The following is a 64,740-nucleotide window of genomic DNA, read 5'->3' as shown; positions in this document are numbered from 1 at the left end:
CAAGCCCCGGCGGCTCGGCTGGGCGCAGGCGAGTGGGCAGGAAGGAAGCTTCAAGGATCCTGCTGGTCCCTGTCCCCCTTCCTTCTTTTGCCTCCGGGGCAGGTACCACCAAGCAAAGGATCTGCTCGGGTTTCTGACAGATGTATGTTTGCGTCCCTGTAACCCGGAGCATCCCTGCTACGGTGCCAGCTGCTGTCCTGCCACCAAGCATTTGTGGAATGCTCCAAAGGAAATGGATCTTGGCCAGGGCTAGTGTGGAACTTGCCTCGCGTGGCTCATGCGAGGGGTTTTTCTGAGAGTACTGAAGTGCTAGTTTCTGCCAAACTGATGTTTTTAATGGATGTTCTTCAAGGTTAAGTAAAAAAGGCCCAGCTTCTTCATAATGTTTTTTCCATGCTTGGTACAAGTCATTAACTCTTTGGAGGCCAAAGAAATTTTGCTTTTCTAGGTACTTGTTCATTTGCTTCTTTTTTGTGTAATAATCACTCTATTTTGCTTGTGTGCTAGGTTAAAATCTTGCTCTGAGTGGGACTTTTTTCAAAGGGGAAGGAACAAAAAGTCTTTGATCTAAAGAATGTGGTGGTTATGTTTTTATACACAGGAGAAAAGAAAAAGGGGAATATCCTATTTTACACATATCAAGACAGGTCCTAAGCCATTTGACTCTTCATAAACAAATTTTTGCTGTGTGTGTACTCTAAAGGTGAATCGGTTGCCTGAGGGATTTTGGTGAGAGGAGGATGAATAGCATTTTTGATACTTAGAAAAATAACAGTTTGAGAAGTCACAGTGGACTTAAGAAGAGCTCTGTCACTGTTGGTAATGAAATTACTTAGTGGAGAATGTTTGAAATGGATACGTATATTTACAGTTTCTTCAGTTGTTAAATAATGTACCTTGAAATGTTTCTTGAACATGGTAGTGTTTTGTTTCCCTTAGAACATAATAGAGAAAAAATAACGACTGTGCATCATCTTCTTATGGATGGTCTTGGGTGTGACTAGAGCTATCAGTGTTGTTTCTTGCTACTTTAGTGGTAGACTCAGTAATCTGCAAGAAATTAAATGGACAGATTGTAAAAACTGATGGTGTTCCTGAGGAAATATTTTGAATATAAGTAGTTGAAAATCAGAAAAACATTGTGTTAATTGTGGTGTGGGTTAATGCCGGTAGGCAGCTAAGCACTACACGGCTGCTTGCTTGCTCACTTTCTCCCCACCCCCAGAGGGATGGGGGAAGACTAAAGGAAGAGTAAAAGCAAGAAAACTTATGGGTTGAGATAAAAATAGTTTAAGAAGTAGAGGAAAAGTGGGAAAAGAGAGACAGAAAACAAAACAGGTGATGTAAAGGCAATCACTTCTCCCACAGGTAGAATGATGCCCAGCCAGTTCCTGAGCAAAAGATGGCTAACCTCCCCAACGCCCCTCCTCTCGCTTTTTATTGCTGACCATGACCCTCTATAGCATGGAATAGCTCTGGTTAGTTGGGGTCATCTACCTGGTTGTGCCCCCTCCCAACCTCCTGCACAGACCCCAGTCTGTTCACTGCAGGGGGCAGGCAGAAGGAGAAACAGAAAAGGCCTTGATGCTGTGCAAGCTCTGCTCAGCAATAGCGAAAACATTAGTGTGTTATCAGCATTGTTTTGGTCACAGATCTAAAACACAGCACCATACAAGCCGTTCTGAAGAAAATTTACTCCATCCCAGCCAGACCAATACATAAATACACTTGTTACTCTTTCTTCTTCCCTCTACTTCTTCTGATCTTAACACAGGTATTACACAAATAACATCTAAATTAGCAGCCAGAGTGTAGGTACAAAATTATACATTATATAAATTGTACATTATACAATTCACTCCATTTTTGGACTCTTGAAGCACACATGACAGTACACGACTGTGTCATCTGCTGGGCATATGTCTTTCTCTGTTTCATCTTAGGTGAAAAGTGAGGCTCAGATTGCTTCCGCTGCTCTTGGTACTGCTGAGGAAGCGTGACATTAACAAATACCATGTGCCCGTCAAAAGGAAGGGTACACTGGACAGAAAAGGTCTGAACAGGCATCAGTGAAAATAAAAATTCAGCTAAGATGTCAGCAATGGATAGATTTCTAAATACATTGCCTTTTCTTTATGGTGATTTGCTCCTTTGGCTTGAACTTGGGAGTCCTAACTTAGCATACAATTCTTCTCGGGACGGTAGTAATTCATATCCTGGGTTAGTGGCCAAGTAAGGATCACTGAGTATCTTCTCTGCTTTTCATTGTGGTGGAATGCTATAAACACGGGACTAAAGAGGACTGCTCAGTCATCACACCCAATCTTAACAGCTCTTCATAAATGCTTTCATAAACTTCACCTTGAAACAGTTCAGTTGTTCCTTCTTTCATTTTTAGACTGCTCTAGAATACAGATGATCTAGGGTTGAAAAGCAAGTTTCTAGTAAAGTTTGTGCATGATCACTTCGTGCCCGTTTGCTCTCATGCTACTTTCCTTAAAATTAGAATTATTTTTCCTCCTTAGTGGTAATCCCTGTTATACTTTTATTGAAAACAAATCTATTTTCTTTTCATCAGGGTTTTGCTAAGCTAGACAAGTTACACTTTCATCTTAATTCAGTTCATAAGATGGGCAATCTGTTCCTCCATCCTGACAACCTTTTTTGCAGTTGTTCTTTGAATCTGTCTTTGAGAGACATCAGACCTGTGTATGATGTTGTACGTAAAGGCTTAATAATACTTTATTGTATGACATTGGTACTTTTCTGTTTTTACTGAAGAGAGTCTGCTTAATTTTTTTCTTTTTCCATTTTTTTATGGCCACCTCATTTTGGGATTAGCTAACAATCCACAAAGGTAAACTTTCTACCTCCTGCTTTTGGTTTTCAACTGAAGAGCTCTGAATTTAAACACCATTGTTGTTGTCCTTAAACTCCTGTTACAGTCCCCAAGCTATTCTTTGAGAACTTTAATAAGGATGTTTTTCCAACCTGATGGTAGGTGGTATCAAAAAAGGAAACATAACCACATTGTAAGTTTTATACTAATCCTTCATTTTTCAGCTATTCATGTCACTTCTGATACTGTATAATAAATTACCAATGTCCATGCAGATTACATTTACTACACTTATTGCATGATCTAGCTTTTATATACTAGCACATTTTCCATTTAAAAACAGTGGGAAAAGCATTTTTCATACATGTGCAATGAGGAGAAGTATTTTTGAGCTGGAGAAAACAAACCACTAAATAGTTGAGACAAACAGAATTTAATTACCAACCGCTTGCTGAACTAGATGCTGACCTACACTTAAAAATCTTGGGATGACTGACTGACCAGTGTGTTTATCTTGAGGCTGAAAAGAAAAAAGAAAAAAAAAAAGCCTCAAACAGCATACTCTCTGCTGAGCTGGAGAAAAGAATTATTTGCTTTTCAATCTATTAAGCTGCTAAATTCCTTTTCCAGGCTTCAGTTACCCAATTTTGTTTTCTGTTACATGTAGAAGTGGCTGCACGTGGTTAATATTAAAGGGATTGCCATACCATAGACCTCATCAGATAACCAATCTAATGTCTGAGACTGGCTTCTTAATCTTCTTGTTTCCGTCTTCATGTTCTTTTCCTCAGAAGTGTGTGAGAAATAGTGAGTAAATGTGAGAATGAGGGGATAACTTCTTCCAGTTCAACACTTGTAACCAATCATAGGCTCAAATCTGTAGTTTTTAGCAAGGCTTCCCACATAGTGGAATAGTCTGGTATATTTTGCTCTGAAAATGAAGTGAAGTTGACAGAACCACAGTGTTTCAATACCAGTCCTTTCATTGTGATTTGATCACGGGGATCACTTCTTTCCCAAGCAGTCACTCCTGTGAGTACTGGCATAAAAGGGCTAGTTTAAGCTATTATGAAACTGCAACTGGTTTTCTGTTGCTGGTGTTTCGGGGTTTGTTTGTTTGTTTTGTACAAGAGTGTAGGAATACTACTTCCCACATGAAGCAAAACTGCTTTCATAAAAGTGTTGTTGGCCTCTGACATTAACTGATGTTAACTTTGGACATTCAGAAAAGATAAATAAAATTTGTGAATAAAAACATTCCAACAAAACTCTTAAACCTTTATATTTTCCATATAAATGTCACATTTGTTTACTGTTATTGTTGGAAGGCTCTGTGTTAAGTCTTATCTGACTTCAGTGTTTCTCTCAGCCTTCAGACAGAGGACACACAGAAACAGAAGAGCACAAAGAAGATAACAATAGCACCGAATGCAGCGACCTAGGAGTCATGGATCTGAAATTCACTTCATCAAGAAAATACATTTCCATCAGCGTACCTTCCAAATCTCAAACTATGTCTCCTCATATCAAATCAGTAGATGATGTTGTAGTTCTTGGTATGAATCTCAGCAAATTTAACAAACCTACTCAATTTTTCATCTGTGTTTCTGGAGTTTTTATGTTTTATCTAATCTATGGATATTTACAGGTAAATACTATGAACTTGTGTCTTAGGCCAATTCCTCCTACCCCTTTCTTTTTCAATAGCGTAAGAATACAGTCTGTATTTTAATATGTATAGACGTTTAAAATAGGTACTGATTGCAAAGTCAAGCTTTCAGAATTCAAGAGCAGTAATTGTATAATGTAAGATTTCATTATAGTTCATCTGCCTACAAGGTTTGGTTCAGTTGGACTTTCATAACTTGATCTTTTACTTCTGTATGCAAGATACATCTTTCAATATTGTTTTGAATGTGTATTTCTTAAATACGAGTTCATAGTCTTCTGAAAACAAACCAACTGTAGAACTGTACAGACGTGACATGTAAGTCTTCATTGTTGTTGAAACCTTTAGATCTCCTTGAGTTCTGTGAGTGCTGTACGGGAATAGTAGTAGTCTATTGTTCTCTCTGCTGTCCCTTCAGGACAGAGCTGAAACGTGTACTATAGTTGGTTGTTAAGGAGAAGCATAATGTTTATGCAGTTTTAATTAAACATTTCTCTTCCTGCTAACCTTTTCTCTTTTATCTTGAGGCGCTACATTTCTGTTCTTTTTATTTATTTATTTATTTATTTTTAAGTTCAGTGAGTCTTCACAATAAAGCAGTGATTTAAAAGGTTGATAAGTAAAAATCACCTTACGTCCAATGCAGTTTTCAAAAACAGCTGAGAAGCTTGTTAAAATAAAGTTACTTCCAAAGAGTTAGACAAAGTTATCAGTAATTGAGAGCAGAATCTCAAAAAAGAAAGTATTAGGTAGCCTTTTGTTTCTAGAACTAACACATCTGCATAAATCTTTATGCAGTGCGTATATTTTTCCATAACAAATCACTCTGATTTTAAATGTTCCTACAGTCTGCAAATTTATAAGCTCATAAGTGCTATTTAATGTTGGTACTCAAAACATTAGGTGTGCATTCCTAAGAGATGAAAGTTATCAGTAAATATGTCTGTTAGAGGAAGTTTGTATTTAATTTATTGTGATCTATTTATAAACTCTGGATAAAACCTGAAAAACAACTGAAAAGCAGACAGGAAACCGTCTATAATTTCAGATAAATATTAATGGATCAAATGTATTCCCCTCATGAATCGGTCCATTAATTTCAGTGGATTTACACCAGCAGTAAATTTTCTCATTGCATTTTATAGAACCCAAATTGTCTTTCTCAATACTTCACGAGTTATGTGTGGCAGGTAAATTCTAGTTAATAACCAGTGGCTACAGAGGCTAGATTTGCATGTCTGTGAAGAGAAAAATTCTGTTGATTTTGTTTTGATTTAATATTTTGGTGTATGTGTGTGACCTTGGTGGGTTTTTGTTTTTATAGGAATTGATATTTTCAGTGGAAGGTTTTAAACCTTTTGGTTGGTACCTCACTTTAGTGCAATTTGGATTTTATTCCATTTTTGGACTGATAGAATTGCAGTTGATTCAGGACAAAAGGAGAAGGTACGTGTTTTTCCAAGCATTTTACCCACTGTCTGTCAAATTAGAAGCATTTGTTATTTATGGTAAATTTAACTTCTGTTGTTTGAATGTGAATAACATGAGGCATTAGTAGCAGTTCCATAGTTAAAATAATGTGAATTTATTGGATTATGTTAGAACATGTTTTATAAGCACCCACTTAGATTTCAGACCTGTAAGTATTCTTGTTGACTCTACTGTCACTTTGTCCCATTTACAGAGCATATTCTGTCCTTAAGGCAGCTGAAACAGACTGACTCATGTATATGTTGCTTGGGATTATCACATCTAGAATAGGGCCAACTACACTTCACAGCACTTGAAGCTGTCTCTCACTGAACACCTTTTCCTCAAACCTTGGCACCTCCTCACTGAGAGGTTCCTCTAATATGCTGTGCATCTTGGAGAGTGTCAGAGGCCTGCTCTCTGCTGTGTGGCTGTGTAGGTTTGCTTCAAAGGATGTGCTTAGGTTTTGCATTTTTCATTTAAGATAGCACTCATAACACCCTGCCACAAAATTGTTCTGTGTTTTCACTGCAGTTGACCAATGAGATTCTTGCTGTCTTGAATCCTGTGGATATGGGATGGTTTGATCTGACTCAGTGTGGCCATTCTATGGCTTTCTGCCCAATTACAGCCTCTGCAAACTGTATATTGAGGCCCTTGGGAAGCTTAGATAGAGGCTGTCATGGTGTACATGAATTTTAAAATTGCTTTAAAGCATTGTATCCTAGTTGAGCATAACCAGTTTTCCTTACCTGTGGTCAGCCTTGTCTGATTTCGCATATACTGATTTTAGCTAATAGAATGCTTTTATATGCAAACAATGGTACTTTGATAAATTATTCATTTTATTTTGAACACCGACAGCTTATATATTTCAAGTTATCTGACTTCTTGAGATGCATCAGATAATATTGTGTGGTTACCTTTTGGGTGTTCTGTAACTAGTATTTAAGTTTTGATTACCAAATAGTTGCTAATGCTTACAGAGCATGACCCTGTGAGTAAGTTATGTTGGAAATCTAGATCTTAAATGTATTTTACATTTTATTTTCTATAACCTAGGCATCTTCTTGTAGACATTAAAAAAATCTATTTCCTAATTTTTATGCAGAATTCTGTTTCTTAAATTTTAAATTTTTCTTGCATGCCTCAGAGTATGCCTATGTCACATAATGAATTATGGATGAGAGCGTTACAGCAAGACATCTCTATGTTGCTTCATGTGGCTCTGAGCGTGCATAAAAATAGCTGAACATATGCACAACAATAACTGTAAAAAATCACAAATTGAGCACAGCAATTGCTAAAGATTGCAGTTGGATCATCTGTTGTCAGGTGATAATTTCATCAAATTGCAAACAATACATCTGAAAATGTTCAACAAGCCCCTCTGTTCATGATACTGAATCACTCTGTCTTAGTTCTGTTGAGTTTTCTAAAACAATGGTACTTTCTTCAACTTTCCTCATTCTAAAAATATCAATGATCATGTGAAAGCTTCACCAAAAAAATTGACACAGTGACCATGACAAGACTAAGATTCAGGATATCTTGGTATACCAAACTTTTGTGTTTCCTTTGACAAATAACCTGAAGCCTTTGTCTTGATTCTTCTGTAAATAATATACCTTCTCAGAAGGAGGTTAAAGAATTACTGTTTGACTACTTCATGAGCCTTGAAGTTTTTATTGTCTTGTATTTGAATTCTGTTTATTAGCAGTAATTGAAAGAAATGAAATTTGAAATCGGTCATTTATGTGCATTTTAAAATTTCTGTTACAGAATGAAATTCAGTGAGAAGGACGGTCAAGTTTTATTACAAGCATACTCCTTTATCTAAATTTTCCAAGCTAAATCTCCTCTAGATGTGTGTGTAATACCAAGATTTGTATGTTTATGTTTTGTAGGATTCCTGGCAAAACCTACATGATAATAGCGTTTTTAACAGTGGGAACTATGGGTCTGTCAAATACCTCTTTAGGGTATCTGAATTACCCTACTCAAGTCATCTTCAAGTGCTGTAAGCTGATTCCAGTTATGATAGGCGGGGTTTTTATACAAGGTAAGTGTTAGAAGACTTTTTGTTTTTTTCTTTGGGAGGCAGTCATTTATGGAATCCTGTACTGTATTAAATTCCACTGAGGCTCTTGGCTAGAGAGGGACAGGTAGCATTTTTTCTATAGGACGAAAAACATGAATTTCTGAAGCATCTTCTCAGAAAATGTACAAATACAATTAGATGAACAGAAAATTTGGGGGAAAAGAAGTTGTACAGGTCACTTGCAAAACTTTGATTTTATGCAGGTTTTCTTAATTTTGAGTAACTTTGTTTTCTAAACCAAATCACTTCATAAATGAAACATTTTCCATACTAAAATGGAAAACTTGAAATGGAAAGAAAAAATAAAATCCAGCCACGATTTGTGAAGAAATCCCCTATTCTTCTTGTTTGAAAAGCCTGACTCCTAAATTCCTAATTAAAATTCTTAAATTTTGATTAAAAGTTTAATCACAAATACACCTGACTTTTTACATGCCTTTGGCTAGTCTTAAAGTCATAGTTCATATTCCAAGAACAGAAAAAGGGATCTGGAGAACAAGAGAGAAAGGCTGTAGTTATGTGAATAAACATACTTCAGTACTTCCTGATTTAGAAGACAAGTATATTATAAAGGTTTCTATTTGTTCAATGTACAAGGATTCATTAAGTCAGTAAAGCTCTGCACGGGCAAGTGTTGTGGAACAGAACCTAGAATGATAGATTTCTGTTTCTATAGTTAACTATGGCCTTCTAGTTGCAATAGAAAGCTGAACTTTTCGAGCAGGGTACAGGTTTACATGCGCACATGTGCACAGAGTATTTACCTTTTCTCAGGAGTCATTTTGTATCATTGTAATGCAGAGACACTGGTATTCTCTTAAAGCTTTGTGTTGCAGTAGTATTGTATTTTCAGAAGCTGTGGGGGTTTTTTTATTGTTATTTTAAAAATTTTTCAATTAAAACTCTCAGTTCAGAAAAGTTCCCTTGGAAGCTTATATTGAAAGTACAGGTTCTGGGAAAGGAATATGTTACTTCAAACAAGATATGCTAACTCCTGCCTTTTCATTTCCCTACTCTCTTTCTCCACCCCACCCCCCCCGCATCCCATCTCTCCCAAACTAAGGGACAACTGAGGGTTCTAAAAGTACGAAAGTCATCTGTTAGTGTTTGGGACTTCTCTCTAATGACTTCTCTGTAATCAAAAAGACAGCCAAAATGTCTTACATGAGAGAAAAAGCTTAAGAGAGCATCAAAGCTGCCCTGAAGTTGCTGAGGTGGTGCTGTGTCAGGGAGGATGTGCTTTATGTCAATAGGAGTAAAACTAAAACTGACCACAGGAATCAGATAGTATCTGTTAAGATCCTCCTCCATGTTAGGAACTGCTGTTGTAGAAGAAACTAATTTCAGTCGTGAAAGGCCAGAGCATTAAGTCTTCTGCTGAAGTAAAAGAATGACATTAGAACAGTTTTTCCTTTGCTTTCTAGTCTGCTAAACAGGTAAACATGAAATTGTGAGAGTGTTAATAGTCCATTCGTGTTGTTTGTATTGCTTTTGTAGGAAAACGTTACAATATTGCAGATGTGTCTGCTGCCCTATGTATGAGTCTTGGATTAATATGGTTTACTTTAGCTGACAGCACAGTTGCACCCAACTTCAACTTGACAGGTAAAGATATAGTATATTTTAGAGTTTAATAAAATGCTTGTTTTTTCCTACAATAAGTGTTCCATAGAAGTTCTGAGAGTTCTTGGTGGAGTGCCTTCAGGTATCATATGGAAAATGCAGGTTTCATTGTAGCTTTGCACTAGCAGAACTATATTTGTGGCAGAAGAGGCCTTTATTCTAAGTGTTAGTTTTTACGTTCTTAAAATTTATGGAAATTCCACCCTTTAGATTAAAATGTCTTGTGCTTGTTCTCAAGAAATACTTTCTTCCCAGTAGATACGTTAAAATATGATAAAATTCAGTTTGACCATTTTAAAACTTCAAAAGATTAGTCATCTTTTCTAATTAAAGCTTTAAGTCATTTTCAATTTCAGAACCATTTACTTTATATTAATTGATGGCCTCACTCAGATTTGCTGTAGTTCTTAGTTGTAGTGCCCATGTTCTAACTTTTCCATACAGTGTAAAATCAGAAGCAAAGGAAAGATTTTAACCTGCTTGGGTTTAAAACCTTAGTTGAATTTTTTTCTCAAATGCCAAGGTAGTATTGGTTTTTCATAAAATCCACATTATTTATTTGGCCAGTGTTTGGATTAATAGTGAACCTTGAAAACTTTTGAATATTCAATTTTTAGTGTATTCTTCTTTGGAAATTCTGAGATGAGTTACAGCAACTGTTACAACAGCTGTTCAGTGTGAAACCTTCGTTTCATAATAGTGGAGGCACTGATTTAGAAGTTTCGTTCCTAAAAATAATAATAACAAATTCTCGGTTTTAAGGAAAAGACTTTATGTCCTCAGAAAATATTATTTCTTCTAGTGTTAGTAATGATCAGTTTGTGATGTTGTCTAAACTGTATATATCTTTTGCCTTGCTCATGAATTAATTCTCATGCCTTGTAATGTAATTTTAGTGCTACTGGTAGTGAAAAATCTGTGAATGATATAACCTGCTGTGCATTTGATGTGTTTATGTGTGGTGTAACTGGGTGACTACTTGAAAAAAAAAATCTTTTGAGTACATATAATGTCAGTATGCATGTAATTATATTCTAGTCTTTCTGATGTATAGATATGCGTTACCATTACAGTTGTTTTTGACTGCAGTCTCTAAGTGCATTCACATGTTAATATATTCCTTTTGCAAAATTTGAATTGTTTTAAATATGTGCTATGACTTAATTCTGAAAAGATTTGGAAAGTTGATTCTTCAACTGAATGCGATAGGGTAAAGTGCAGCAAATGTAGCAAAGTCCTGACGCCCTCAAAGATGTGCAAAACACAAGATAAAAAACTTTAAATGTATTCAGAGAATAAACAGGGTTGTCTTTCATTATTTATTTATTTTGAACACTTCAAACAGGTCTGTATACATTGAAGCTTAGAGCGCTACCATTTGGAGGAAGTTAGTTCTGTGAAAGAATGTAGAACTAGAATTCAAAAGTCTGGATCTCCCCTTAGGAAGGTCATTGGAAAATCTCCTGATCACCCTCTGAGAAGGTTCTTTCTGTATTTCTCTGTTCCTCTTGCCTGTTTTGTTTTACTCCCATGTCACTTAATTTAACCAGAAGAAACTTTTCATAATGGGAAAGGTGGAGTTTTTCCTTTTCTTGGATTAATTACAGAGATAGATGGTCCCTTCCTTCAAGAAACATACTGATTTTTGGTTGCAGAAATACGTAGCTGCCAAAGTGTAAAACCATTAATAAGAATTATTAAAACCTCTGCTCACTCTGCAAAATGGCATATTCTATTGAGTAATTATACTTTTCTTGATGTAAATCACAGAGTAAGAATGCAAGCAGAGAGGCAGAATTTAGTTTTGTATCTTCAAAGAAAAACCAAAGTATTTAAGGATATTAAAACTTTCAAAAACATAATTAAATTACCGTTTTCTGAAGTTGCAGTTTTATGTTACTGCCTACTTACTGCCCCCTAAATTCCTCAGTTCATTCCAGTCATTTATGCACATTTATGTAGAACTGTTACCATGCAAACTAGTATGATTCTAGCATGATCTCCTAGAACGTCTACTAACTTAAGAGCAAGCTGTTTGCATTTCGCAATTCTAAAAGAGCAAAACTATGCTGTGAAGTTAAACAGAACACGTAATCTTTGTCTGTTGCAAATACTAAAAATGGAGCATGAGCAGATGTCAAATATTATCTAGATAAACAATTTTACAAGTCCTTTTTTTTCTTTTTTTTTTTTTTTTTTTTTTCCCCTGCTATTGAAATCTAATCTCAGCAATGCTGGGCCAATAAAGGAATCTACACAGATTTTGTTTACACATGAAAGAGGTCAGCCAAGAAAACAGAAACTCTCTTCTTCCAGAACAGGTACATATTTGTAACTAAGGAAGAGGTATATGTTTCAAGATGGATTTGGTGCTAAGAGCTCGAAGCATCTCCTAGCATTATTAAATTGGAGAGGCAGTGGTAGGTACCCTAAATAGCTGTGAATAGATACAAGACTTCCAAAAGAGAAACCAGAAGGGAAGGGTGTGCAGGAGGAGACAGTCTTGAAACATTGGTGCTATGGGAACTTCACCTGTTCTGGCATTACAGGTGTAAGTGGAAATTAGCTGTTTTCAGTGAAGAGACAGTAAAAATTTCAACTGCATGAAAATTGCTCCACCCTAGACTGTTTCTATAGGTACAGTTTAGTCTTTTGCAGACTCAGGTTTTTTGGCCCTAGCTTCACTGTTGTTAAGATGGTATTACTTGGTTAGCTACGTCTACTATGTCTTCTAATCTTACATATGGCAGGCTTATAAAATGTGTACATTAAAGAGATCATAATGGGCAGGTAAACCTCAAACAACTCACTAGTCTAACACATTCATGTGGTGGGGAGTGCAAGTGTGAGTATGTAGTGTTGAGGAACTTAGGTAAATATCCAATAGCTTATCAATGTATAAGCCATGTTAGTTTTTGAATGACTTCAGGCATCACATTAATAGTGTAAAATACAATGTAATGTAGTGTTTCAATCAAGTCTGGGACCAGTTCTTCCAATCATTTTACTTGTGCTTTACATACTACACATTACTGTTCTTGTTTATGGTTTCGGTGGTGCTGCTCCACAGATGCAGCCCTATCATGAGTGGAACAATTCTTCTCTTCATACTCCAACCTGTGCATGTATGTAGTATTAACATGTGTCTTGTCCCTACATTTCTCCTTTCCATGTGCACTTACACTTCAGATTCCAGGTAACCTTTTCGTCTCAATCAGTACTGAACCCATCTATTTGTCCAGTAATGTGCCTGGGCCATTAAGCACTGCAGGAACCAGTGTGGTAGAGAACACAGAGGAAGACATTGTCACTTTATAGAAGTGATCTGCAGCAAGGCTATTGCTGAGCTGGAGGTGGTGTTATAGCTTTGGACCAGAGCTGAATCCATGGAGTTAATCTCTCTATACTGTGGTCTTTAGCATAACCAATGTTATTTCTGTATTTCTGTTTTTCTGTTGCTTAAGTTGCGTAAGTCTAGCCTGGGAAACAAAATGGTTCCCAAACCAGAAACTCTCGTTTGGAAGTTCCCATACATTTAGTGCCTTAAATTTCATTGGTCTTAAAAATGTTAAATCTTGCAGTTCTGAAAATCCTAGGAGCTGGGAGTTTTTTTCTCTGTGAGGAGCATTTGGTCCATCAGAATGCCTATTTTGAGACCTCTGATAGCAAGAACATAAAATTAAGAAAATATAACACTGCTTGTTTTTAGTCTTCCACTCCTCATTCTTCCCTGACACATACGATGTTTTAAGGAACTAAGACTAGAGCAGACAATAAATATGATTTTGATGACTGATTTCTTCTGTAATGTTGTATACTTAGGAAAAGTGGTATTTCAACCTGTGTGCATCATTAATTTCTAACTCCTGCCACATTAAATACAACAGTTGCTACAGTCATGAAAGAATCGAAGTTTGGAGGTTGGGAAATGAATTGTGACTGGCATGGATAAAGAGTTATTAATTTTTGTTATTGGAAAGCTGATTACATTATTGACTGTGTAGTGACTTTGTTGTGAACAAATATGGTAACCTAAAACCATGGGGTTTGTACCTGAACTACGTTTATATAAAGTTAATATTTCAACAATGAAAGATTCCCAGTGTGAAGTCTCTTGCATTTGTTTTATCATTACATCTAACATTTCTATTTGCCTTTGTCAGGAAAAATAATCAAGCATTAACTACTCAAAAGAGTATGTTATCTGGTTATCTATCTTCATTAAAAATACCTCAATAAATGTAATTGACATTCTTTCACTCTTGTTACTACAAAAACTACAGTCAGCTTCTTTATAACAATGTCCAGGTGTTTCTATCAAGCTTAGAGACACACAGTGCTCCAGGCTTAATTGGTGGAGGGAGTGGGGGTGGACACTGCTTTATACTAGTATAATGAAATAGTTTTGCTGACATTTAGAATATGATATCAAGGGGGTTTATTATTATTTTATTATTACCTGAGATTTTTTATTTTTTTCAGGCTAAGTACAGAGTGGTTTTTGTCACTACTCTGCTTTGCTGATAAACATTCTGAACAGGCTTTTGTTTGTTTCTTTCTTACATTAGGTGTGGTCCTAATATCCCTTGCCCTCTGCGCAGATGCAGTTATAGGAAATGTACAGGAAAAAGCTATGAAGTTGCACAATGGTTCTAATTCAGAAATGGTAAATACCAGACTTGCAATTTTAAAAGAACACGTTCCATCACAGACAAGGCATACGATGACAAAACATGAAACTTAATCTTCTTTCTCTTGCATATGTCAAGAAGGGCTCTTGGTGTACTATTCTTGGGGTTTTCAGTTTGTTTGGGGGCTTTTGGTGAGTTTTTGGTTGGCTGGTTTTTTAACTGTTCAGGGGTGCAACTTCAAATGTATATTGGAGCTACAAAAACATATTCCTGGCAACAATGTCTACCCTGCAGGCCTGAAATCAATGGAGTGTTTTCTGTATAATCATGCACTTAATCTTAAAAATATATACTGTTCTGGTATAGACAAGCATGTGTTACATGGAACACGTCATTTTTCTTTGTTAGACTTCTGATTCTAGAGTGTGCTAGCATTTGAGAGGCAGCCTTTTTCTAAGCTTTCAAAATCAGTAAAACTGTGACTTTTGGAATGGGTGGATATGCATGCTCCTGATGCAGCGAAATGCATGATTTTGAAAAAGTCTCGCTCAGTATTTTTTATACACTTACTTGGAATGCGGATTATCTGTTCATATGGTCTGACTTTTTTTTCTTTTTAGAAAAAACTTATGTTTGAATTTGGTATCTTTTCTCCAAAATCGAGTAAACACAAGAAAATTTTTTATTGTAACAGACATAGTTTGAATATGCCACAAGTAAAAAATTATCGACATTTAATTTGCATATTTGGCATGTATTTGACATTTAACTAGAAAATCTAGTTTCTTATTGATGAGAATAGCTACAAGTTGCTGGAAAGTGGAAGAATATACCTGAAAAGTGTCACTGTATTCTTGGGTTTTATTTTTGTACTTTTTCATATTATTCACTGTTCTGCTGCCAGAGGCAGAGATCTTAGCTAGATGGACCTCACCTGACCCAGCACGGCCTTCTGTAGCTGTAAGCTCTGAAATCCAAGACAAAGTACGATCTGTAACTGTTTTCTTGCCCATTTTGCATCCTGCCAACAGTCGTCTGACAGCTGTTAAGTGCCTCACCTGTGGTGCTCCTGTTATCTCCAGGGCTTTGTTTTTTTCAGCATTAGTCTAGCAAATGTTGGTCTTCATATTGTATACTCATACTACTTGCAGAGAATCAGTGTAGTGATTAAGGATATAAAGGTTTTGTTTGTTTGAGGCCTAGAGATTGTACTCTGAGATTTTGTTTGGACAATTCAGTGCAGAAGTACAAGCAGGATTTCAGAAATCGTTTTTCTAGACCTGAGATTGTGAGTGAAAATTTAAGAGGTCTTCTGAATCGGAGATCATGTTTAATGGACAGTGATCTGGAAATAAGGCTGAATGGTAGAAGAACCTGTCATCCACAGGATCTCTGTTTCGTTGCCAAATTTGGAACGTGCCCTGGATTAAGCAGTTATGAAAAGAGAAAAGACATCTTGCAGCTGAAATAGTAACCACTGCTCTGGAAAGTTACATCTGATTTTGCCTTGTGTGTGAGTCTAAGGGAGTGACTTGTGTCACATTGCCTAACAAGGAACTAGCAATGTGGTGCATGTTCCTGGTTGTGAAAAGTGAGGTCTTTGGGTAGTTTGGGAGAAAAGTTGGGTGCAGAGGCAAATGAAGAACTAGAGACTAACTTGTGTGTGTATAAACACTGTAAAATAAGAGCTCTGAAGATCAGGTCATTGTTTTTTAAGAGGTTGAAAGCAGTTCTGCTCTTGAAATGTATATTCATACTCCTTTATTGTAGAGCAGTGATAAGTGTTCTGTCTCATGGCATTGTTATCAATTGTTAACATGTAATTTTGCAAGTGATTGGGATAGTATAGCAAGAAAACAATTGATGAAACCTGTGTCAAAAGAAGTAGGCCTGTAATTGACACTTGAGTTTTGAAAGTGTAGTAAATTGGTGTGTTCTAGCTGGTAACATGTAGAACAGTTCTGTTCACTGTCTCCTTTTTTGACGAGAAAAGGCCACTAAATGTTGCCCAAACAGCTGAATGCCTCCCACTGTGTGGGAGGATGTATGGATGGGCAGTTCCAGCTTCTGTTGTTACCTCTACATGGGAAAAGATAGCATGAAGATGCTTTTGTAGCTTTTGTATGAAGCTATGGGTTAAATAAGAGTACAGGCAAAATGAAGAGCTTACCTGTTTGCTGAGTATAGTCAGTTCTGAGTACTGAACTAGGCCAGAGCTGGTCATACATGAAAATCTTGTATCCTATAACCATAACACAGGTGCACCATGTACATGAGCTGACACAGATGAAACTTATGTGATGATTCCGGCAACTCATAGTGATTATGTGCTACCCTTTGCACATTTACTGTAATACGGATCTTTACTGTGCAGGATAAGTAGCAGAAAATGAAATATGTTTGACATTAGTCAAACTATTTAATTATATAGTTGTGCAAAGTTTTATTTAGGCTGTGAAATCTTGAATTTGAAGGATTTGCCAGAGTCAATGTTGACCTCAGGGTATTAACAACTGACTAGCTTACAAAATTTTTTTTATGTAGTTGTAGGTAAGAAAAATCTCTATAACAATTATTTTTTACTTTTCACTGTACATCAGCTATTACAGAAATTCTAGTAAAAATATATTCAAACACCACAAATTCAACTCTGAGAAGTTGAACATATTAATAGGGCCAAACATTTGAAAGCATTTAGTTTTGTCCTTCTGTGTAGGATCACCTGGTAATTATTTTCTCTTAAACTATTCTAGGTTTTGTATTCCTATTCAATAGGGTTTGTGTATATTTTATTTGGATTAACATGCACTAGTGGATTAAGCCCTGCAGTAACATTTTGCTCAAAGGTAGGTGTAAAGATTTCCTTTTTCTTCTATGAACAACCTCATTGGAAAACATTGCTCTGTACAGTTTAGAAAATCTCACCTCTTCTCAGAAGTTATATTTTCATCATGTAAACTGGTTGACTGGTGTAATTCATACATTAAGCATGTTGTTACAGTCTTTGATGTATAAGATAAGGTAATGCTTTAAAAAACAAAACAAAATCACAGGACCAGCCTTAAGAGCTTATAATTTCATTATTATTTTTCCATTATTTAACTAAAATTAAGTAAGGATCTTTGCATGAATGCATTGTTGAACACCTTATTATTGCTCAAGCAACTGATTAAAGTCTGTAGTTTTATGTCATTTTGCAATACCTCAGGGTTTGTTTTGCATTTTCCTAACAGGCTTTTTTTGTTGTTGTTGCAGCATCCAGTTCAGACTTATGGTTACGCATTCCTTTTCTCCCTGACTGGATATTTTGGCATATCCTTTGTTCTAGCTTTGATTAAAATCTTTGGTGCCCTTCTGGCTGTAACAGGTATGGACAAATGATATCTTTACTGCTTGTGGTATAAAAGCCTATTAGAAGTAATCCTATTCTATTATTTAGGACAGAGCTTTTGAGAATTGTTCTCACTCTGGCTTTTTTTCTGTTCTTTGTGCTGACTGATCGTAGCTTGTGGATCTTATCTAGTAGTATGCGTTTGAGAGCTTCCTGGTCCTTTCTGTGCTACAGTTTCAACTTTGAAGAGCCTGTTCAGTAAACTTGTGCATACAGCCTGTACTATGTGTTAAGGCAGAAACAACACTTTTCTAAACAATGGAATTGTAATGGAAATGCATAGCAAGCTGTAAGGAAAAGACAGGTGTTATTTGGAACATGGAAGGAAAGGTAAGGATGTTCCAGTAAGGCATAGTAGGCAGTGTCATAGTCTCTAAGCATAGAATTTCTGGAGATTTCCAACAAGTGGTATTGGTAGAAAAAATATGAAGAACTCCCCTGAAGCTTCTGAATGTCAATACACACTCAATGGGATACTGCAGTAGCAATGTTAAATGTACACTCTAGACTCAGTTCAGAATAAACTCGGGTAGAAGAAATTTTTACTTTCCTGGTGGTCTCCTTAGTTCTTTTTGTTAAATTGAGGGGAATAAAGGGTGTGTATTATTTTCAGAAGTCAGAATTTGAACTAAGCAAACTTCTGGTGGGCTGTGTAACAGCTGCTGGATTGTCTAAATTGTCAACTTGTGTATTCACAGAACAGGTTCAAGCTCTTGTTAATGACAGAAGCAGACCGTCTGGTCTTTCAGATCTTCTTCTAGACTTCTGATGTAATTGTCCCACAAAAAATGGGAGCAGTCACGTTTTCTGTTAAATGCTGAGTACAGCATATGACTGTATCAACCATGTCAGAAGAAATAAATGTAAAGAACTCTGATCAGTAGTATGTTGAAAAAATTTGGGCCACTCACTGGTGTGTCTGCTGGCCACACATGAATATGGCACAATGTAAGTCCCTAATGTATGTCAAAAGTTAATGGAATCCTCTCCAGGCTAAGAAAGTCACCAAATGCCATGTTGGTCTGCTCCTGTGATAGTTCACACACAAATAAAAAGTTTCTGTGATGTGGTGTTCTCACCTAGTAGTATAATAATTTCCCAGCAATAAATGCAAGTCAGACCTATCTGTGCTGACATGCTCCAGGTGTGTGATGCATGAGGAAAAAGAGGACATGAAGCAGGAGGCAGTCACACCATTATAGATTTTCAACCTTTATAGATATTCAGACTTGACTTTTATCCCGTATGCAACAGGACGTACTCTTCACGTTGAGTAATCGGTCATCTGGAAAAATCGTGTGGAGAGATTGAAATCCTACTAGGTGAGATTGTCTGGTGCTCTATGAATGAGGAAGCCACTGAGCACAATGAGTCTCAGCGCGGCACTGGCAACAAATGTCATGTCGTTATGCTTGGTCTTTACTAATGCATTGGCTGATGAGTTCCTTAGAAACAATGAAAAGTATTAAACCAAAACATATTCTGTGTGGAAGGACAACTGTATGGCTTCGGAGAAGGAAGTGTGTTCAGACCTTATTGATACTATGTCTGCCTGAGCTCCTTCATGGAAGCAGTGTAGAAAATTATTAAAGGAATCACTACTAAGACAGGTGTGACAGAAATTGTGGCTCAGAAATTATTTGTGCTAGTTTATTGTGGCTTGCATCTGTGTTTTTGAGGCCGTGGCATATTTTAGTATGCGGCGTTACCTTAATGTGGCAGAGCTAGCTACAGCCAAATGACGTGACTGTATTACAGGTGAATGCTTTTAACCTGTATCATTAAGAGTTAGTAAAACAGTCAGGTGACTGAAGTGTGGTTACATATCAGAATACCCTCAACTGTTGGAATAAGGGGAAATGACCCTGCTGTTCATTTTTACAGCAGTTATTTGTAATGTTATCATTTTTTATGTCTCTAACAACACTAAAGGGAAAGCCTGATACTTGATCATTTTTCAGCATCTTCCTGTACACCTGTTTTCAGGCTGTCCCTAAAATTATCACTCTTTACTACATGCAACTGCTATGGAACGTCAAATTGTTTGTCTGTAGAAGATTGTTGCTTCAAAACTTAAAATGTAACTTGAGCGCATTTTTCAAAAAACAGTTATTGCCTGTCTAGCTTCTCCTATCATTTGTATAGTCATTACAGTAGTCTGTCGGGAGCAGTTACACCAGGCTCTTTTCTTCCTCAGGTTACCTTTTCTTAAAACTACAAACATTAGTCACAAGGCTCTGGGGGGAAGGTCGAGCAAGATGCCATGGGGCTACTTTCTGCTCTTCCCTCTATCCCCCCTAAAGGCTGGTTTCTGTCAGGTGATGCTCTACTTCATTCGCAGGAGTGGGGAGGAAAATATAGACCATCGTTTTCTGACCTGAGGATTTCATGCTCTGCCCTCCTATTAATTGTTGCTTCTGCAGCACTTCTTTTTCATGTTTGTTTTTAACAAAGTTCAGTACGTCTCCTGACTGGAAATTGGCCCAGATGAAAGGTTTGGTTCATGTATTAAAATAGTTCTTTATTAAAAAAAAAAAAAAAAAAAAAAAAGCTTCCTGTGCCAAAAAATGTTTAAGTGCTGTGGAACAGCAAACCCTTCCCAGGTTTTCTTATGCCTGACCTTGAAAATCCTAACACGTGAGCCCTTTCCATCTTGCCAGTAGCAATGTGAAAATGTTTAAGAATGAGGAATTATCAGACTTAATTGGGGAAAGAAGAAAAGGCACTTAATTTAGAAGGAAATGGTTACATAAATATTTTAATTAATAACTGATTTGAAAGACCAGAAATAATCGTAATTAGAAAAACTGAAGTAATTTAACCATTTTTTAAATTATTCATCTGTAAACTGTTTTCTAATTAAAACTCAATTTTCTTTTTCATTCTCCTTTAATTTTTCATGTGGTAGAAAATCATTTTATTTGATACACATAAATTTCTTAAAATGTAAAGAAAATTGTTGCTAAAAAGTTGAGATTGGGGCAGATAAAGCAATGGTGAAGTCTGTTTCTTCCACTGAAAAACATGCTTTTAAGTAAATGTTTGTTAATGGGGGGGAGTTGGGGAGAATGAAACTTGCTTTACTAGCCATAACAGCGTGAAAATATATCAGTAGTCATTGGTCCTTTTGTCAGTATGTTACAGTAAGACTAATGTGGATGTAGTTATACAAGTAAGGCTTTCCAGTATGGTATAATAAAAAGTGCTTCATGGTAAGCAAAATATTTTCTGTTAATAAAAAACATAGTTTTCTTCTGGTGCAGACGATTGTAGTGAGGTCTCTCTTAAGTGAGAAGTCTGTGCTAGCATATAACAGTTTCTCAGCCCCTTAGTTAAGCTTGTACGCCTGGCTGCATTGTTACTTTTTTTTTTAAACACTTTCTATAACTTTTACTCATTTATTGATTTTGTTTCAGTGATAAACTATATATGTTTCCAGGTATACAATTTGCTAGCAATACTGTATTCTTGTTCATAGCAGATAGCATTGAATTGTTCAAATAATTGTTGGAGGTATAGCTAATTTGAGAGTAACCCAAACAGATAGTTTACTTCTATTTTGGTAACAGGACTGTGTTCTCAACTCTTCATACTACCTTGATTCTTTCTAGTGATCAGGTCACATGTAGAAAAGATCTCTTAATGGTTTTGATGAAAACTTCTAATGCATAATCTTTGAAGTCAGATATCCTTGGTTTTTTATATCACTAACCAAAATTGTATTTCTCTGCACTGTTAGGTAAATTTTCAGTAACTTCAAAAGAATGACAAGATGCTGATCTCATTCCACTTAAAAATAAAGCCTGAAACACCTCTGAACTATAATAACATGAGGTGGAAACAGCAAGAGATTTGATGTATCTAAATAGCGATACCACTTTTCTCTGCTTTAACAGATTGGTTTATACTATCAGTTACTTGCAAGGATTGTTTGTTGCTTTCAGATATTGTGAATTGATTAGCATGAAGTTCTTAAATAGCAAATCTTGTTCTGGAAGTTGCTGCAGATAGTGTGGCTGGAGCTGATACTACTGATGCAATGTACTTGTACCATATGGTTGTAGCACTATTTTGCACTGGACTGGTGCCTCTGCAGTCTGTGTTTGCACCAAGGACGATTTTAGCCAGACACTTAATTAATGAAGTTATCTACAAATATTGAAGACTATCTTATGTTCTTTTGCTGTAACTGAATATTTGTTTTCCTCTGCAGTAACAACAGGAAGAAAAGCAATGACCATTGTGCTTTCTTTTTTGTTCTTTGCAAAGCCATTCACATTCCAGTAAGTATTTATAGTTTTAAGTGGGTTTTTATATGTTTTATAAAAAATTACATTCTTGATCATGGGAATATAACAACAGTAATTAATCATGTTCAGGCTTTAATGCTTTTCATTTCATATCTTCTACAGTTGGTGGCCATCTGCTGTAAATATTGACTGGCTTGGTGATGCTTATCATGCTAGAGAAAATAGTTTCCATTCTTCTAAAGCTCTGGAAAACAAGCTAGGTGTGTGTGTGATTGTTTGTTTGTTTGTTTTTAATCTTACATAATATCTAGTGCTTGTGATACTTAAATTGTTTGGGTACTTTCTCTGTGGAGGAAGATTTGGCTAAAGGAAGGCATTTTCTCCATTACAGTATTGTTTCCCCTTTTATGAACTCAGGTTTGAGTTCTTAGCTAGCCCTTTTACATAACTGCAAGCTTCTATTATTTTGATATATTAAATTGTAAGATTTTTGAGCTTGGGTTTCTTCCTTTTTTTTTTCATTTCAATGAAGAGCTTACATTGAAAAATGCACCTAAGTTGCTACATTGATCCTAATTGCTTGTGGTTTGAAACAAAATTGTATTCAATTTTATTGCTACATATAAATTTATTTGAGATTTAAGAACAAAGCTTACAGCCAAATGCCCAAATGGAATTTACTCCAGCTAAACATCTTGAGGCTTTAAATAATGGAGAGCTGAAACAAAAATGTGCTTACATTGGGAAGTATGGATATAAGGCACTGAGTGAGAACACATTTTGGACCAGTAATAGAGAGTATAGCTCTCATAACTGTAGCAAGGAAAAAAGTACTAAAACCCTTCAGGACTACTTTATTCATGTGAGAAAGAACAGCTACTGTTTAGTTATTCTTTATTATAAATGCACCTTAATAAGTTCTGCAGACAGGATGGGAAAAGGAAGGGTGGAATAATAGTAATAATAAAGATTCAAGCAAATTCTTTCTGAGTCCACTAATTTGTGAGGTGTTTTTTCCTTAAACTCTTCTCTCCTTAATGTAGGGGCTTTATTTAATCCACGAATATTGCTATGTAATCGCTACAGATAAAGTGCTAATGGTAACTTTCTTTCCCCTCCTCTCCCTCCTCTGTAGGTACGTGTGGTCAGGCTTACTGGTTGTCCTTGGTATATTTCTTAATGTTTACAGTAAGAATATGGATAAAATCAAACTGCCTTCGCTGCATGGGCTTTGGAAAAAAAGTGTGGAAGAAAGGAAAACAAGGACGTTGTCACAAACTGTATAGGCAGCGGTTTATGCCTTGTCTAGACTATGACTTACTATTTTATTGGAACAGTCTTCAAATGATTCACTTTCCAAAGGGAACATTATCAAAACCAAAGGAGCTGAAGGCATATTGTCTGCTTGCAGTTTGCTAGAAATGCACATTTTCGTGAGCCCTTTCTTCGGAGCACTTGAATTCATCGTAGAAGGGGTTGTAGGCCATCGTCAGATGGTGTTATCGGGCAATGAAGGACGGCAGCTCCTGGCAGACTGCTGAGAAGCTGCACTCCAAGTGGGACACAGTAGAAGTCTAATTTGGGCATTTTAATATTGTCCATGTGGCTGATCTGAGATTAGTGGTTCTTTGTCTTTGTTAATTGTCTAGGCAGGGTAATTTAAATGTAATACTGTATTAACATTTAATGGAACCTAATCAGCAAGTGGTTGACCAAATTGCGATTTTTAAAGGTGGAAGGTTTATATGATATGTTGTTACTCTTTTTCATTTTAAATAAAAATGTTGGGGTTTTTTTTAAGTTATTGATTAGATCATCACAGAACTTGGTATTTATTGTAATAATTGAATTTTTTATGGAAATCTTACAGTGTAACTCTTTTAGATTATTGCTTGCAAGAAGCAAAAATTAGACTGAGTTTGTGCAGTCAACACCCATGCTTTTACATGGGGGGAATGGGCTTTTAGGCCTGAACAGGGTGAGAACACAGAATGAAAGAGTTGTGTTAGAAACAGTGGTGTAAGAAGCCGTCATTTGCTTATTCAGTGGTGAAAATTTTTAGTGGCCTGTGGCCCTCCATATTGCAGAGGTGTAAAGAGACATGGAAGTCCTCTAAATTAGTATCATCAAATCAAAACTTTTCAGTACTGGAGTAAAGAATAACAGCATCTGCTAATGTATTTGGAATATGTATTGTGTCAGTCTTTGTGTGGTGCTGTGATGAACTTAAGAGGATTAGGGTACAGATTACAATTTTATTTATTTAATGACAGGAGGAGACAAAGTACTACCAGTCTGTCTTTTTCATCATGAATTTAGGAAGACTAAGTCCATTTATCTCTCTTACTTTCATATTCCACTCCCTTTTGAATTGCTTGCCATCTCTTTCTTCTTAAATATTTAACAATCGCACTTTAAAAATACTAATCTCTGTACAGTTTATTGTTCTTATGTGGCCACGACATTAGTGTTGTTGTTGTGTCCCTTAGATGCATCTTGGTGTGTGTTCTTTCAACTTAGATGAAAGTGAATTGGATAATAGAATTGCATAGGCAGGAAGAATGTACAAAGAACTGAAATATCTCACAGGGTTGCCTTCTGCTAAAAAATACTAGTTTATGAAAGTATTCAAAATGTGCAAAATGTTTTTCAGACATTTAGGAAGAATTGCTGTTCCAAGGATCTTGTAATCAAAGCACAGACACAAAATGTGCCTTAAATTTTGCTCATTGAGTTGGTAGCTAGCATGTGCCGTGTTAACTATGTTATAAAGTAGAACCCAGAATAACACAGCCATCTGCACATGATGGGGCAAATGGTTGGAGAGCTGCACTAACGTAACTGCACTATTTCCAGCACTCAAGCTACTCTGGTGTGTCAGCAAAGCCTTTCAAAGCCTTTCAACCCATATACACCCAGCGTTGCCAAGTTAGAAGACTTTATTGCATGTGACAATTTCGGTTTTTAAATTCCCAGTTCCTGCATGATCGATTGTGCCCTGGATAAGGTAGAGAGGTGTAAATTTAACAAAGAGATACACCTTGAAAGAGAAGGATGGCCTGCCATGGTGATCCATTTTCATGTTGCAGCCAAAGTTTTATGATAAGATATGAAAAAGGGTTACAATTTCAAATTTGATGCAAGAGTGCTGCTGACCAAGTCAAGGGGATTGATATGCATTTCCTTCCCCAAATATTTATCAACTCTTATATTCCCTTGCATTCTTTTCACTAAATGAAGTTGCTCTGTCCAGTGAGGTTCTAAGTTACCTATCAAGCTTAAAAGAGGGACAGGTTTTGAACTATTGAAAAGAAAGTAACTACAGAACATTTACTGTTCTGTTCAGTAGCTTGGTGGAACTTGGTAATTAGCATTTGAGAATCGTTTTGACAATTTTTCAGTCTCAGTATTGCCATCTGTAAACTCTGTCTGTTGCTAAACATTATTGAACTTCAGGAAACCAAATTATGTGAAAGCTACCATACATGCAGAAAGTCATAGTAAATATAGTTTGTTTGGCATCTGTTTTATATAAATAGATGAGAAGTCACTCCCAAAGCTTCTGACTAGAATTCAAATGTAGCATGCAGGTTGCCGAACTGTTTATATAATCCAGTTTTGTCTCTATTTTCTCTCTTTGGAGACCATAGTATTAATTTACCTTTTAATTTATTCTCTGTTGTATACAAGGCTGAGTTAATGGAGCACACATTAGGGAAGGTATTGATTTATTTTTTTATTAATTTTCTTTTTCTTAACTATGGAAATATATGTTTTGTTTTACAGGTGTACTGTAAAAAATGATTTTTATAGACAATATTGTAGGTACAGTGTTATTAGCATAAATTTAAGAATCAGATTTTTATTTTCATAGGTGTGAGCCTAGTACTTGCTAATCAACAATATGTAAGCATGTTAATGAAAATGCACACGCAAGTGAGAGTAGTTCATAATTTGCCACCAATTTCATGCTTTCATTGAGACCAGGAGAACCTTCATTTCAGTGAATTGTTTGTGGGGTTTTTTTAATAAGCGTTATAGCACATGGAAGTAAGAGAACCTTACAAACCTCCAAGTGTTCTTAATACAAAATTTTGTTTTAGGAATTTCTGTACTGTATATGTATGTTGGTTTTGTGTTGCCTATGAAATATGAATAAGGGCTTGTCCACAAAGTAACTGTAAATTCTTTATTTTTCATGTAAGAGCACTTACATTGGGGTGTTGGTTAACCCTTCCTAATGTTGCAATGTAGGCTGATCATAATAACTTTTGCATTTTATACTCATTGGCTCCTGGACTCGTTACAGTAGGCTTTATGAAACTACAGAAAAAAAAATTCATTCTGCCACCATAAAATTTATTACCTAAATATAATGTGACTTAGCTGCTTCTTATTCTTATACTGCGCAACTTTCTCCTCGCTACAGAAAAAATGTGATACAAGAATTAGTTACAATGGGATTGAAGCTCACACTAAAATTTACGATTGCCCATGGTCTCCATTGATGTCAGCAATCTGCCTCTGTGACACTCTCTACTTGTGCCTCTTTTGGAGGACTGAGGGAGCTCTGTTTTCCTAAATTAGTAAGCATTTGCAGTTGCTTTCATGTTACATTTTTGCATTTATTTGGCATACTTGAATACTGAAGTAGTTGACTGTGCAGTGGATTTCTTCAGTATTTCAGTACATCAATATCATCGAGCTGCTAATTATCCAGATAGCTATATGTGAATGCAAGTGTGGAAGAACTAATGCTCTGAACGCCCCCCAAACCTACTGTGTTTCTTGATACTTCATTAAACTGTTTTTCCTAATCTTCTTCTGCCACTCATGTGCTTTGAATTTACCAAACACTTTAAGCTAAAATTTACGCACATGTCATTCCTACTTGTCTTCCTTAGTTCCTTGTCTTTCTTTTGGATGCTAACTTCCTTTTTAACGTGCTCTGTTGGTGCACTATGGATTGTTTCAAGTTTCTGCTCCTGCCTTTAAGGGCTGACATCATACTATTACAGATTGGTCACATTCCATATTTTCTGCTTCGCATCAGTTATGACTGTCCAGATGATTCTTTTAAAGCCTTTTTTCTCAACAAAAAAATCCTTCCTTTTTTACTTTCCATTATTTTTGGAAAGGTCTTGGTGAGTACATCTATGAGTTAACTCCTTGACCTCATTCCATCTTCCAAGGAAATCTCTCTTCTCCCTTGTTTGCCTTTGAGAACTAAAGGAAGAGGAAATAAATTATTGCAAGTGCTCTTTTTTTCTTTAATAAGCGCCTTCCTCACTAAGCTGTCTTGTTTCTTTTCTTACTGCCTCCCGTGCTCCCAGGCACAAACAAGCCCCTCTCTTATGTTGACCACTGCTTGCTCAGTCATGGAAACTTTCTGAGCTGTTTACTGTTCTGGAAAGATGTATAGAATTGCATGTATACTCTAGAGGGCAGGAAATAATAAGTAAGCTTCACAAGTTAAGGAAGTAATTAAATGGATTCATACTTTTTTCTAGAGGGATTTTATATGTGGTTTAGGTAATAGCTCAGAATTTGTTAGTGGAAGGTTTCTTTTCTTTTATACTTTACCTGTTTAAAAATCTTTTTATTAATTTTAATATTTAATATAAAACTCCTGACTATTCAGGCAGATTATAGACATTAATTTCAGTCTTGCCTATGAGGCAGAAAAATCCTATCTCAATTTCACTCATGAAGCAGAGATGGTAACTTGCCCAAAGTTGCCTTAGTAAGTCTGTGGTGAGCAGAGAATAGATGTTAATACCCTCAGTTATTCTGTGCCCCAAGTCCGGCAGAGCCCTTCTGTACCTGAAGTAAAGCAGTAACATTGTAAGCTCAGTTTTCCTTTACTACAGTAGTAGAGATTTTAAATTATTTCCATTCTGTGTTCTGTACTAGCATAATTCAAAGTGAAATTAAGGCAGCCATAGGATAGGCTTCCTGCATTTTGTTTGAAGCTTCTTTGCATTGTGTGTGTTGTTATCGTCTTGTTGATTTGTTCTGTTTTCTGTGAACCCTGTTATGGAAACAAGCCGGGGAGAGTAACAGTCGTAGGAGAAGCAGAATACCCTTCACTTTCAGGTGACTGGTCTGAATTTAGTCGACCTTGCTACTGATCAAAGGCTGCAGCCATTGGAAAACTGTGAGAAATTGTCATAATGTGAGGAATTGAGCATTAGGATGTCATGTTGGATCTGTATCTTCGTGTCATTCACTTGTAGAGAAGCAAAGACAGTAACACAATGAAGAACATCCATACACAAATACTCAGAATATAATGCAGCCTTACCGTTTCTTCTCTACACCTGCATCAATTTCTGCTGTTTTGCTGGTTTTTCTTGAGATGCGGCAGTGATGTAATGCTTCTCTACACTTTTGGATATTTAAATATTTTTTTTTCTTCGTTAGATTTCTCAGTTTTATGCTTCCTTTTCTCATCTCGTTTTCTTTTTTTATTTTATTTTATTTTGTGTGTAAAGCTTTACCTTGTAATTTTTGTTACACCTGTAATACTGTGTCCAGTTCTGGGCTCCCCAGGACAAGAGAGATATGGGGCTAGAGAAGAGAGTCCAGCAAAGGGATGCAAAGATGATGAAGGGACTGGAGCGTCTCTCCTATGAAGAAAGGCTGGGAGAGCTGGGACTGCTCAGCCTGGAGAAGAGAAGGCTCAGGGGAACATCATCAATGTGTATAAGTACCTGAAGGGAAGGTCCCAGGCTCTTTCCAGTGGTGCCCAGTGTCAGGAGCAGAGGCAATAGGTATAAACTGAAATACAGGAGGTTCCCCCTGAATGTCAGGAAACCCTTTTTAACTGTGAGGGTGACCAGGCACTGGCACAGGTTGCCCAGAGAGGTGGTGCAGTCTACATCCTTGGAGATACTTAAAATCTGACTGGACATGGACCTGGGGAATCAGCTGTAGGTGGCCCTACTTAAGCAGGGGGATTTGGACCAGATGACCTCTGGAGGTCCCTTCTAACCTCAGTCATTCTGTGATTGTAAATCTTACTACCTTTGTCCAGATTCTGATACTTCCACTTTTTCTCCTTTTTTCAAAGATTTAATGTTAAATATTATATATATATAATATAATATTATTTAAAACAAGTATCTCTGTTTGGGTTGGCTACAGTAACTTCATTGAAGCTGAAGAACCCATGCTGACAGTGCCCAATAGTGTGATTCTAGCTGAACAGTGAGTAGTTTCAGACCACGGTCCCATTGAGAGAGAGAGACCTTCATTTGGTAACTGCTGCTCAATGCAAAATGAGAGTATGTGAATCTGTTGGAGCAAATGCAAGAAACTGGTAGGTGAAACTGATGGTGTCGACACAGAACTATTTGAATGTACTCATTAAGGAGTTCAAGGTTGCTTTTGATTTTCTTCATCTAGCTCTTACCGTGCTATTGGGTGTTAGTACAGCATCTGGTCTTCGGATGGCTGGTAGAAGTGTTGCTACACTTCTTGCTGCCTTGTTAGTTGTCAGCATTTTGCGTGAATGTGGTCACCTGTGGTAGATGTCGTCCTACTTGTTCGAAACACAGGTATAAATACGGTTCTGTAGTCTCAGGCATTTACGCGAGCATATCTATGCAAAAATCTCTATTGTAGACCAGTCCGAGTTCCATGTAAAACTGAAGCAAAACTGCTGTGTCAGGTTGAACACTTGAACCCCAACAGCACTGGAAAACACACGCACACGTGCACATTAAATGCCGCTGTTAACCATTGTACAACCTCTGTCAGATGGCAATCTGCTGTTTCACCTGTAACTGCAGTAGTAAAGGGAAAATCAACGAAATATCCCCTGGGCTTCTGTTAGTATGGTACATTTGAATACAGTGTTCTTAGTTTGGCTTCTGCTGCACAATGTCTCCTGGAATAGCCTTGGTTGACAACATGTTCTGGGTGAAATACCCAGCCAGGCATGGGAGAGGACTGCGAGACAGCAGGTTTTGGTTATGTGCTAAGTCAGGTTGATTCTGTGCTGCCAGCACGTCTGCTTAGCTCTTTGTTAAGACAGCAAGCCTATCTGTCCTCAGCTTACTGAATTTTCTAGGTAGCAGAAATTGGATTTACCAAGCCAAGTTGTAGATGTGGTTTAGGAGTGCTTGTGCTTACTTCCTGTGAGGTCTACGTCTTGAGGAAATGTAGACATCCGAGAAGACTCTAGCATTCATAAGAAAATGGAAGGTGGTTTTTCAGATCATGGTGGAATAGGCTGAGCTCTCCCTGTTCTCCCGAGAAAGGATAAATACAGCACTATTATAGGAGGAAGGTTATAATTTCAGTTATAGTCTGTGAAGCAATTGGTGAGTGGTTCAGTAGGCCCCCATTCATCTTTCAGAATTAAGACACACTCGTAGGATCCATTTACTGGTACCATTTGTAGAAGATCAAATCTTTCCTGACAAGCTACAGTTCTTGTTTCTTCACTTTTGCCTCTTTCTAAGTTCCTGAACTCCTTTCAGGAGTTCAGTTTCCCCAGCACTACAGTAACTATTGGCACTCAGTGCTAACATAAATATGGCACGGCAGTGGTGTCTTGGTGCTGAAGCACTGAAAGTGCCACAGCCCAGTCTCGCCTATAAGGTGATACTGTTGGCTGCACACTACAGAGGTGCTTCCTCAGTGCGTACTTCTCCATGACTTCAAAAACTGCAGGCTCTCATGGTAGTTCCAGTACACAAGAACACCCACCGTGTTTTGCAGCACTGCGTGTTATAGGTAAAGAGCCCTCAGCACAAAAATGGAAGGGTGCTACAGGCTATGCTTTGGAAGTGGATAATGTTATAGGCTATCTATAGAAAGTTGAGGCACTCAAATTTGCAGATCGGCAAGTTATTCACACATATTTTGGCCTTAATTTGAATGACCAGGTCCAGCTAAATAGTTGTCCCTCACGAGCAAATACAGTGATAGCAATAGCAATTGGAAGTGCCCCATCTTGACTTTCAGAATGACCTGTAGTTTAAAAGTTGAAAGTACCCCTTCAGAAGAGAGCTGAGGGGGAGACGTGGCTGTGATTGCTGTGGCTGAGGAGAGAAAAGCCGCATCATCCAACGACGAACAGTGCTGTTGGAAGATAGAAACGGCTTCTCTGCTCACCGTGTCTTTAAATGTAGCCTGCTATATTAATACTCTCATGCCTAATCCAGTAAACCTGCTTATGCTTACAAACAGGTAAAGGTATACCCATTTATTTTTAACTTGATGGGTGTTTTAGTTTGAGATAGACATTGCAGCCACAGGATTTGAACAATCATGGACATGTCCAAAATAGGATTTGGGGGCCCCTGAAAGGCTTTAATGCATAAAGCGGAGTTCATATAGGCTTCAGGCAGCAACTAAGCAGAATTTAAGCTCTTTAGGCTTTAACATGCCTTTAATCTTTTGTTGCTGTAGCCTAAAGTTAGGATTATTTATTTTGTGTACTATCCAAATTTTGGTACTGGAAAATCATTTTAGTGAGAAATACACTAAAAATTGCCCTTAATAAGCAGTTGAAGTTAACAGCTGGTAGTATTCTATCCCTAGTTTACACCATCCTGTGCAGCGCAGCTAATAGTAAAATCTGGATGTGAATGCTTGGCCTCTTCAAATGAAGACTGTATTCTTGCTGTTAGGTAATATCACCATCCTCGATTTTAATAAAAGACAAAAAAATCTATGTAACTACATAGGTAAGAACTGATTTAGAAGTAGCTAACCCTTCCTATGTGTCACACCTGATTTCTCTGGACTCCTTACCCATAACAAAAGAGTCATGCCTGGCTGTACAAGCTTGGTTTGCAAACTCCATCTTTCCTGGGATGAAAGCAGCCTGAGATGAAGCAGTCTTGCTTGCCAGGGATGAGACCAGTTATTTCCTAAAGATTTTGGGTCCCCAGGCACATAGGTAAAGGCAGGTTGAATTGACCATCTTAGACTTGGTAAACTTTGCATTGCAAGATGGCTTCAATATAATCTGTTCTTTCTCAGATAAGAGCTCCTTTTTTTCCCAAGAAGTTGAAGCACAGACTGTGTAGAAATGATACATGTTTGGTTTCTAAATAGAAATGTCACTAGTTAGGAGAGCTACGTTTTTTTTCCTACTGAGAGCTAAATTTGTATGGAGAACAGGTGTAGCTCTGTACTGGAAAGGTGCAATGTGGTATATTTTACCAGATTATATTTCTGCACTGTGCACTGTGGTGGGATGAAGAAAGGACATTAGGAAAGGAAAGAAATTAAAATCAAGATGCGTTGGGCAGCAATAGCATTAATTCTTGGCTATCCTTTTTCACTGCATGATGTTGGATGCAACAGATGGAAAGCAGGTTTCAGTAATCAGACGAAGAATCGGGACAGGGAGTTTTCAAAGCAATCGAAGACAGACGAAATCCTGTTGAGCCTTAACTGCTTTCCTGTTCTGAAAGCACCAAATTCAGTCACCTCAGAAGAGCAACTAACTGCCCCTCTCTGTGCAAAGCTTCCCTCCTGTCTGCAGAGATCCCATGTGAAGTCAGATTCATCTTAAATGTACACCTTGATTGATGGGCAAAGACATTCTTTTTAGCTATGCTGAGACTTCGTGGTTGGAAAGAGGATGGCTCCTGTCAGTCATATTCATTGCAGGTCCTTCAAAGTTGAGAATAGCTGCGTTAAAATGAAAATGAGTGAACCACATTTGGCAGATATGCAGGTGGCTGAAGGGAGCTGCATATTATTTAGCGTGCAGTTTCTTCAATCTGCTGGATTTCTTCTGCCAGAGCTATAATTCTTGGATCCTCTTTCTGGCAATGACTTACAGTGTTAAAATGGATTGAAAGTGCAGATACTTGTGTTTTGCACAGTTTGAGGGGGTTCAGGTTGATTTTTTTTCTTTGTATTTTTCCTAGTTAATATTCTGTGGTGTGGGGGATTCTTTGTAAGTAATTTTCAATATTGACTTTTTATCCTCTCTATTTAGTTTACTTATCCACAGTGGGAGCTGTCTGCATCTCTTCTTCCCTGTGTTCATTTCTGTTATTGTAATCTCTCTTCAATAGAATTAGTAACCTGTGTTATTTTCTCAGCCTCATGTAGTAAATAATGGTACATGTCTAAAGCTTAGCACAACAGCAAATAAGGTGGTGCATAGCGCATCATCCTCTCCAAACTGCCACCGCAGGGAGGGTTGGCAGTACAGCCATTACCTCTGTTATTTCTTGCAAAAAGCTTAGTTTTTCTGCCCATGGATGCAATAGGGCAGCAACAAAAAAGGAGCAGAGGCAGCTGCATGAGGATGTGAGCCTGAGGGAGGATGTTGCTCCTTTTAGTCAGAGGAGCCACCCACTCTGGATTGCTTATGGTTTCATCTCTATTTGCTCCTCTGCCCTCACCATTTCCATTATTTCATTCCTGTAGTCTTAAGTAGAGAATACCAGTTAAAAAAACTGGCATTCTAGTTACTAGTTTTGTACTATGCAAGTAATTTTTCTATCATTTTGCATTCCTTTTGCCATGACAACTATGACCTTATTGAGTGTTCATAGGCTTATTCTTTTGTTATCCTTTTGAGCCAAGGGTATATGTACTATTTCTTTATGCAAAACAGGTCTTGAATTATTGAAAAAAAATAAGGACCAGATCACCCAAAAGTTTTGCTCCTCTAAATGGATGATCGACACCTAAGAGTTTGCGTCCACAAATTTCTGTGACTCTGGAAGCTGCCATACAGTGCATTCAGTAAAAACTGCCCATGTGCATACACTTCTCACTGAAAAAACATCAATTATCTCATATGCATTGAGCACACAGGTTGTTACTGTGGAATAACTGACAGGATAAGATCACATTCGTCCCAGTCTTGCAGTAACTCTCATGTGTCTGTGATCTGAACATTTTGCAAGAAGCTGGAGTAAATCTGGGACTGAGCAGAGAGATGCAGCCATACTTCCTTGAACATACCTCATAACCTCAGAACTCTCTTTGCTGTGATTATTCTCCATAGTTTCTTGTAAAGTCCCATTGCTTGTAGAGTCTATTAATAACCAACTATCAAAACACCAGTAGCCTGTGAGTCGCACACTGCTGTAGGGGTGAACATACCCTCTGTCTGCTAAACCAGCCAACAGTAAGCATGACTTTATACTTGTTATATTACCCTACTGATAAATAAAAACAGCACATTTGTCTAACAGGTGTAATTTCATCTGGGTTAATATGTGAGCTACATCCTGACTCTCTTAACTCTCAGTGAATGTGTGTAGTCAGTTGATTTGTTCTGACTGTGTGGGATAACTGACACTTAGGACTCTAACTTAATTTAGTCTCTTTGCCCCTGGAATGCTGGTATCCAAAAGCAAGCCAAGTGATTTACTTGGATTTGTTACTCAGAAGTCTGTGGCTGACACTGCTGCAGATTATTTTTTAAACAATGGATTAATAAAGTTCTGTTCAGTCACGACGCCCTGCTTCTCCACAGTTGTCTGTAAAAGTCTATATTGTTAGTTTGCAAGAAGTGCAATAACTACAAATTCATACAAGTTCTACTGAAGGTAGTGCATTGCATAATGTATTGTAAAGCCTGTTGGCACATACGAGCAGCATGGACTGCAGATCTATTGTTATTTCACTGCAAGAAGACTGTAACCGCTACTTACATTTCTGAGGGGAACAGAAACCTCAGAATAACAGGATCTCACATCTTTGAAATTTCTTGTTGAAACAGAGGAGCTAGTGCTTCTGTTCTGCCAAAAAAAAGAGCACTTTCCTTGTAAATGAAAGACCAGGCGCTATTACGAGATCATATGTTTAATATGCAGGAAATTAGAGGGTTATGCAGAATAACTAACAACAATTAAAGAAACTGTGAATACAAATAGAGATTTGTAGAAATTCTTGAAAAGCAAAAGCGTACAGATTACTGCAAAAGGAGATCAACCAGCTCCTCCCCGGGGCTGAGTTTCAGCAATTTAGACTCATTCAAACTCAACAGCCGAACTGAAGCAATTGCGTGTGTAATATTTGGTTTGGGCTGAGGGCAGATTTAATCCTTATGGAGAGTGTGGGGAACATTTTGGTGATAGGAGAGGCAGCGGTTTCTTCAGAAAAACAAAACCCAAGGAAGAACAGTTTGCAGTTAGTGGAAATTGCTGTTTGATCTAAGACAAGATGTTACATTTTTAGTTAATGATACCATTAAAAAGCCAAAAGAAACAACGAGCCAGATTGACAGAAATGCTGGAACAGGGGACTTTTATCCAGTGGTCTACTTACCAGACCAGTTGTCTTGGCTGCTGGAGTCTCTTTCAGTCCCTTTTTCTTGAGAAGGCTGTAATGTTGCCAGAGTTTATACGAATTTACAGAGTAGGTTCAAATATGAGGATGGAAAAAAGATGGAGGGACACTATCCCACCGCATTGTACAGGGTAGTCTACTCGGGCATTTTTTCAGCTAGCAGAGAAGTGAAAGAATAGAATTAGGTCTTCTCTATAGGTTTTCTGTAAAAGGTGCAGTGTATTTTACCAGTTTTACAGGACAAAGTTGAATCGGCATATTTACAAATGATTCTACTCAATTTTATTCTTTATATTTTCCTAGCATTGTAGCTGGAGCATCAATACCTGAGAATCCCTGTTCCTTACGCTTTCTGTTACTGCTCCAAAGTAAGGCTGGGATGGCAATTTAGCAGGAGGTCAAGAGCGCATTCTCAATGTGGAAAAATACTGGGTCCTGTTTAACCCATCCTTTAGAGATCTGTCTGCTCTGAAAGTCTTCTAAAACAGCAAGTAAAGGGGGAAAAAAATGTCAAAATACTAGCTTGTTTTCCTTTGCTCTTGCTCTAGACATTTTTTGGAGTAGGGGACTGCACGAGTCTGGGGGGGGTTGTTTTTTAATGGTGTCTTCATTAGGAATATTGAGCGCTAGCACTTTATTTTAGTTTTTTAATTGGCATTCAGGTAACAGATTTTTAATAGTTTATCCTAAGGAAAGTCTTGAGCTGAATTAAAATTAAGTTCAGGTTTTGATAATCTAATGCACAGAACATAAATTTTATGGGGAAGTTGTAACTATCCCCAGCCAGAACAGTATGGTTTGCCACTCTACACCCCCCCGCCCCCCCACCTCCAGATCCCCCACACCTTTTCACTGCCATGCATCCAGGCATACAAAGGATAAAACATTGGAGGAAAATGCATAGTGTTGTTTTAAAAGTCCTTAATTTGAGGAGCTAAAACACCTTTCTGTCACTGAATGGTTACAGCTTTGTGTCTCTACAGGGCTGAGGTGAGGCTCAGAGCTCTGGTTATGTTCTCTGCTTTGTTCTCTGTTGTCTTGTAAGTGTAACCTTAATTGAATTTTCTGGGTTTACAGTACTTGGTTTAGAGAGAGTATTTGAATTGCCTAGCTATTGCTGTTTGTGTTGGGGTAACATGCACCCAGCTCTGCCTCGCCGGTTCCCAAGGAGCCCCGTGGCACGAAGGTGTCCTCATCGTGGAAAGCAAACAGAATCAACAGGCGGTCAGCTGCACGTGAAAAGCGGCAAAACATTTCTCCCCATTTCACAGAAAAAGACCAGAGGATGGCTGACACAGGAATGCTGCACAGGGTGACTCTAACACAGGCCTGCTGGATCCCAGCCTGGTGCCTTTATACCACAACTGCTGTATTTCTCTTCCTTTCTTTCAGAGGTTGCACTTTCACCTGGTGGCTTTATGCTGCTGTTTTAGGTATTGCCTGGCTTAATTCCCATCAGCTGACAGAGTTGTAAGAATTTCATTAGCTTGATAACTGCTCTCATTCTGGCTGATATAACATGAAAAATGTAGTTTGAAAATACCTTCCAGGGCTGCTGTGGTGGCCCAGATAGGGCTGTGTCAGAGACCCCAATTCATTTCATAGCCTTCACCCGTCCTCTGGATGCCACGTTTACTAAGTAGACTCCCACCGGTTTCTCCACAGCAGGCAGAAGGGCAGCTGAGCAAAGAGCTTAGTCAGTGCTTCAGCAAGTGTTCAGATTCTTGCTGGAGATTCATCGGGAAATGCTTCTGATGCAGTGACTTCCTAAGGCTACCTTAATTAGCACACAGGCTTGCAGCCTTCCCCATGCCAGGACGTGCTCTCGCAGTAGCAAGATAGAAGTAAGTCGGTCCCTTTTCCCCCTTAGCTTCAAAGGGAGGTGTGAGTCTCTTGGGCAACATGACCCCAAAGCAAAGGACTCCCAGCCTGATCTGTGAGTTATGGATTAACATGTTTGTGTGCTTAACTTTATTTAGGGGAAATAATGTTCAAACTTTTAAAGCTGAGTATTCACAAAGTAAAATTGGTCCATACATCCCACTTGCCAGACAGAGAAGAACACAGTTATGCCATATGACTTCTGCATCCGCTCAAAATGCCTTGACTGGCTATCACTGAGCACCCAGCTCCTCCTGGATAAAGAACAGGCTACAAATTCATCACATAAATTGGCAAATAATGTTGAATTATAAATATATTTGAGGAAATTGTACTGCATTGGCTGACAATTCATTAAAAAAGAGGAGTTGAAATTGATCAAATGAATTGTTTGTTACTAATTATTTGCCTAGTGCTAGCTGTGATGTGAGACCTTGAGGGTGGGAATAAATTATCTTAATGAGGGATTAGGTTAAGGCATGTTATAAATTTTCATTTCAAGAGCTAACCCCAGCATTAATATATTTGCCTATAACTGTGAATCTTCTTTAATAGCTGCCTGTCTTCTTTGCACTGCATAAAATGTTCCTCCTTTTTAGATCTGTGTTCTGAAAAGGAAGTATGTGGCCTCCCAAATTTTATCTTCCTTAGAAACACTGAAGAAATACCTACGAGGAAATAACAGTAATGTAGCCTGTAAGTTGTATATCATTATGGAGAAAGAAATGTTCACATCCCAAGGACAGATGAAGCACCAGACACCTTTTACTGTGAGCTGAACACATCCCTGCTTTTGAAAACCTCATTTGTATAGCGCATGTGGCCTTAGAGTTATGGTTTTCCAAGCAAAACGAGGATGGAGAAATGGGGATAAACTGCCTTATACAACTCGGAAGGGAAGAGAGGAACGAGGATACACATATTGTTCTGCTTGTTACAGAGTCAAGCGTTGCCTCTTGTGATCCGAACGCTGTACAAGCTCATGGTGGTAATGTTTGCCTTGGACAATCAAAGTAGCAAGGATTTTAAATCTGATCGTCCTCCATAAAGTTTCTGTAGCCATATTATTATCATACTTAATTATTATAACTTCTATTAATAATTCATAGCAAAATATGAGACAGGCGAATCATAGGCCGATCAAGATAGGGACCATTTCTCTTTATGTATTTGTGCAATGCCTTGTAACTCTAGTTACTACTGCAATATAACGACCACGTAATAATAAAACATCATGTTTTTCTCTCCCTGTCTCTCTCCCATTTGCATTAGTTGTCCTCAAATTGCTTTTAAAAGAAAGGGCATATTATTGCCTGTGTTTCTACAGGCAGGTCAGGACCCGCAGTCACTCAGCAGGTCAATGTGGCAATCGGCGCACAGGCACACAGCTCCCCGTGCCGTGCCTCGTGTGCATCAGTCCAGTGTGTGGTCTTTCCCTTAGAGAGCGCTTTCTCAAAAGATCAGCAATGCTGGCTATTTTGTAAGTCGAGGGTAGAGAACTAGGGGGATGTATTAGGTGGTCTTGCCTTTCTGTGAACCCGTTTTGTTTCCGAATTTATTTGATTGAATTTTCTCTCTATTTTAAGGCATGATATAATGCCTCAGTTTGCCAAGAGCTTTAGAGCACTTTTTAAAATGATGCTTTACTTGCCTTCTTTTTGGTTCGTCAAATGTACACTGCTCCTTTCTTGCAGCACTTGGTGTATAAGCTCTGGGAGCAGACAGGAGATGATACGCTGTTGATGCAAATTGTCAGAGCTCTTTGGAGATGCTGTTTGTCTCACTGGAAACAGCAATTGGGCCCTCTCTGCTTCCAGGGAGACATGTTTCCAAGCCCCGTCCAGCCCCTTGCTATTGAAATTCAGAACGGTACCAAACTTCCCAGCATTCATTATCCTATTCAGTATCAATTCAGAGGCAGCACTTGCGTGTTTGTGTTTGTGCAGGGAAGATTCATCACATCTGGGGGTCAGCTACCTTGTCAGCTCCACAAACACATACACACGCACACACAGAGGGGAAAAAAAAATGAGCTTCATACGCTTCATTCATGTCAGAACTCAACAACTTTAAGAGCGCAAATATTCTGCAGTCAGTCATGAAAAGAAATTTTTAATAATAAATATCTAACAATTAATGGGCTGGTAGCTGCAGTTGTCTTCAGGGCATAATATCTAATTTCCTTGCAATGTTTCATATCCTTACTTTTCACGCTGCAACAGTCTATCATTAAAACCGAATGCAGGTTTCTATCACTTTTATTTATTTTTCAAATCAACTTATAAATCAGTGCCAGGCCTTGTTACAGATGAGTTCCAATAAATTATCGGCTGTGGACAAATTCTGAATGTTAAACACTCTCTGTTTCTCCCTTTTTTTCCCCACTTACTGAGCTCCTGTCTTGCCCTCCGAGCCTGGAGTGCATGACAGGCAGGGGGTTCTGGAGGGTTTTTCCCCTTTCTAAACAAGATGAGAATCTGGCTACTTAATTTTATGCCTTTTAAATATTGTAAAAATGTATTTGTTTTTCAGGAAAAAAAAAATACCTAGGGAAACAGTTTCACGCAACCTGCAACAAAATTTACATCTCCGGACTTCAGTAAGATAGACATCATCTCTTTTACTTCTAGCTGACAGGTAATTCCCAGGGCAACTTGTAACCCTAATCTAACTCATATTAATTCTTTTACCAAAATGCTCTGTTGTTGCCCTTTGGAAGTTGGTCATAAGTGCTTTTGTGAGCTAATGCTAACTTTTCCTTAGCTGATCTGTCACTTCTAAATTGGTTATTGAAATTAGCAGTGTATTGCTGATTTTGATATGACTGCATCAGTTAAGTAAATTTTATTTCTAGTTTTACCACTAAACTAAGATACATCAAATGGCCTAAAGTGACGTAGCCTTGCATGGCTGATGGGAAACTCTGATTGTTGTAATTAGTATAAATGACCTTTAAAAATATTCTGGGTTGCAACTGCCTATGGCTGGGGCGCAACAGTGAATGAATTAGCTGTGGTCCTTAGCTCTGTATCAAATGAACATGTATGGGAGTAAAGATGCCCCCCAAACCATTCATTTATACAAAGCCCTCTCCAAAATGCTGTGTTCTCCTCCAGTTTTCCTTTTCTGGGTCTCCTGCATTTGGCTTTTTTTTTTTTTTAAACTTTTATGCCTATTTTCTCTTTCTCATCTCTTGGATTTTCAACACTTTCCCTCTATTGTTAGACACCATGGTTTCCAATGCACACACCACAAATCCAATGATTTCATTGATTTTACCTCCTTAAATTCAAGTAAACTCCATCCCATTCCTTGAACCATAAAGGGAACCAAGTGGAAATCACCTGTTGTTCCTTCTATTCTTTTCCTTTTTAATTTTTTTTAGCATAAACCCCCTGTTATTAGACTCACTGACAATTTATCAAGTGATATTTCTGGACATTGTCTGACACTCACATTGCTGGATAAATTATGTCATTTGATATATTGTTGAGCGGCAGACAACATTAATCCTTAGCATAAAATAGCAAATCCTTGAAGAAAAAAAGGAAGAATTTCTACACAGCATGGCTAAACCATGGCTTGGATGAGAGGCAGAAGTATGGAGTGTGAAGCAGTTTTAGACACTTACTTTCCTTCCATCTGAAATTTAAAAAACCCCACCTTGTAACTATATAGTGCCAACATCTGGCTTCATCTGAATGCAGTGGTGTGTGTTCGAGGTCTCTTCTGATTCCTGCCTAATGAATGATTTTTAGTCTTTTTTATGCATCTCTTCCCAGGTACCTGCCATTATTTCTGTAAAGCAATTACTTTTTCCCACTAAATTCTTCCTTTATATCTATGTGTCCTTGTAATTGGCCGGGTGAATCTGTCTTATTCCTATGGCAAAGTAATTGCATATATGATTTGTTGTTTCTCCTTGCCCCTCAGATTAAATGTTCTTCAGGGCAATGATACCATTGGTTTCATGGTCTGCTCTACATCCACTGTGAGCACAACAGCAAACACACAAATAAACACAAGTCCAGAGTTGAGCCACACATTCTCCCTCCGGTTAAAGATGTAACTGTTTCTACTATACACTTGCACCTACTTTGCTCTGTTTATCAATTCACATGAATGACTGACCAGGGGAATTAAAGATATCCTGATGTGCAAAACCTGCAAATCTGGGGACAGAGCAAAACTACAAGTTGAACTTTGCTATCCTGCCCTGCCCTACTAAATTTAATTCAGCCCATTTACACTGTGTATGATACAAAAAGCTGCCTGGAATGAGTGCTGAGCTGGGAATGTGCAATTCACAGCTTTCCTGGGGAGGCATATTTTAAATCTGGACCCAGTGAGAAAAAGCAATTGATTTTTGCATCCTTCCCCTTGATTCCAGCTAGATGATAAGGAAATCGGGGTAAGAGGCAGAGACAACCTTTCCCATTCTCTCCAGTAAGCCTTCTGAAATTATCAAAAGTATTTAATAGAGCTGATAGGCATGCACTCACATATCCATTTAAATCCTGTAGTGGCTAAGATAGATGGGAGAGGTATTCCTATCACACACAATGGGGACGAGTCTGTGCTTGCAGAAGGATTCGGGTTCCTGGGTCGGTGCAAGGAAAACTTCCCCGTGCTTCTGCGGGCCTTTGTCACTCCTGTGCTGGGAGCTCCTCTCATCAGTCTGTCTCTCTGTCCGCAGTATATCTTTGCAATGTAACATGGTCCTCTCAGATGATTCTAACGCAGGTATATTAACACCTTAACCATAAACAAACAGACCAGCTGTACACCAAGTAACAGCCATTACCTGTGGCGCTGAATCACCAACAGTTTGAAACTCAGATGCTTTCAGCCAGGTATCTACATTCATACTGAGATGCCTAGATTTAAGCTGAGATTTAGCTGTGTATGCTCAGTGCTGCTGAAGAGCGGGGCGCTTTTATTTCTGTGTTTATACAGAAGCTGATTTCAGGAACTCAGGCTGAAATACACACACCCCCACCCCCCTGATACTGATATTTTATTACTGAGAAATTTCTTTCTTGATCTTCTAAACCCACTGTGCTCCTTCACACCGTGTAGAGCAATGTTGCCTTATAGTCAGGCTGCAGGGCAGTATGAATCGTGGCTCCAGCTTCTACCCACAGCTCTCCCATTGACTTCACATGAAGTCTATGGCAAATCTCGCTCTTTACCCATCTATACCCTCTCAATTCCTACACCAAATTGGTAGGTGATACTGCTTCCCAGAATTGCTGTGAGGCCTAATTAATTTGTAGGGTACTTGGAGTTGTTTGAATGAAAGGCACTATGGAAGTTGAAAGGTTGTTGTTGTTGCTATTATTATTATTATTATTATTATTATTACTACTACTACTACTACTACTACTACTGCTACTACTATTTCACGGGAGCCCTTTGCATTGTTCTGAGGAGCAGCCTGTGCCTGGTGGAAGACTGCCTTCCAATCTTTCTAGACACGAGCTCTATTAACATACAAACGAACAGGTCACACTATTCTTTGAGCAGAACTCTTTAGCATGTTAATGACAAATTCACACTAGTGGCCCCTGCGTGCTCTGGAGAAATACAGGTTTTGCTTAGCGCTTAATAAAAAAAGGCCATCATAAAATATGTCACTTGGGGCCGATTAATACTGTCGCAAGAGATAAAATGGAAGAGGAAAATGACATAAATTTATCTTTTCATGGGTGCCAAGTGTGGCTTCCACATTACTGCAGCCTCATTATTAATGTAGTATTAATTCGGGGCTACTTGGCAGAGGCATTTATGGGGGCAAATTTTCAAGTGAAGGCTCACAAAAAGGGTTCAGCTTCTGGTTCTGGGCACCTGAAATTACCAGCTTTCATTATGACTTAGAAAAGAGCCCAAAGTCAATATGGATGAATGTGGCGATGGCTGCTAGAAGCCTCAGGACAGACCCACAGCCACCATACCCTGCCCCAGCACCACCAGAGGACTGCTACGATTGATGCCATCCGAGGATTCATCTCATGGCTGCAGATACTCAGTTTGGTCCTTCTGTGCACAATGAGCGTTTCTGAAATTCTGGCCCTGCTTATAAACAGATGAGCTCTTCTTATACTTACAGCCACAGCGACATGCTGTACCCCAGGGCTTTGGGTATATTTTAGATGTGAAAAGGCACAAGAAAAACTCATGCTCCTTATTTCTTACAAGGCACAGGTTAAGGAATATTTTTTTTTTTAATTGGGAATCTACAGGCCACTTGCATGAGTTACAGATGAGAGAAGAAAATTTTTCCTGAAGGACTTTATCCATAGCCCGAAAAAGTCAGCAGAAACCATTCTCCTTGATTCTCTCAGGCCTTAGACCAAGCCCTCAGTTAGGGAATGACATTTTATTCTTGAAGAACATTGTTGTTTGGTGGCAAGATTTGTATGCATGCCTTTAAAAACAGTCTTCTTTTTATACATACTTAATTAATTTTCTTCTGTCAATTTAGTTTAGAAGCCAACAGCTGCAACAGGGCACAGGAGTGCACAGTGTGTACAGGAGTACCCATACTCAGGGCTGGCTGCTTGTTGCGTTGTCCATGATAGCAAAGGTGAGGTGTTCCACAAGGGGAAAACACTGTAGGGCTTACAGCAGCCAGGCGCCGCGATCAGGCAGAGCTCTGCACCAGCCAGAGGCTGTCCACCAGCTGCTCCAGCCAGAAATGCACGGTACGCACACCAAAAATCATGACAGGGATTTGAAGATGGCATGCTGACACCGATGTTGCCATTTTAAATTCAACTGATTAGTGTTTTGAAGAGGCAAAACCATTACTATGATAGATGTACTGCTGTTGCCCTCATGTAGCTAAACATTATTTTAAGTGCTGATACTAAGTGGCTTTCTGAATCCTATAAAGGTTAGACTGTATCTTTGAGGATTTCATGCTTTTATTTTTTTCATGATTATTTGTTTTTTTTCTGATTAGTTTCTTTTTTTATTAGGTATAGTAAGGGAGTTTATAGGGGGCTGAATGACAAAATTAAACTGAAAACCAGTATAATTGGTATTTTAATTGCGGATACCAGCTTCAAAATTCCAGTAGCAAACCAAAGTTACAATATTTACAATGAAAAGAGCAACAGAGATATTTCTTTACATGCTTTTAATTGGAATCCTAATGAAATCACCTAGTGAAGGTGTGGGGTGCCTGAAGCATGCACATGACAGCAAAGAAGGCAACTTTGTGCGTTCGGAAAGTGTACAGCCTGTGGCATGGTTTAGGCAGCATCTACTCAAAGCTTCCCAGCTGTGGAGAAAGTGAATTTTGCCACTCCAGGAAGGGGAAGCTGAGCTTTCCAAAATACCTCTCCAGGCTCCTGTTGCAGCTGATGGGGAGAGAGGGATTCTTCTGAGGGGCAGTGGTGGCTATGAGTAAGGCGTGAGATCTGTGAGCCCTGTGAGATGTGACAGGAATCTTTGGCTTCATTCCTCTGTTTCCCTCTCAGGAAAACTAAAGCACCAAACAGAGGGGCACAGCTGATTTTCACCCAGCGTGAAGTTAAGAGCTGGCATGGAGCATGGCCTTTACCCATCTCAGGATGCTTTCCAGGGCTCCACAGCAAGACCTAGGCCCAGGTCAGGCTTCTCCTCCGAATCACCTTCTTGTCACTCTCCATCAATCAAAGAGGAAGAAAGGTCTCAACAGGCTAAAGTTAATCAGTGTGGCTTGGGTACTCCTGAAAGTGTATTAGAAGGACAGTAGCCAGCATGTTATATCTCCTAAGGACAGACAAGTTCAGGTTCTTAGTCCACTGCAGCTTTGGAAATGGCAGAAATAGATAGGCTTATTTTTTCACTCACATTCACCGGTTTTATGCAGGAAGAACTATCCTGACTCTTACGAAATTACTCTTTATTTCCCTAAGTGTGAATGTACTAGTAAGAGTACTAGTGTACTTCCAGTAGTAAAACAGCATCAGCCTAAGGTATTAATGTGTGAAAACCTTGGCCTGGGATAAGGAATATTTATGTCACATGAGAGTCTACCTCTGAGGGAACAGTGGTATTTTGGTCATCATTCTGGGGTGGTGGTATTTTCACACCTGCAGAAAGGATCTACTTTTCAAAGGTGCTATTGCCTAGCAGGTTTTATAGGCCTGAGCACATCCACTTTGATGAACATTTTAGAAAACTAGAGAGCTGTTTAAAAGCATTAAATAAGGCTCTGGAATCCTACCTGAAAGCTCATTTTTTTATCTAATTTTAGCTATCTTAGAGCACACTGCTACATCACAGCAGTTTTCCATTCCTATTACACAGAGAGCAAAGAAGGAGGAAGAAACCAACTTATCAACCAGACTGAAGATGGACATGACCTCACTCGTTCATCAAATGGAATCAAAGTCAATACAACAGTGTCAGTAAATCCCCATTTAAAGATCTATCCCCAAAGAACTTTTACATGTAGAGAGATCCACTGTTAATTTACCCCTTTGAAATATAACTCACTACACACCAAGTGCTCAATAAGCCACAGGGGCAGGAATCATTTGTAAGACAATTTTATGTTTTACCAAAGCCACTAAAACAGTCCAGGGCTGCTAAGACCGATTATAGTAGCTAGCCCAAAGATCGCTTTATCTTCTGTGGTCTAGTGAAAGGCGTCTATTAAGCATTACATTGGCAGGGGGAGTTAAGATGTGGCATTATCCAGACATCTCCTACGTGGCTAGAATAGCAAAACAAAGTCTTAAGGTGGGCAAGATTTTTGTGTCATAGTAAAGGGAATTTCCTATGAATTTCAAAGGAAAGTCAGTCTTTTCTCTCAGAAAATGCCAGTTGCCATGTGGCCGTCTTAAGTCCTGATTCTCAACCCCCATATCACCTTCGTTCCTTTGTGAAATTCTGGTGACTTGTTTTTTTTAAAATGCAGCTTTCAACCAAAGATGTGGGTAGGTTTTAGCTTGCATCACAAACAAGCCAGGACATACGGTAGATGAGTCAATGCTGTCAACTGCTTTATGCCCGGCCCTGCTCCCATGGAACTCAGTAAGAAGCTGGGGAGAGCAGAGTACTGAGTTGATGGGCATCAACAAAGATTGTAAAGCTCTTTGGAAATTATGGGAGCGCAAGAGGCCTTGCCTATGTAAGATCTTATCCCAGTATGAAAAGCAGCAGAATGGAAGCAAAGAGAAAATACTTATAGTGATACTTTGTGGCATATTTTACTCAAGAGATCATTCTCTTCCATTCTGGTCTTAAAATATATCATAGAATAGAATAGAATAGAAATTTCATTTGGAAGGGACCTACAATGATCATCTAGTCCAACTGCCTGCTATAATAATACTCCTTTCTTCTCTCTCTTCCTCCACCTATACATATAGGTCACTTATATGGTGTCTGCGTTCTCCAAATAAGCAAAAAATGTACAAAATTTGAGAATATAGAATTTAATTATACATTTAATAATACTAACTTTCAGACAGAGATGGATTATCATTTAGATTGGCTCAGTAACCTTTTGATGCAGTAATACCTATCTACTCGTTGGCAAATATCCTTCTGCCTAAAACTTACACACTTTCTTTCATTTGAATAAATCCAGTTGTGCACAACTTCAGGGCATTTATTGATAAGTATTCTAGAAGATCTTTCTGAGAGTCAGTAAAGAAAACTCAAATAAAATAGTGTTTGTCTGGCTAGAGTATGTTGGGGGTTCCACAATCAACATGATGCTGTATTTAGGGAAAAAAATCCTCATTTTGGCTTGTTCGGACGGACCCAAACCACACCAACCTGAGTAGGATGTCCATTAACTTCAGTGAGCTTTGGATGAAGCTTCCAGTCTAGGAAGAAGGATGCTGCTGTACACTTCGCCGGCAGCAGTAACCCCAGCAGTTATCTTCCCCCCTACACATATCCAAAAAGCAATTTAACGCACCAGCAGCAGTTGCCTATTAATCGGGCTAGAAAAAAGGTAGCCTGGGAGGGTGGGTTTAAAAGAGGAATATGGCACTATTATGTATTGCTTGCAAAGTAAACAAGCAACATCAGTATAGTCATTTCCTAATTACGAGCTGTTTCATAAACTGTAAATGCTAACATGGGAGAGGTAAATCATAGCAATTTAATTAATAAAACACTTTAGACAATTAAATCCATATGTGCATGTCCTGGGGCACAACATCAATAATAGAAGCTTGCAGGCATATTTTGGAAATTTTATGCAATCATTTGCAGATCTTGTAGTCAATAATTGGTACAAACTGTTTTAACTCTTCCTTGCCTGGTCTGGAAAATGGAAAGGAATTGTTAATTACTATTATTATTATTGATTTCATTACTGTTATTATGTTGGCCATTTTTCCATCCTATGTGTGTATTTTAAAATAATTTCTGTGCAGGCTACAAAATGAATCTGATTTCTTCCTTACATATACGTGAGCTCTGTACACAGTATAATGAATGGATTTCATCCTAGGAAGGTAATAGCCTTGTTTTCCTGGTCCACAGAGCTAGACTAAAATTTGCACAAACACTACAACTTCGGGCTCTGAAGTCTGAGTACAATTTCTGAACACCGGGGCTTCGTTGCAAGGATCTGTCCCTGACCAAAGATATCTTAAAAGATTTTGGAGACCCTAAGCACAGAGCTGAATGGAGACGTTGACAGTTCCAGACAGACAACTGATGGATGTGCAGAGAGGCTACCTCATGTGTGCAGTAAGTCAGACTCGTGCACAGGCTGTGATCCTGATACTTTGCAAGCCAGGCTGACGATGATCCAGAAAAGCAACAGGTAATCATAACCAAAACAGTGCAAGACCTACGTCCCCTACAGTTTTCCCATGGGACAGAGCTTGACAGTACAATATAAACCTCTAGAATTTGGGATATCTAGCAGCGTCTGTTAAGTTTGGGACAGCATTTGACCACAACAGCAGTCACACACTCTGATAAGTGTGCCAAGGGCCATTTTTCCACAGACAAGCTGCTAGCACTACTCATGCCCAGCATTTATAAAATGTCCGAACATCCCTAAGGAGCTAGCTCCAGGATGAAGCAGCTGGCTGTAGCTGAGCTCAGGCAACACTCAAAGAACCAGCCAAAGCGTTGTGTCCCCATCTGCCAAAACCAAACTCATGCGTACCAAGAAAGTGCTGGGGTCTTCTAAGGCTCATTAAGCTTGGAGAAGGAAATAGCATGGATCACATCCCCACGCTGGTTCCCAGCTAATTTCCAGTGTCCATGTAAAGCTTTGTTCTTACAATTTCAGGCAATAATGAATCTAGCCCTGGCAACATCAAAGCGTGGTATGATCTTTGAACCACTATAACTGCATGTCTTCTGGGACAATGCAAATCACAAAGACTTTTAAAGCAATTAACGGATTCAGCCCCATTTACATCAAAGTTCCAGTTCCGATTTATCCACTGCCATGATAGCAGTGCTCCCTGGGGACAAGGCAGTTCACAAAGTACCAGAAGTAACATATAAATGCTGGGGACATCTTCAGTTAAGGGGATCTCACAGTGGGCAGTCTTCCAGTAGAGATCAAACGGATGTTAAATCTCCAGGGAAAACAGTCAAGCCTTCTGAGAAACAGCACTTTGAGTCATACATGTAGTTTAAGCCCCTGAGCCTTAACTGGCTACCCACTCTGAACCTTAAACCTCCACCCACTTCCCAAAAAGAACCAAAAAAGAGATTTAATCCCAAAAATGGAAGCCTTGCCAAAGTCTTAATGAAATCCACCAGGGTTCTCGTCATTTCTGTTGCTTTCATATGAAAAACAATGGATGCTGAATAGATAGGAGAGAGATGAATTAGCTGGTAAAGTGATTCTGCTGTTTACTGATAAAAATACTGTGGGGAAAGATCCCTTCTCTGAGAGCAGACTACCACTTCCCATGGATTCCAACTTCCCTTGCATTTTTGCTGTCCCAAGTTATGTGAGGTATTGCTGTTACCTTTCTCATAGTAGAAAATAAAGGGATTAAACATATGTCCCTCTTCCTGATCTTTAGGGCTGGGGTTTCCACTGCCTATTGTTATTTGCAGGATCAGGATTTCACACACTACAATCTGCAGAGCATTTGAGGTCTTCTGAGCCAATAAAGTAAGTATGAATCTCCGGTGCTGATAATGAGGCAAAAATGTTTGTCTGCTGGTAGGGAGAGAAAAAATCAGGACCCTTCTGGAAATGTGGATTATAGAGCGAGAAAGATTTAAAAATTTCTATGTTCAGTTGAAAATCATTGTAAATTGAAGCTTAGCTTTTTCAAATTCCTTTTAATTATTATTATTCAGATATTTGGTAATTCAACACACTATACCACAGCAGTTTTATTTTAAACTGTGAAGGCACTTGTAGCATGAAAATCAAACATGAAGGATGTTGGTTGTAACTATGTGGGCCATTATCAAGTAAATTGCCAATATATAATAATGAGTATTTGCTTTTTATTTTTATTTATAATTATTTTTTTCTACCCTGTAGAACACAGTAAAACTCTCTTGGTTCATGCATGTTTTCACAGCATGGGGTGATATCAAAATGAATAATGCTGAGGTGGTTACTGGCAAAGCATTATGGAGAATATGCTTGTATGACCTCGTTTATATGTAAATCCTGCTCCAGTTCATCAGGATGTTAAGCAATTTCAAAGCCATACTACGCTGCCTTACTACCCACTTGAAGGAGTTTCTTCTATTATGCTGCTTTGATTCCCGATACAAGCCAGCCTGCTTCCTCTGACGAGAGGTGAGCGACGACCCCCACTACATTTCAAGTCCCACCACACAGCCAAGCTGGCAAACATTGCCTTTGATAACGCGGCTGCTAACTCCTGCTGCCCCAGCTCTAAGACTGTCTTGGCATCAGAGACCAATTTTCCTGTACATGGTCAGTATTTCTTTACTGCAGAAAATCTCGGTTGAGATGGCAGAACAGGCATGAAACATTCAGAACTGGCACCCCCTTGGGCTGGCTTCTTTCTCCAGTTTGGAGCTGTCAGAGAGCTGAGATGCCATCTCGAATAGCAAAAATTAAGAGAGCCACAGAAAAGAGTCCTCACAAAGGACCTAAAAGTACAATTGTTAGCTGTTTCAGGTAAAAATATCACACCTAGCATGATTAGCTGGGATGGTCAGCCCATAGGACCTCATCCAAAGTTCTCTGGAGCCAATAGGAAAACAATGGTAGAACAAAACCCTACGGAGCTCTTCATCATTCAGTCACTGCAAACCTACTCAACCTCACCTCTACGACTCCCATGCAATAAGACACGCTATTTCATTTTGGCTATCTATTCAGAAGATTACAAAGATTATCATCTTTTTGACAGCATCTCTTTACTTCTTTGAGCAACGTAACAGACTTGTGGCAGAAAAATGATCACCATGTGCAAGCTGAGTTCTGTGGGCTTCAGAGAAAAGGGAAACCATACAGCAATATTTGTTGGTCTAAAGATTTTTTCTAATATAGTTTGAATGTGTCTCTTGAGGTGAGTCCTGTTCATTGTGCTTTTAGAGTCAACCCTTCTGTTCTAGATGGGTAAAAAACTCATTACAAACCTAATTTATTTAAAATGTTCTATCCATTTTCTCAAAATGTGCATATATAGCCTATATTTATACTGTAATTATAAATTGTATTTCATCAATAAAACATATCATTGCTTGTTCCAGCTCTTTCTTTTTTATGAGCCAGACAACTTGACTTTTAAAGGCTGTGTGTTCTTCAAGAATTAGAGATAAGATTAGCCCTGGCTGTACTTTTTGTTTAAAACCACAAATAGTCCTATAGAATCAGCGAGATCATCTCCATGTTTAATGATAAGATGATTGAGGATTGGAAGATTGTGATAAAGATTGTTCTGAGAGTGAAAAACCCTACTCTTTCTGTTATTCTATTTGTTTTTAGGATTTTCTTTACAGAATTTGGTACATAATTTAATGGAATGCAGTGGAAATTACTCTAAGTTTCAATATTGAATATTTTAAATATTTTCTAAGATTTTTTTTAAACAGAGAAGACTTTGATTTTCGTCAATTTGACTGTCCTCTTTCAGAAGACAAATCTCCAACATGGAAACAATGTACTCACTTAGATGTAAAAGTAGATATAGCCTGAACAAAAAAGCAATTTCAGTTAGAAATTCAGTTGTTCTCACATTTACAGTTGAAAAGATCTTTTTTTTACTAATTTCGTGGAGCAGGACATGTATATCCAGGATGGCTGCATTTTTTATTTTCTCAACCGTTCCTGCTAATTTATGATTATCAATGCTGTACACTGACTCTACATGTGGACTTTGCTATCTCTGATAGTATATAGTTTTGTGCAGCTGTATTTAACTGCTGAAATGATACCAAACAGCCCCAAACAAATTCATAGAAGATTAAGCAGAGACTGTTACGTTCAATCAACTTCATTAATGCATTTGGATTTTTTTGAACCCATCCCATCAGTATGTTTGTGGATTCTATTTTTATTGAGTCTGATGTGTAGCAGAGAAATATCCTATCCCATACACTTTATATTCACAACAGGCAAACCCTGTGAAACACAGGGTTTAACATGAGATGCAGACTGCAAAATGATGCTGCCAAGGTGACACATTGCTATGTGCCTAAAAAAAAGAGCAAGCAGCTCCTAAACAGGAATGGTGTTTGTCTCTTTTTACACTGTATGAGCCTGATTTCATCTTATCTAGAAACACTATCCGCAAGGAGCATTTGCTACTGGCAGCTGTATATTCTCATTGTTAAAGAGCAGAAGCACCACGGCCTTGGGTAAATATGTGGCAGGAAGGATTGGACAGGCAAGACAGCCTTCCCTCAGGCCCCTGAGCAGCTGAAGGGAGGTTGGTTAGAGGTTACTTCAGGTGTGGAATATTGTCCTTCTAAACTGGATTCCCTCCTGTCATCACCAGATTGATGTAAGATCTTATGGATGTTATGGATGCTGAGTATTTTCTGTGGAGTCTGTCAGGAAATGGAGACATCTACTGGTGGGACATCATCATCATCGTCGTCATCGTCATCATCATCATTATCATCATCCAGTTAGTCTTATTAAAATATTGTCATAGTAATAATTATTATAATAGTGATAGCAACAACTACAAAACCAACAAAAATCCCTCACTGCTGCTTTAAAACAAAGTTATATGGCCAGATCATAAAGATTTAGAGAACACTGGAAGTGTTTAGCACAGACACTCAATGATGAGAAATCAATTTTTTTAAAGGAAGAAATCATACTTCTGTTAGAGAGGGAAAGTGGTGTGAATCCCAGCAGCTCCCTGATATATCCAAAAGTGAACGCAGTCAAAAATTAAACATGGGCAACTTTTCACTGTAGGAACAGGGGGGTTATTTATTAACAATTATTATTTATATCCATGAGAGCCCTCTTACTGTCAGAATTCAATGCCTTTTCTCTCTTCACTGCATTTGGTAATAATAAAAATGTATTTTCAGGAGATGGTATGAGCTCATGGTCCTTTTTTTTTTGGTAATAATAGCTACATGGTTTTAGATATCTTCCCAGTAAATTATAATTTAATTTTCAGCTATTTAAAGGTCACTTTGAATAATATATATGCTGCTTAATAATCAGCTAAAATAATGGCACCTTTCAGGAGCGTAGGCTAATAGCAGTATTGCCGTTGTGCAGGCCTTTGCTGGTTTTGTTTGTTGTGTGATCGGTGAAGCAAGAGAGAAGTTCCCCTCATATGCCCGAGCCAGATCTTCAGTCTCTCTTTCTTTCTCTTTTTAATGGGAGGAACAAAAACCTTTTCGCAATCAGCAGTAATCTCTCTAAAGGTCTTTTAATTTAAAAAGTCATAAGTGTTAATTAGCTATTATTAAGTGCCCCCTGTATAAATTAACGTGATTGATGAAAAAATCAAGGGTAATGAAAAATGTAGCAATGCATGTATTTTTAAGAGACTATATTAAAGATGAAAGTCCCCAAAGACAGGAACTAAGGCCTGCTGCACCCGTGCCCTGCCTTTATTAGTATTAATAATAAAAAATATATAGATGTATATCTCAGGAATGCACATGGACACATTGGATAAGGCCATTGTAACGTATTACTCTTCACACTGTGCTTTGAACACCTCTTTGTGACAAAGGCCTATTCCAATGTCGTGTAATTTGTCCAATTTCTTTTTTGGTTTGTGGACCAAAAGGAGGTTCTTTGAAAATGGAAACTGGGATCCAGAGGTAGAGAGAAAAGAGAACTGAACTAACTAACTGAATGACTGTTTTTCTCATTAATTTTATAGGTACTGTGGTAGGGCACTACTGTGGTTTACAAAATCAGATTTCATTTTATCTGTTATCAGAATTGAAACCCAAAGTATACGTAAGAGAAATATTCATTTCCCAGCAAGGCTGGTTTTCTCCTCTGTTATAAACAATTTGTAACCGTCACGGGCTCTGCAACCTGTTTGCCTGCATGAACCTGATAGGGTCACCAGTCTTTTAACAGCATTTCACCAGGAACAGGCTGGGTTAGGCCACAGTGACTGTGCATCACGAGGTGTCTTCCAGCAGACAATGTTTGAATAAATAATATCAGATCTGAACGCTTTATTTGCCACCTTCTCGCCTACCCAAAACATATTACCTGCATCATAGAGTGACTCGTTTACTTGGATTTTTGTTTTATATAGAGGCTTTATGTGAAATCATAATGATAATGTGATATATGCTGCATATTCAGCATATATTGAGAAATAGTTCCCACCAAAAACTAGATTGGCAATAAAAACAAAAGGACTAAGAGAAATTTATTTTTAGCATTCTTGCCTGATATAAATGCAGGATCCCTCTCAAAGAGTCAGGGATTTAACCCTGGACCCCACTGAGGTGCACCAGCAGCAAACAGTTTCACAGTTCCTAGCTGTAGCGAAGCGCGGTTTCCTATGATGCTGCGTCATCTCGTGTGGCCACAATAATGGCAACCCTTGCCTGTTACTCCACCTCCCACTGCTTGCTTGGCAGGCTGGAAGATAACCTATTTTGCTACGGGGAGTGTGAACCTGTGGGGTGCAGACTGGCTGGTGAGACTAGGCTTGCTGAGTGGCAAGTTGGTTAGTATTTGCTGGCTCTGGGCTAGCCTACAAAGTGTTCCATCTCTCAGAAGCAAGTAGTCCCCAAAAATGGCTCATGAAGTCTCCTCCCTCAGCCCCAGGCCCCAGGCAGTGATTATGTAGAATTGACATGGGAGAATCTCTGTGTGTACCTCTGCCAGGCGTATCTGAAGCTAGCCATGATCCAAGTTATTGGATAGTCACCAACAACACAAGCTTATAAACCTGATTTCCTTATTTTTCCTCTTTCTTCCTCCATAGCTTCTTCACGCCAGGGCCTCGGTGCAGTTCTGTATCTTGCTAAACTAAATGGGATTTAAACTGCATTGTTTTACAGTCTGTGAGCCCTGGAAGTCCACACTAACTTGTTTGTTTTAGAAGCCAGCAGAACTCAGAGTGATGGTATGCATTAGTGACGACTCACATATAAACCTGTCCAACACCTTCTGGAGACTTTTTTTTCCATTTGCTCATCACCTTTTAAATTAATTAATTAACTAATTGGAGTGAAATAATTTTTTCAGGACAAGCATCTGTGTCCCACCAATTGTTTTAAAGCAAAAAAAACTAGACATTTTTGAGAGAGAAAGTGTTTTTCTGCTTCTAATAAAAGAATCTTGCAGGTATTCCTTGATAACGTGCCCCACGTTTCATGCTCCAGTGCAAAAGTTTGAAAGTGGGAAGAAGATACTAGATATATGCCTTCAGCACAAACTTGATCAAATCTCAAATCTCTATAAACCTCCTGTGAAGTCTGCTGTCAAGAACTGGGAAGATTTTGACAGCTGAAGTCTCTGAAGAGCCTGACTGCATTAAGCAGCCCTACGCGCTGACCAGGGTGCACGTGCATCACTGCCGGAGGGCTGGGCATTCTCTAGCCAAGAGCTCCAGGGGAGAAGAAAAAATTCTCTCAACACACCAGAAAAGGAAAAAAAAAAGACCAAAAGAACAGCTATACTGAGTCAGATCAAAATTTCATCTAACCCAACAGCCTATTTCTAATGGCAACAAATAATAGATGTATAAGGAGAAGTGTAAGAATAAAGCAAGTATAAAACAACAGCAGCCACACATAGCCCACATGTTTCTGAAAATTCGCAACTCTGGGACTTCCAGAGTCAGAGGTGGTTTCTGTTTATGAAATCCTCACTGGATTTCTCCTCCATGAGCTTGTCGGTTCTTGATTCCAGGTAAACCTCAAGCTTGACTCAGTTTCCCTCACGTTGGCTTCTAATGCCACCTGAGATACCCCAGTATACATATCCTACCTGCCACACTGGGAGAGCATACACAGCAAGTTTTTTACTATGTTTACCAGAAATGTGTGAATGTGTCAGATTTTCAAAGGTATCTTAAACTGCTGCTGGATACTTACGTGCAAGCAAATGAACCAGGGTTTTTAATGTTCCTTGTATGGATCTTCCATCCTGTAACTGATCACCCTTGTTGTCCTCTGGAGATCCTCCAGCTCTGTTGGATGCTTTTGAAAGTAGAGACAGTAGAGACCAGACCTGCAGAGAGTTTTCAAGATACAAACCTGCAGAGGTCTATTGACATTTTCTGGTTTCGTGTCTAGCTCTTTCTAATGTTGTTTGGTTTTGTTTCTCGAACATTTGGGAACTGTTTTGGTGTTTTCACGTAAATAATGATTTTGTTGTCGTAATATCTGGTTCCTGAGAAGTAATGAGCAGCCTAGAGCCCATCATTTTATATATAAAACTGGGATCGTTTTTTTTCCCCATGTGCCAGGGACATGTACCTAAACTGAATTTCATCTCTCTTCTAGATGAACCTGATTATGATCTTAATTTTCATTCTGCATAAGCCATATTGATTCTAGTAGTTTTAGCTCCAGAGCACTTTATCCCATAGCTTTAACTTTGAACATTGCTTTGTTTCACAAAATACATAGTTTAGCCTTGTACGTACACTGTGTGCTTTGTTTGAATCACTTCTGTTGTGCACGAGAAAAATACACAAGTTAGCAATGTACATCTTATTCTCTCAATAATTTATTCTTTGAAAGATTTATTGCTTATGGCATAGTACAAAATGAATAACAACACTTAATTACACCACCAGCTACTGTTGAAAAGGAAATATAGTAAAGAATATTTAAACAGAACTTGAATCTAGTGAAAATTCACCAGTTGAACATCTGTTGTTATTTCAATGTATGATAATATATGGAAGTGGTATGAAAATTTCAGTTGTAGAAACATCTCTGCTTGTGAGATGAAAAGTACTTACGCAGAACCATAGAATAATTTAGGTTGGAAGGGACCTCTGGGGTAAGATGGTGCAACCCCAGCTCAAAGCAGGGCCAACTAGTTGTCAGAGCCTTGGCCTGGCAAGTTCAGAACACCTCTAAGGCTGGAGAATATGCAGCCTCTCTGGCAACGTGTTCCAATATTTGACTGCTCACACTAAGCAAAATTGTTTCCTAATAGCTAATCAGAATTTTACTTAGTGCAGCTCGGGCCCATTGCCCATCATCCCGTCACTATGAACCTTTGAAAGAGACTGGCTTCTACCATCCCTAGGAACATTGGCAAAAAGTTAATGGCTCATGAGTAGAAGTAACAGTGGACGCTGCTTTCCAAGCAAACCATCATCCTCATCTGGTATTAATCTACACAGCTGCCTTCAAGACTATGGAATTACACAAATTTATATTAGCTGAGAAGATGATTTGCTGCACAAACCACAAGAGCACAATATAGCCAGTCACAGAAGTCCTGTAGTGTAGCTCTGTTACTTATTCTCAGTCATCCCAGAACAGAGTAAATCCTTATTAATTTGTTTATAAATCTATAAGAAAAGTATTCTGAGAGCTCTATTGGCTCAGTCTAAAGTCCACCACATCAGCAGAAAGATTCCCAGTGATTTCACTGGACTATATTTGACATTTCATGAAAAGTACAGTCAGTTAACAGGTACTATTATTCTCTACAATTTGCAGCACAAGGAATAAATCTGACACAGATCTTATGCCACCTATCTGCATGGAATCTCTCTATTAATCAAGAGCAAACTTATCTTTACTCTTTGTTTAATATGTAAAAAAGCCAACAAACCACCAACCCAACCTTTACAAGTGAAAAAAGTATTTTTTTGACTGAAAACCAGCAGAAATATCTATCACCTTTCGTAAAGTTAATGAATGCTTTTAATTGCAGATGACCGTACTCTGTGAAAAAAATATCCTTGGATTCTGTTCAAACATGTACAAAAAAAAATCTCAAAATTTTGTGCTGCTCCGCACCATAAATCACTCCTCCATAATAATGCCTTCCTGTCCAAGCACACTAATCAAATCTCTTCCCTGTCACTGGAATTATTACATTTTAACAAGCACAGGATTTAATCATCAGTGCAGACTTTTCACGCATTTACTTCATTCAGGCCTTGACAGCAAACCTTTACTCACAAGTTGTCCTTACAGTGGTGGTTTGATTACCATTTTGACTATTCATGTGAGTAATACTTTCCTGTTTCAGGCCTTTAATTAGCTGAATGCTTTCAGAGATATTTCTATATACTGCATTTTCTCTGTGCATTAACCATGGTATCCTTCCTCCCTCCCTCATGTTAATTACTTGGGCAGGTATGTATTTGTCTAATGTATCAATCACTTTCTCCTCACTTTCTACATATCTAAAGTCTTTCTGATTGCTTCTCATGAATTTTAAGAAGCTTCTCTGATAGAAAGGACCTTGGCATCTGTATTGCATGTCACATAGCATTTCATCTGTTGTGATTGAAATAAAGGGCATTGCCCAGCTGAAAAAATAGCCCATGTTCTTTTCAAACTTACCAGCTGCTTTGCTTCTTTGTCTTTCTGATGCCCTCTCAAGCATTCCATAGCTTGAAGGTCATCAGTGCATGTTCACAGGTCTCCATCAGCAGCCAGGAGTGACTACAGATGTTGCTGAGGTGATTTCTTTAATTAGGTATGTAGCTGTTCATTGGCAGAATATTCTGCACCTGGGACTAACAATGACTTTATGTAATATATTAACCTGTTCCTGTTAGAGACACAAGGAGAGAAGGAAGGAATTTACAAAAGATGGCAAATTGTCTAAATTAACTTGTTATCCAAAATGCTGATTTTCAACAAAGTCTGATGGATAATCAAATGTTAAAACTCATCTGCAATACAAGGGTTGTCCTGCAGCCAAAAGCCTATTTACAGTCTTTTTCTCCTGTGTCATATGTTGAAGGAAGTCCAAACTAACCAGGTTTTACAAGGGAGTTATGTAAGGATTAAAAATCCATGTAATGAGCAAGCCCAGCCTCTGCAAGGTTACTTGGTTTTGGTTTGGTTGGGTTTTTTTTTTCCTTTTATTATTATGGTCCAAACCCCATATATGGTTCTGTGTGGACTGTTCTTTCCACTGACTTCAAGAGAATTCTGCCCAGGTGTTGCGGTCTACTTGAGTGATGGGACTTAGGCCAATGTTCCCTGGAATTTACTCTACAGGGTTTTACACAACTTCGCTTAGCAGACAGCTAGAGGGATTTAAGGCACTGCTACCCCCAGCTGTTTATTACACCAGAGATGACTGCTCCCACAGCAGAGCCAGAAGAATGGTCACCCACCAGCAGCTTTCCCACAAAGACCAGTAGTTTAGTTCAGTGGACTTTGCAGGAAAGCAGCGGAGCGAGGCACATACACATTAAATCCTGCTAACTCTTTGTGGTAACAGTAATAGCTGTAGAAGGTTGAAATGGACAGCTGGGGAGGTAACTTATTAGGCCCAGCTAGATTAGTCAGGGCTTACCTGTCATCATGCTTGAGTTAGAGGCTGGAATGGCAACCAAAAAAAAGAAAGTTTGACACAGAAATTCCCATTGTGCTCTGCTCCATTTCTCATTGACCTCCTGTGATACATCATTTTACAACAAATTCTGACATGTGATGAAGAATCTGAGTTCTCCAGCCCATCCAGGGACCATTCCCCATTCTCCACCTTCAGGGAAAATTAATTTGTTTGCTTAGCAAATATTTATTTGATATTCAAGTGTTATTCACAGTTTCAGGTCCAAAACATTCGAACCCTATTGAGTTTGGAGGAAAGGGAAAAAGGATCCAATTTTTTCACATACAGATACGACCCTATGGGGTTTTCTCTATTGGATCAAGTTTCAGAAAGGGCTTTTTTTTTTTTGCCAGGTCCTTACAATTTTATTTTTTTTTTCAATGAGATTATGGCCAAAAAGGCAGAAACTTCTCAAAAAAACCTTGAGATCATATAACTCAAACTTTCTCTTGGCTCATTTCTATATTGCCTGCCAGGTTTCATCTGCTTGATTGAGAAAAAGCTACACAATTTCTGAAAGATCCCACAAACAGCAAGGGGAATGTGGACTCTTTTTCCGACATGAAAAAGGCTAAAGAAAATAAGGGGGAAAGGGACTGTAAATGAGGATTTCCAGAACTATACCCAAACTCTAGACAATGCAAGGACAGTATCTAAGTAATGAAATTAATTTTCCAATGCATCTATTTCTATTTTACTACTACCGCTGTTCCTAGTGAGGATTTGAGGTCATCTCAAGCAGACTGGTCAGTCCATGCCCTCAGATCAGAAACAACTTCATCAAATTCCAAATCTACCCTTGGGTATTGCAGACCATATGGGAAACAAGATAATTGAATGTTCTGAGAACCCTAGAAGCTGATTCAAACAACTGCCCTAGATAAGACTGATAGGTGAAACGAGGAGAGAGTTTCAGCCTTAACTCTGAATATCCTGGCATTCACCATTCGTACAGGCGATACTTTACTAGGCAACTGCAGTCCTGGGAATGCAGAGGGCAGTCTCAACAAACATTATGGGTCCTGTGATACTAAGAAATCTCCACCGGCTTCGATGAATCAAGGCCTGCCACTTCATAAGCATCCTCGGTAGTGCTAGGGGTTCATTCTCCCTCTGTAAATACCAGCAATTACGAGACAGCAAAAACATTAAGTATTTTACTCTTGTTGTTACTTCTGTTTCACGCGTGTACATCCTTCTGCTACTATTTACAGTTATGCCATCATATGTCACAGGGTTACATTCCTAAAACACAAAGCATACGAGTGTGGTGTCTGCACCCAACAACGAAGACTCCCCAGAGCTGTCTTTCGCTCTTGTCAAGTCCAATTTCAAACAGCTCCCAGAAATTCTTGAGACAATGATACATTCTCCCACTCTAGGTCTTCTTATAAGGCAGCGGAAATCACAGCTGCATGAAGGAAAAGCATTGACAACTGTCTTGCTAAAGGACAAAAACAGAGCAAAGCACAGTGGCACTGAAAGCCCCTCCCTGTCAATAAAGAGGTTTTACAGCAAAAACATTTAATTTTATTTTGTTTTTAATCTGTTGCTATCAAGTGCTAGCTGTCTTCAGGAAAAGAATGAATTTGACAGTTTTGTGTTGACTCTTACATTTCCCATTACCGACTCTCTTCATCTCTGTCCTGAAGCAAAAATAAATTTCCCTTTTTAAGCTTTTGATGATAAAAATCTCATCTGTAGCCTCATAAATGATCCTTTATTATCTATATTAATAATGAATAAATGTCTGTTGAATACCCCTGATCCTTTGCATTAATAGTGCCAGATGTATTATAGATAACCTTTTGATTTAACAGCACAAACTGTGAAACAATATTAAACCAGTAAAGGAGTGATCTTACTGGAGTCACTAAGGTCAAAATTATAAACATTTCCTTCATCTCTATTTGTAAATTGTCCCATTATGCAGCATCAGTCCCCATCATTTATTTTGGAGAGAGGTAGCAGACTAGCTGCAGTCCTAGAAATAGAGCTCATAAATAATATCTTGAATAATTTTTTTAAACATTTCCGGCTCTTCCACTTCTCCTTCCTAATGCCTCCCGATGATCTTAATTAATAGAGCATTACTACACGAGCAGCCCCACTTCCGCTTACTGTACTATCATTTAAAAATATGTTGCTCGCTTCTTTTCCCATTAGTCCTGTCAGAGTCAGGCACAAACTTCATTCAGTCATCTTCCAAGATGACACCGAGAGAACTGTAGTTGTTCCTGAACAAAGGGATGAAGCTCCCTTTAGATCAGCGCAACTGCATCCCGTAAGTTCGAGTGCTTTCCTCTTACATACCTGTTGTCTCTTCCTTTATGATGATTTTCAGATGGGTTATTGCTTTACTCTGATGGCTATAACACCTGAAAACCCATTTGCCTGTAAATCAGGATAACACCCTTCATAAATATTCCCTTTTGCCTGCTGTCCCGTGACTTCTATTCCAACTTTCAATGCCTGTAACAAAAGTGAAGTGCCTTTTCTGACATTAGGCAACAAAATACAGTGTGGTTTTTTTCAGGGAAAAAAGAAAGATTCCCACTGAAGCCTAGTGGGAAATATCCTATTTCTGTGCTTAAGTGTAGCTCCTGAAATGAATTGCTTAACACTGCTGAGGCTAAAGCACAGAAATTCTGCACGTCCACTTATCTGGAGCAGTAACGGTAGCTGCACTGCTATCAGGCCAATTCAAAAAAGACTCAAAAACTCAAACTGCCCATGTAGCACTAAATATTTCTAGGATGGACACCCTAACAAAGTCACTTGGCAAATGCTAGTGTAAGTGAAAAGGCAGATGACATATAAGGTGGCAGAGGGAGCTAGGCAGCCTTAGTGCTGCCCAGCTTTTATTCTCAGCTACATGCTACCAAGTTTGCCTAAAAACTGTCTTTAGGAATACTCTTGTACCTAAATAGCTAGGACACAGTTTATGTCCAAATATCTGAGGCTTTTTTAGAAGCAGTAAAATAGCATCCTTCAGTAATAAATTGACTACCAGCAGGGTTCAATATCTACTAGTTCAATATCTAAACAGAACTGGTAGTTCAGTGACTCCTTAGTCAGGACCCTGCAGTGGGTGGATTTCTCTGCTAATTTAACTATCAGGAAAATAATTCAGGACTTGGACATGCAAAATGCAAATAATTCAAGACTTGGACATGTAAAATGTAAATATAGCTTAGGAGTCAATATTGTAGTAAATGTACAATGTAAATATGGCTTTGGAGTCAATATTAAAGTGAGTTGCAACAGGTCTCTTGGAATTTAAGAGAGAAAACTCAACTGGTTTTGATACAGCAAAAACGTATCAGCTATCAGTGATCAAGTATGACGATAAATGTCAGAGGAAAAAATTCATTTAACAATTACTGAACTGTACTGTTGGGCAGTTTTTGACTATCCACTACCACAACACCATTCAAGGCTGTGTTTTGCAATTACATGCCTTGTGACAAACACTTTGTGCACGGATTATTCTCAGATTCTATCACTGGTGGAATTACCCAGGCACAATGAAGCGCACGGGGTTCTCAAATATTTCTACAGACACGTTGCATGTAAGAAAGTAGCACCCTTCGGGCAGCTTAGCAATCTGTAGGCTGAAAAAATCCTTTTGCTGTCATCTTATAGCTGAATCTGGATTTGCATGTCAGTTCAAACCATGCTGGAAACTGTGAGTGAAAACCTGATACCATTGAAGTCAACAGCAGTTTTGCTGCAGTTTCACACAGGCCAGCTGACAGCTTACCAGAATCAGCTATTTGAAAGAAAGTCAATGGTGGCAAAAGAAGAAACAATTTAAATAAAACTAAATTGCTGAGATACGATATTAGCAAAAGTTGACATCAAAATTTATGGTGTTTGTTATCGACTCAAAGGCAAAAATAAGTACCTCTCTTCACCCAGCGTCGTAACATTGTCATACCTCAACTAATGCCATTTGATTCATGACTTACATCCACAACAGTTACGGCCATTAGGCAAGATCCGCTTTAAAGGCCTAATCCAACAAACACCTGCATACTTAATCACTTCAGTCACAAGCGTAAGTGTTTTCTGTCTTGCAGACTCGTTTTCAATACTAGATGCATACAGCTGTCAGGGAAGACATGTAAGGCACATTTGGCCAAGTTCCTGGCTAATCTGGTCTGGAAAGTGGCATGGCAATATTCTGACTCTACATATCGTCTCCTGACATCACTGGGTGAATTCTCTTTCAGTTTTACCAGTGAAAATCCAAAGAGCAATAGAATTAGCTGAAGACATTTACAAATGCCAAAATGAATCTGTGTATAAAATCTTGGTTCCAGTGGGTCCAACAGCAGTTTTGTTGCTGCCTTGGAGTGGACAGGGTTTCATTCAATAACTCCAGCTATTAGCATTTCTTATATGTAATGTATGCATCTCAGTAGTTCCTAGCTTAAACCTCCCTGTAATCTCAAACCAGAGAAACAGAGATTTTCCAGTCTGCACAGGTAATTAAAGAAGAGTTCAAAATATATCTAATTTACTTAGGCTAAGCTCTGACAGAAGGATTTGTACCAAAATGCGTATTTGTGTTACATCCTTTCTTAACTGCATGACAAACCGCTGTATAGTTCATCGTTTGCTTTCTTGTTGAATGATAAATAGTGCCTCAAATGAAACATGATTGTTCCCTGTGAAACCAAACTACAGCTTCTTAAAGGCAGCAGTGGCATTTCCTTTCTGTGTTGCTTTTCTCTCCATTTCCTGTTGATGAAAGCCACTGTCTGGATTGCCAGGTTTTAGTATTTCAGCTGGACTGATAGCATCAAAGATATTTCTTACCTTGATCCTTTCCTTTGTCACTTCCTCACATAACTGTTCTGGGTAATAACTACTCCCACGTCTGGTTCACAGCATCTCTGACTTTATACTATTTCTCTAAATTAACATGTATTTCTATTTAACAGCCCAGGCACCTAGATGGTTAAAACACCTTCAAATCTGTTAGCTTTTTCCTTCCTACTGGCTACATTTACACTGTTGCAAACATCAGCAAATGTTGGTCTCAGTCTATCACTTTTTTTATTATTCTTCCTCATATTGAATAACACCAGCTCTTTAAGGACTCTTGTTGAAGTCACCTAGTGACATTCTCCAGATTTATTTCATAGCAAACTCATGAGCCACTGCAGAATTGTTACTGACAGCTAACAGAATCACCATCACATCCTTGGACTCTAGAAAAGAAAAGAAGAAAAGTTGTTGTCTAAACCCATATAACTTTCTTTCTTGTTCACATACAACTCTGTGTTCTGGTTTCACTTAGAAGCAGAAATACAAATACATTATGAAAAAGGTATTTCTGCTTCCAGAACCCAGACTACCTGGGATATGCTAAAAAGCCACTATTTTCTGCAGAGATACCACAACAGTGCAAGCATTGTAATAAAATAATATTAAAAATGAAATAGCAGCTGCTGAGAGAGGTGGAGTTCTATCTCAGATGTTCTGAATGTTGGACAAACTTTAATTCTTAGTGTGCAACCCAATAAAATAGTCTTGCATGAGAGAGATACAAGAGCATGAAACGCCAATATGACAACTAAAATTCATAGGCTTGCAGCTGGTGTGTGAGAACAACAATAACTTCCTTTGTGCAAAGTTTTAAGCAACTAGATGCCGAATTCCCTGACTTGTTTTCTACCCTTAAAC

At 38.4% G+C, this 64,740-nt stretch overlaps 1 protein-coding gene and 1 long non-coding RNA gene across 3 annotated transcripts; both read left to right on the top strand.

Moving 5' to 3' along the window:
* Nucleotides 1–4,211: 4,211 nt before the first annotated feature.
* Nucleotides 4,212–35,787, top strand: SLC35B3 (solute carrier family 35 member B3). 2 transcript variants are annotated; one of them, XM_009640381.2, is made up of 9 exons: nucleotides 4,212–4,487; nucleotides 5,833–5,954; nucleotides 7,886–8,040; nucleotides 9,577–9,684; nucleotides 14,271–14,368; nucleotides 17,087–17,179; nucleotides 17,589–17,700; nucleotides 21,938–22,007; nucleotides 23,110–35,787. In XM_009640381.2, exons 1-9 carry the CDS (start codon nucleotides 4,287–4,289, stop codon nucleotides 23,258–23,260), a joined length of 1,110 nt encoding a protein of 369 aa, XP_009638676.1. In that variant the 5' UTR covers nucleotides 4,212–4,286; the 3' UTR covers nucleotides 23,261–35,787. The 2 variants fall into 2 exon arrangements, with proteins under 2 accessions (XP_009638676.1, XP_035751787.1); XM_035895894.1 differs by lacking the exon at nucleotides 17,087–17,179.
* An 11,839-nt stretch (nucleotides 35,788–47,626) lies between these two features.
* Nucleotides 47,627–50,595, top strand: LOC118452471. The gene is made up of 3 exons (XR_004842233.1): nucleotides 47,627–47,913; nucleotides 49,176–49,233; nucleotides 49,655–50,595. It is a non-coding gene; the product is annotated as an uncharacterized LOC118452471 (long non-coding RNA).
* Nucleotides 50,596–64,740: the final 14,145 nt, after the last annotated feature.

The sequence above is a fragment of the Egretta garzetta genome, unplaced genomic scaffold (genome assembly GCF_000687185.1).
Source record: "Egretta garzetta isolate BGI_Z169 unplaced genomic scaffold, ASM68718v1 scaffold246, whole genome shotgun sequence".
Lineage (NCBI taxonomy): Eukaryota > Metazoa > Chordata > Aves > Pelecaniformes > Ardeidae > Egretta > Egretta garzetta.
Note: the sequence above shows the minus strand (reverse complement) of the source record. Positions and strands in the feature narration are given on the sequence as shown.

Coding starts and splice junctions, on each gene's coding strand:
- SLC35B3 (XM_009640381.2), top strand. CDS start 4,287: ATGGATCTGAAATTCACTTCATCAAGAAAATACATTTCCATCAGCGTA. Junction 5,955..7,885: donor ATTCAGGACAAAAGGAGAAG/GTACGTGTTTTT, acceptor TATGTTTTGTAG/GATTCCTGGCAAAACCTACA. Junction 17,180..17,588: donor CAGTAACATTTTGCTCAAAG/GTAGGTGTAAAG, acceptor TTGTTGTTGCAG/CATCCAGTTCAGACTTATGG.